The following is a 72,089-nucleotide window of genomic DNA, read 5'->3' on the forward strand; positions in this document are numbered from 1 at the left end:
TCCATTCATCTGTTGACGAACATTTAGGCTGCTTCCATGTTCTGCCAGATACTTTAAATGCATCATTTCATTCACTCTTCAAAGCAACCCTTTGAGAAAGGCACTATCATCATACCCATTTCTCAGATTTAAAATAAACAAAATGCCAGGACTATAGCAAGGGGAAATAACTCATCCAAGTTCACATTGTGAGCAGTGAAACTAATTTTTAATCCAGATCTGTTTGCTAAACACCACAAGCCTATAGTTGAAGATTAATATGACTCTTGAAAAAGGACTGTTGAAGTTTTTTACAGAAATCAAAACTCCAGGTGAGAGGTTTTTTTTTTTTTCTTTTTAAATAACCTTTTATTTCACTATCATCTTGGAAGGGGATACATGTGTGTGCTATAAAGGCTGACTCGCCCCTTCATCCATCTATTTCTGTCTCCCAGAGAAATGGAATTACATTGAAAGTGAGATCAGGAATGGGAGGGAAATGGCACAGACTTGCTGGCAGGAAGAGAGAGCAGGAAAGCCAAAAGGACAAAGGGAACGCTGACAAGACAGAAGGAAAAGAGTGAACGGAGGGAGAGCAGACGGGAAGAAATGCTTGCAAAGAACCCAAACCTTGACTGAAGGCCAGGGAGAAAACAAAGACAGTCTTGGCAGCAAGCCTGGCATGAGGAGTGGCAAACTCGAGCTACAGTAACAATGAGATGCTCAGGAAAGATGAAGTTCTAAGGACATAAAGAGGGAAGGCTTTTCCACCTGCTCTGCTCTGGGGTCACGGCAGGGGTCAGGGTGGCCAAGGCACAGTAGGGACGCAGCATCTGCTCTAAGTCCTCAAGACCCTAATTTTTTTAAATTGGAGAGCTAGATGTTTCTATTTTTACTAAAGAGATTTTTTTTTAATTCCAATTATGCAGTTGTTCTACAAATTCATAATTTTCCCAACAGCTCTAAGATCCAAGTAAAACTCAATATTAAAAAAAAAAATCTCTAAATCCCTGAGGGAGCTTTATACTAATGCACAGATGAAGATGGATTCATGGACACCCAAGAGAGTGCCTACCTGCAGCTCCGTCGTTGCGCAAAGTGAGGCTCCATTCACAAATGCTCCGACACGCCACAGGGTGCTTAGCGATTCCATTAGCAGCAAAGTGGAAACTCATCGTTTTCCTCTGGGTAAGGGACATCATCTCTACTTCAACTCCATCTTTTTAAAAATTATCCCGTTCACAATACAGCTGGTCATAGTGTTAAAAGATTCCATTCAGGAAAGCACCCAAAAGCCTAGCATGTATATCCTGAATAAAAATCATGACAGTTCTTTTTTCTCCCCTCCAAAGTTTTATTTTGAAAAAGGTCAAACCTACAGGAAGGTTGAAAGAAAAGCACAATTAAATAGCATATACCATTCAACTAGATCGGCCAGTTGTTAATATTTTGCCACATTTATGCCTTCTTTTTGTGTATACGTGATACCTACACATACACACTCATTTTGTGCAGCACCTGCAAGCCTTTAAAGAGTTATTTGCTGCTCTTATAATCCTTCACCCCAAATACTTCGGCATATATCTTCTAATAACAAAGGCACTCTCTTTCATAACCACAGTACAATGATCATACTCATAAAATTTCACAACTGACATAGTACTATTATCTAATAAAATACAGCCTACATTCAGATTTCTCCATTTATCCCAATAATATTCATCATAGCTGAGTTTTCCTTCCCAATTTAGGATCTGAAAAGGTAGCAATCATTGTATTTGGTTATCATGTCTCTTTAGTCTCCTTCAACCTAAAGGAGTTCCCTCAGCCTTTAAAAAAAATTCTTTCATGAAATTTACATTGTAAGAATCCAGGTCAGTTATTTTGCAGAATGACTTCAATTTGCATTTGTCTAGCGGTTTCTTCAAGGGCTTCCTTATTGGCTCAATGGTAAAGAATCTATCTGCTAACACAGGAGATTTGGGTTCTATTTCTGGTGTGGGAAGATCCCCTGGAGAAGAAAATGGCAACCCAATCCAGTATTCTTGCCTGGAGAATTCTGTGGACAGAGGAGCCTGGTGGGCTACAGTCCATGGCGTAGCAAAGGAGTCAGACACGATTAAGCAAATGAGCACAAGTTGTTTATTCAGAAATAAATTCATGTGATGCACCAGAAATTAGTTTGAATCAAGTGAAATTGTCATTTTTATAGACCAAAACGAGTCAGATATCAGCAATTAAATGTGGTTCAACTTAACACACAGGGATACTGTATTCTTATTATATCACATCAAAGACACACAATGCTTGTTTGTCTCATTATTAGTGATGTTTGATTGTGTGATTAAGGTGGTGTCCACTAGATTTCTCCATTGTAAAGGTATTGTTTTCTCTTTGTTATTAATGAGAAATCTATTATCAATGGATCCTTTGAGACTATGTAGGTATTCTCTTTCCCCATGGTCTTTCACCCAATTATTTTATCTTCCATTGATGATTCTTCCCTGAATGTATTAATACCATGGCTATATAAAACAGTGTCTTTCTGTTATCATTGCATCCACATTTATTAGCTGACATTCTTCTGTAAAATGGTTTACCTTCCCACTGTTTATAAACTTCTTAGTCAGTGAGGATTCATGGATTCTCTTTTATTTGTTATAATTCCTTCCTGCCATTATTCACTATAATCGTTTCCACATTAAACATTTAACTTTTTTAGCTTACCAAGTCATTCTTGCTTTTCTAATCCCTGTATACCTTCCTCCTACAAGGTATATTATCTGCTTTGTCAAATGTGAATTTACATTTCCTGAGAGGCAGTTCCAGAATTCACCAAAGAAGTGAGATTTTTAATTTTTGCATTTGGTCTGAACTTTCCATCTTTTTTAAACATCTTAGGTCAGTTCCCTGAATTTGATCAACTTTTATTGGGAAACTCTTCTCGGTTGTCACCACTTTGTTGCTAACTACAGTTACACATGATGGAAACATGTGGTGGAGGGGAAGGCAAGGGTTTGGGAACCTCAGCAATTCAGACTGAATCCTAGCTTTGCCTCTTAATAGCGACGCAAGCTTGGGAAACTTATCTTACCTCTTTAAGCACCCATTTCTTCAACTTAAAAAAAAAAAAAGAGATTCTAATCCCTGATACAGGGTGATTGGGAGCATTCAGGAATACTGTAGACAAAGTGACCAGCTCAGTAACTGGTATATACAAAGAGCTCAACTAAGTGGTAGTTATGATTAGCATTATTAATTTTTTTATTGGTTACTTATTTTTTAAATTTATTTTTAACAAGTGGAACTGGGAAAACTGGTCAACCACTTGTAAAAGAATGAAACTCAAACACTTTCTAACACCATACACAAAAATAAACTCAAAATGGATTAAAGATCTAAATGTAAGACCAGAAACTATAAAACTCCTAGAGGAAAACATAGGCAAAACACTCTCTGACATAATCACAGCGGGATCCTCTATGACCCACCTCTTAGAGTAATGGAAACAAAAGCAGAAATAAACAAATAGGACCTAATTAAACTTAAAAGCTTTTGCACAATGAAGGAAACTATAAGCAAGGTGAAAAGACAGCCTTCAGAATGGGAGAAAACAATAGCAAATGAAGCAACTGATAAAGAATTAATCTCAAAAATATATAAGCAGCTCATGCAACTCAATACCAGAAAAATAAACTACCCAATCAAAAAATGGGCCAAAGAACTAAACAGACATTTCTCCAAAGAAAACATACAAATGGCTAACAAACGCATGAAAAGATGTTCAACATCACTCATTATCAGAGAAATGCAGATCAAAACCACAATGAGGTACCACCTCATGCCGGTCAGAATGGCTACTATCAAAAAGTCTACAAACAATAAATGCTGGAGAGGGTGTGGAGAAAAGGAAACCCTCTTACACTGTTGGTGGGAATGCAAACTAGTACAGCCACTATGTAGAACAGTGTGGAGATTCCTTAAAAAACTGGAAATAGAACTGCCTTATGACCCAGCAATCCCACTGCTGGGCATACACACCAAGGAAACCAGAATTGAAAGAGACACATGTACTCCAATGTTCATCGCAGCACTGTTTACAATAGCTAGGACATGGAAGCAACCTAGATGTCCATCAGTAGACGAATGGATAAGAAAGCAGTGGTACATATACACAATGGAATATTACTCGGCTATTAAAAAGAATGCATTTGAATCAGTTCTAATGAGGTGGATGAAACTGGAGCCTATTATACAGAGTGAAGTAAGCCAGAAAGAAAAACACAAGTATAGTATATTAACGCATATATATGGAATTTAGAAAGATGGTAATGATGACCCTATCTGTGAGACAGCAAAAGAGACACAGATGTAATTTTGGACTCTGTGGGAGAAGGCGAGAGTGGGATGGTTTGAGAGAACAGCATTGAAACATGTATACTATCATACGTGAAATAGATCGCCAGTACAGTTTCGATGCATGAGACAGGGCACTCAGGGCAGGTGCACTGGGATGACCCTGAGGGGAGGGAGGTGGGAGGAGGTTTCAGGATGGGGAACACATGTACACCCATGGCTGATTCATGTGAATGTATGGCAAAAACCACTACAATATTGTAAAGTAATTTGCCTCCAATTAAAATAAATAAATTAATTTACAAAAAATTATTTTTTTATTGAAGGATAATTGCTTTTTTTTAATGTTTATTTATTTGGCTGCATCAGATCTTAGTTACTGCACATGGGATCTAGTTTCCTGCTGCTGCTGCTGCTGCATCTCTTCAGTCGTGTCCGACTCTGTGTGATCCCATAGACAGCAGTCCACTAAGCTCCTCTGTTTCTGGGATTCTCCAGGCAAGAATACTGGAGTGGGTTGCCATTTCCTTCTCCAGTGCATGAAAGTGAAAAGTGAAAGTGAAGTCGCTCAGTCATGCCCGACTCTTAAGCGACCCCATGGACTGCAGCCCACCAGGTTCCTCCGTCCATGGGAGTTTCCAGGCAAGAGTACTGGAGTGGGGTGCCATTGCCTTCTCCAAGTTTCCTGACCAGGGTTCAATCCTGGGCCCCTGCATTAGGAGTGCAGTCTTAGCCACTACCACCAGGGAAGTCTGATTAACATTATAAATGTCATTTTTTTCATGCTTACATTTCTTTGCAGGTTTTACCCACTCTTAGATAATTTTATGTCTCCCAAGTTATTTTCCTACAGATACATAATTTTCTACTTCAAAGTGAGAAGTCATTTTACCCTTTCCCATCCATTTTTTTTATTTAGGTCCTTTTGCATGTAATTGACTCTTTTTGATATTGCATTCCTCCTAACCTGCAGCATCTGCAAACTCCACTTAAATCACATTTCTTTCATTTCTTTGCAAAATTTATAATCCTGAGTTTATTTTATATACTCCTTATCCTCTTCCAGAAACACTCTTCCAAAAAAGTCATTTATAGTCACCCTATATTTAGTTAGGAAGGCTTTCTCCTCCCTCTCACTTTCTTTTCTCTCTCTCTCCCCACCCTTGACTCTCTTTCTTCCATCCCTCACCCCTTCTCTTCTTGCTTTTCTTTCTTTCAAGTGAGAGGTATGTCTTGGAGTACCTGCAAGGCCAGACAGTGGATCAGTAGATTTCCTGACCTCAGTCTAGTAAGAAACTGGTACATAATCCAAGGTAGACTAAATATTACAAAGTTATAAAGTGACTCGGAAATTTAAAGAAGAAAGAAAGGAAGAGTGAGTAAATGCTGGACATTTGATGTCTTGGAAGATAATTGGTAAAAGTCAAAAACCAAACTATAATCTCAAGCAAAGTTAAAAGTTTCATCTACCATTGAAAGTTCGCCAGGATTACACGTGTTCACTGTACACATAGGTGCCACATTCAATTTCTAATGCAGAAAAGTCTACTGCTGTCATTTATCCCTTCCATACAAGACACAGCACTGCATCTGATGCTATAAATAGAAAGAAAATCATCCTAGGTAATTTTTTTCTGAATTATCTTCCAATTTACTAATTCTCTTTTTATTTCATCTAGTATTTTTAACCCATATGATGCGTTTTAAATTCCAATTCTGTTTTTTTCTAGAAGTTCTACTTGGATTTTTTTCAAAATTGTTTGGCTAATTTTTAAGATTTTTTATTCCATGTGGATATTTCCAAGTTTGTCTTTTATTTCTTTAAATATAGTAAGCATGGTGGTTTTATATTCCTTGAAGCATATGAAATCTTTGTAGATATTGTTTCTCTGTTTTCCTATTGGATTTCCTTCATGGTGCCAATTTCCTTGTGTGCTTAGTTATTTTTTACTGCAAGCAGCTCATTTTTCATGGAAACTTAATTGTGGGACTTATTTGTGGCCTATTATGAAGATGTTTTCATCCAGAGAGAATTTCTTATTGCTTCTACCCAGCTGCCCGAGGCCACTGCCACCGTCAGACCACTTTAATCTAAATTTAGGCTGGAAGTTTAACTACCCAAATGATATAAAATGTGTGTTAAAAAATGCACCAGGGCAGATTTTTGTGGGCTGAGATGTGTTAATGCCAGTCCCTTCCAATACTGGCTCTCGTCAGAACCAAAACCACTTTCTTCACAGTCCACTGGAGGTAGGTGTAGGAAGTGTACATTCATTTCTGGTTGACCCTTCCCCTCAGGATCTAGCCCTCTGGGGTCCTAGTTTTATGGGCAGGGTCTCATCAGATCCCTACTTTTGATAGGCTTTGTTCTAAGTCCTCTCAGTCTCTTGGACTATTAAAACAAACCCAAGCTTGCTGGCTTCAGCAGCTTTTGCCAAATAACTTTAGGGCAAAATTACATTCCTCTCAGTTGTTTTGCCTTCACTTAAGATTGGCCTAGTAATTTTTTTACAATATTATTAACACTTCTATGGAAAAGTCTTAAAGAGATGGGAATACCAGACCACCTTACTTGCCTCGTGAGAAACCTGTGTGCAGGTCAAGAAGCAAAAGCTAGAACCGGACATGAAACAGTGGACTAGTGCAAAATTGAGAAAGGAGTACATCAAGGCTGAATATTGTCATCCTGCTTATTTAATTTGTATGCAGAGTACATCATGCAAAATGCTGGGCTGGATGAAGCACAAGCTGGACTCAAGATTGCCAGGAGAAATATCAACAACCACAAATATGGAAATGATACCACTCTAATGGCATAAATTGAAGAGAAACTAAAGAGCCTCTTGATGAGGGTGAAAGAGGAGAGTGAAATGAAAGAGGAGAGTGAAATGTTGGCTTAAAACATTCAAAAAACTAAGATCATGACATCTGGTCCCATCACTTCATGGCAAATAGATGGGGAAAAAGTGGAAACAGTGAGAGATTTTATTTTCTTGGGCTCCAAAATTACTGCATATGCAGCCATGAAATTAAAAGACTATTGCTCCTTGAAAGAAAAACTATGAAAAACCTAGACAGTGTATTAAAAAGCAGAAACATCACTTTGCTGACAAAGGTTCATACAGTCAAAGCTATAGCTTTTCCATTAGTCATATACAGATGTGAGGGTTGGACCATAAAAAAGGCTGAGTGCCAAGGAATTGATGCTTTCAAACTGTGGTGCTGGAGAAGACTCTTGACAGTCACTTGGACTGCAAAGAGATCAAACCGGTTAATCCTAAAAGAAGTCAACCCTGAATATTCACTGGAAGAATTGACACTGAAGCTGAAGCTCCAATATTTGGCCAACTGACATGAAGGGCCGACTCATTGGAAAAGACACTGATTCTGGGAAAGATGAAAGGCAGGAGGAGAAGGGATGACAGAGGATGAGATGGTTGGATGGCATCACAATTCAACAGATATGAGTTTGAGCAAACTCCAGGAGACAGAGAAGAACAGGGAAGCCTGGTGTGCTGCAGTCCATGGGGCTGCAAAGATTTGGATACGACTTAGCAACTGAACAACAACCCTTCTATGCTTTAAAAAATATTTTAGACTACATATTATCAAAATTTTATTTTAATGTGAGTGTGCAAATACCTAGCCCACTGTACTCTAAGCAGAGATATCACTTGCCAACAAAGGTCGGTTTAGTCAAGGCTATGGTTTTTCCAGTGGTCATGTATGGATGTGAGAGTTGGACTGTGAAGAAAGCTGAGTGCCGAAGAACTGATACTTTTGAACTGTGGTGTTGGAGAAGACTCTTGAGAGTCCCTTGGACTGCAAGGAGATCCAACCAGTCCATCCTAAAGGAGATCAGTCCTGGGTGTTCATTGGAAGGACTGATGCTGAAGCTGAAACTCCAATACTTTGTCCACCTCATGTGAAGAGTTGACTCATTGGAAAAGACTCTGATGCTGGGAGGGATTGGGGGCAGGAGGAGAAGGGGATGACAGAAGATGAGATGGCTGGATGGCATCACCAACTCGATGCACGTGAGTTTGGATGGACTCCGGGAGTTGGTGATGGACAGGGAGGCCTGGTGTGCTGCGATTCATGGGGTCGCAAAGAGTCGGACATGAATGAGCGACTAAACTGAACTGAAATGAACTGTACTCTAAGAAATAGAACTCTAAATCTACAGTAACTGCAGCAACTTCTCAAACATCACATGATTGTTCTATTTTGAAAAAATTACTTGCTTAAAAGTTTTCAATTACTAAATATTCCAAGTTGTTTGCTTTTGATTATAAAAGCTCTTGTTCAAAATATGTTCAATGATCTCAACAATAAGTGTGTGGCAAATCTTGGAAGATAAGACTTTAGACATTGATGGTTTACATGTGTATAATTTTTAATGAAATCTAAACTTCCTAGGAGAAGCAGAGAACAAACATGTTGAGTGGTTACATTTTTTTGGATAATAATGGTTAAGCAAAATATGGTCTTTTTGTTTTATCTTTATTATTAAAATTGTCTTAAATGTATAGATATACATTAGTTATATACACAAAATACAGTTTGATGATTCAGATTCCTACAATATTTGTTATTAAAAACTCTCAAAGGCATTTTATGACCTTTATTTCCTCCAAAGTATCCTCTAGAAGTTGTTCCAAAAAATATAAAGTATACATTTAATATACAAACCCATCTAATGTTTATTTTGTGTTTGTCTATTTGTCATCCAAGTCAAAAGAGAGATAGCAAGTAGCATTTGGTTAATTCAGGCGAATAAATTAGGTGTACTTCAGTTAATTCTGATTTTTACTTCCAAACAGTTCTTATTTTTCACACAGCTTTGTAAAAATGGCCAGTATCATCCCTCTTCCACAGATCAGCAAGCAGAATGCTACCAATTGATTCAAGTAGTAAATGATCAGTTCAATGTTTAGGTGGTGGAACTCTGCTTTTATTTCCCCTGACACAGTTTCGGAGCAAAAGTCCATCATTTTTAAAACTCTGAAAGAAGGCTTCTGTGGTAATTCAACTGGCCAGAAAAGTCCAACAAATCAATATAAGCAGTGGAGTAGAACTCAGGAATTCCTCCTACTCAGACGACTTATTCAACAATTATTTAAGTGTTCCCTACTTTGGAGATTACACCAAACAGTGTAGGTACACAGTAAACAAGACAGAGTATCTTCCCTCCAGGGACATGGTTTTTTAAGGTATTCTAAGATCCCTGGAGGTGGCAATGGGGTTTTCTTTCTCCACCTCTTTACCTCCCTGTTGTCTTCTGTTGCTCTCAGCAATTGCCACTGCCGGTTGTCAGCTAGATGGGCTTCCCAGGTGGCACTGGTGGTAAAGAATCCACCTGCCAGTGCAGGAGACATAACAGACATGGGTTCGATCCCTGAATCAGGAAGATCCCCTGGAGGAGGACATGGCCACCCACTGCAGTATTTTTGCCTGGAGAATCCCATGGACAAAGGAGCCTGGCAGACTACAGTCCCTACGGTCACAAAAATTAGGACACGACGGAAGAAACTTAACACATATGCATTGTAAGCTAGGGTACAGTTTTAGGGAATACAACAGGAATCAGGTGGCCCCCTCATGCCAGCATCTGCTTTGTTGGCCGAAGTGCCAGCCTGGTCCCATTTCCTCATCACCTTCTCTAGAAGTCCTTCCTATGCCTCATTCCAGAGTTCACACATTGGAACCCAGTAGCATCTTGGTCAGGCTTTATTCTGAAATGTGGATGCTTATATGATGGTCTTGTGCTAATCTGTGCTAAGTCGCTTCAGTCGTGTTTGACTCTTTGCGACCCTGTGGACTGTAGACTGCCAGGCTCCTCTGTCCATGGGATTCTCCAGGCAAGAATACTGGAGTGGGTTGCCATGTCCTCCTCCAGGGATCTTCCCAACTCAGGGATCAAAGCCGCATCTGTCAGATCTCCTGCATTGGCAGGTAGGTTCTTTACCACTAGTGCCATCTGGTAGCACCCAAGGCAGCAGAGATCCTCCTCACAGAGCAGTTTCATCTTCAAGTGAGTTTGCAAGGGTTGATATCAGTGAGAAGGCTCAAGTGGAAGAATGTGAGTGGACTTGCTTATACACACAAAGGAGACACATCCCAGGGATTTGTGAAGTCCTTATCAGTCAGTGGGAGCAACAAACCAGCAAAAGGTAGGCTTTCAGGGTCAAGGCAATCTCATTGTTAGCCAAAGCTAGTAAAAACCGGGGACATTCAGGACATATTTCTGTCTCCAAAATGCAAATCAAAAAGAGAAAAGGGATCAGAGAGTTCCATGGAAAATCCTCAGAGAGAGCCTTTTACTCTCAAATTCTCTTCTAAAAGCCACATGACTGCTTCACACTTGGGCATATGGGAATGAAGTTACAAGATTGAGTATGTTCTGTCCCACAGTGGGTCTTAGAGGAAAGGACTACATAAGAAGGGATAGTGTTAGGAAATCAGAAAAAGTGGGCAGCCTGATTCTGGATGAAATCAGAAGAAAGCTGGCATTGACTAGGACCAAGAAATATACCCAGACTTATTTATGCCAGTGTGCAGCCTGGACTCCCACTGCTACCTCTCCCCTCCACAGTAACTTGCTCCCTCATCACCCCTGCAGGCTCATGCTCACCCCTTCATCCACCCACCTCCTCCCACTTTATTTTAACCCAATAAACAGTTTACAAATTTTAGTATCATGGCTCTCTACATTGGCTGCATATTAGAATTACCTGGGGAGCTTTTAAAAATCCCAATACCCAGGCCAATTAAATCAGAACTGAAGCCCAAGCATCAATAGATTTTAAAGCTCTCCTGGTGATTCCAGTGTACAGCCAAAGTTGAGAACCTCTGTTTTAGGAACACAACTGATTAATAATGAATTGAATACTGCCTAGCTTTTCTTCAAAAGCAGAGTGTCAAAAAGAAAAGCAGACTGGTAGCATAGGGTAGAGGTGGAATATAGAAATGAGAATTTTGTATCAATAATGAAAACAGTGTGTGTGTATGTGTGACCAATGTGTTCTGTGAAGAGCTCATACAAATATAGAACAAAAACACTGAGATCTTACAAGGGAAATGCACAAAGGTATGCATAGAGAATAACAAAGAGTAAACAAACACAGAAATATCTTTTTTTGCTGATAATTCAAAAACCTAAATTAAAAGCAATCTTGAGATTCCATCTTGTAACCACTAATGTAAGAAGAAAAAGCTTAAATGACACTTAATTTTGATGAGATTGCAGTGAAATCAATATGCTCACAATTTCTGATGGTACTGTAAATTGGTTTTAAAAACCTCTTTCTGGATAGCAAATGACAGCATAAAAAAAATTAGAAAGGTGTTTGGGACCATGGACTTCTAGAGGTTTATCTTTAGGCAGTATAAATCCAGAAAACAGGGGATATATGTATATATATAGCTTATTCACTTTTTTTACAGAAATATTGTGCAACCATATTCCAATAAAAATTAACTTAGAAAAAAGAAATCTGTATACAGATCACATACACTCACAGAGAATAGCAGGGAGGGAAAAGTAGAAATAATAAATTTCAAATAATGAATTAGATAGTTTATCTTTAAAAAAACTATTATAATCAACTATACTTCAACAAAAAATTTAAAAATAAGCTGAAGCAAAAAGAAATACACTTGACAACAATCTCTGCAACAAATTCTAAATAGCAAAAATATGGAAACAACCTAAATTTCCAACTTCAGGGTAATGGTTTAATAATTCATGGAATAGCAGCACCACAGAACATTATGCAGTCATAAAGCTGACAACTATGAAGACTGCGAGGAAACCTGGGGGGAAAAAATGCTCCCTTGAGGGACCCCAGGGCTGGGACTCAGCACAGCCCCTCCTCTGCACAGCAGTCTGCCTGTGAGGGCCAGTCTGAAGAGGAAGCTGTAATTTGACCTGATTTCCCAGCTTCCCTTGAGAGACCACCGGATGTGGCTCCTGTCAGCGCTCACGTCTCTGTTCACGTCCATCACCAGGAAAGCCCAGCCTCCGGCTCTCCCAGGCTCAGCCCCAGAGTTCTGAAAGTCCCCTTGAATCACTGAGCCTTCTACCCCCACCTCCAACGCCTTGCAGTCTGTCTTCTGGAGCCCGTGAGGTGTCGGCAGCAATCACCTTGTACCCCTGACATCATCTCTGAGCCTTACCTAGTGATTCTAACTCAGTGGTCAGCAAGTATTTTAGAAACTGGAAATGTTAATCATCAAAGTGACTGGGTGCTCCTTCCGCCAGGGGTCGGGTTTGTCGCCTTGAACGCAACAGTCCCTCGTAGTGAGGAATTGCTCTGTATCCTGCCATGTGGACCTGTAACTTAGGACACCATTTATAATCATCTGAAGCTAGAATTTAACTCTCTTCTACATATAAACCCAAAGGATTATTTATATAGTGTTAAAATATGCTGAATTTTTCAGAAATAAAACTTGCGTGTTAAGTTGGGGGAACACTATGCTTTATTTTGTACAACTTCTACGAGTGGTACAACATTTTGGAAAATCACATCCAAGAAGGCTACACACCTCTTATGCTCTGCCTCTGCTGCTGTCGTGTTCACAGTGTTTCCTTAACGGATCCAAAGAGCAAACAGCTTCATTAGGTCTTTTAGTGGAGTCATGACCAAACATTTTTTCCATTTTCAAATGAAATTATCTAACTTATTATCCTTTTTTTTTTTTGCATTATATTACAACTAGGGAATATTTCAGAATATTTGAATATTTGTTATCTGAATATTCAAATATTCAGAATATTTGAATATTTGTTATAGAAGAGGAGCATTTTTAATCAATATTTTTTATTCAAATATAGTCGATTTACAATGTTGTGTTAATTTCTGCTGTGATTCAGTTATACATATATATCATTCTTTTTTTATCCTTTTCCATTATGGTTTATCATAGGATATGGAATATAGTTCTCTGTGCTATATAAGACCTTGTTGTTTATTCATTCTATATATAAAAGCTTACATTTGCCACCCCCAGCCTCCCACTCCATCCCACCCCCAACCCCCTCCTTCTTGGCACCCACGTCTGTGCTCTACATCTGAGATTCTGTTTCTGTTTTGTAGATAGGTTCATTTGTGTCGTATTTTAGATTCCACAGTATAAATGATCTCATATGTGATTTGTCTTTCTCTAAAAAGGGAGCCCTGGGTCTCATAGGAATGAGCATGAAGCCTCCGGTGCAGCGCGTGCAAGTGGAGACTGCTGTTCCTCCCTCCTCTCACACAGAGCCACAACTGGTTCTCCACTGCTGCCTCCCCACCACATCTGCTTTCTTCTCTATTAAAAATCTCAATTCTTTCCAAAGACCATGCCATCAGATTATAGCACCCATAACCTGCCCCCACCCCCACACCTCGGTGTTCTCAACTACTGACTCCCAAGTCACTCTCCTCCATTGACTGATTTTTAACACGGGGCTCAACTCTTCCTTTCTACTAACATTTCTATCGTTCCTGCCCTGGCTTTGCAGGCTTCTCATTTCCTCACTTCCAAAAAACCTTTTTCCACCCTACCTTAGCCACCTACTACCACGGTTATATGCCATGCTCATCACCACCAGTGAGGGCATCACCTCTAATATCTCAGGTTAAAGCCTCCACTCTCTGACTACTGCTTGTCTTTCCAGCTCACTCACTCCAGAGTCCTCCCTCCAACATGTCTTACCCCACTGGGATCCCGACTCACTGGACTCATCACTGTTCTGCTCTCTCTCTATCCCTGCCCACATTTCTGCCCCCTTCTATTTTACCTCTGTCCTTACTATTGACCAAGTTTTGATCCCATGTTATACAATTATACATAAACACACATGCACATTTCTATATCCATATCCACATTCATAACTCCTTTGTTGCTTGCTCTGTTCATTTTATTGTCTGATAAAATTCCAATTCCAGTTAAACGCTTCACTTCCTGCTGAATGTAGCTGAGAAAAACGCACCATCTTGCAAACTGGTCTAACTTTAAATTTATGACCAAAGCTTCAAGGGGGGGTTCACCTCATTCACACTGATAATGTAATCCTAAAAGATGTCTAGGAAATTGATGTTCTCACTATCTAAGGTAACTCGGTCACATTTTCTTCTGTCTTCAAATCACCAACAGCAGCTTCCCCTCCTCACCCTCTGATGATGAGCTGAACTTTTATTTCATCCATCCAATAGACAAAATTTGATGAGAATCAAATTTTCTTGGATTCTCTCTTTGATTTCTTTGTTCCACTACTAAATCTAACAACCTATCTATAGGCAGTATGCATGTTACACCTTTACTAATGCAAAATGAATGAACTGTCCATATTCTCAGACCAACACTCCACTTGTACACTGAGTCCCATCACTTCTCACCTGCTTACAGTCTCCCTCATCCTGAAAATGATCCCTCCCCTATGAATCACCATTTTCTCTTCTCCTTCCCAACAGCCTGCATGCACACCTACTCTAAAATGTGCCCTGCTCTTAAATGCATCCTTTCCCAGCCCCCATCCTGTTTTTCTGCTCCTGCTCACAGCCAAACTCAAAAGTTGTCCCTGCGTGATGTCTCCGTTTCTACACTTCCCACTCTCTCAATAATTCTCGCTCCATTCTGCATCTTATCAGGATTTTATCCTCACCAAAGCACTGAAACAAATATTATAAAGGTTTCCAATGACCTCCATTTGGCTAAAACCCAATGGATAATTCTGTCTTCAATCTTATTCCACCTCTCAGGAGCATTTTACCTAATCCATCATGTCTGTCCTTCTTAAAGCATGTTTTCACTGCTTATAGGATACTACACTATCTTGTTTCATCTTATTATTGGCCATTCATTCTTAATTTTGTTTTCCTCTCTTCTGTGAAAGTGAAGTCACTCAGTCGTGTCTAACTCTTTGCGACCCCATGGACTGTAGCCTGCCAGGATCCTCTGTCCATGGGATTTTCCAGGCAAGAATACTGGAGGTGGGTTGCTATTTCCTTCTCCAGGAGATCTTCCCAACCCAGGGATTGAACGCAGGTCTCCCACATTGTAGGCAGATGCTTTACCATCTGAGCCACCAGGGAAGTCCTCTCTTCTGCTCAACCCCAAAGTCTCCTGAGCTTAGTTCTAATCTCCTCTTTGGCCTACCCTGAGATCTATGGCTTTAAATATCACCTACAAGCCAGTTCATACCTGAGTTTATACCTCAGTTTATACATCTAGTGCCAACTTTTCTCTGGGGTTCAGGTGCATATCTCTCACTACTTACTTGACATTTCCTCTGGGGCTGCCTGGAGCTTCCCAGGCCGTGCTAGTGGTCAAAGAACCTGCCTGCCAATGCAGGAGACATAAGAGACTCAGTTTCAATCCCTGGGTCAGGAAGATTCCCTACAGGAGTGCATGGCAACCCACTCCAGTATTCTTGCCTGGAGAATCCCATGAACAGAGGAGCCTGGCAGCTGTAGTCCCTAGGGTCGCAAAGAGTTGGATACCACTAAAGTGACTTAGCATTCACACAGGCTGGGGCTGCCTAATAGGCACCTCAAACTCGGCGTAACCAGCAGGAAATGCTTGATGCCCCCACCCTGTCACAGCCTACTCTTCCACAATCTTTCCCAATCACCATTAATGGCACCACCATCCACCCAGTTTCCCAGATCAAAAACCTAGGAGTCATCTTGAACTGATCCGTTCCCCTCATCCTCACATCCAATCCAACAGCAAACCTTCTGACCCTACCTACCAGACTTGTTTTTCACTATGGGAAATACAAACATATAGCATCTAATTGTTGTCAAAGTTACTCTTGTGAATGTGTGTCACTGACTGAGGCTTAGACTGTAAGTGAATCCAGCCAGACAGAACTTACCAAATCCCAACCATCTCCTGACACCCACAAAGAATTTATTACCCAGCTGTTTCAGTTGTCTGTCACCATATAACCACCCCAGTATTTAGTGACTTAACCTAAAACTCTTGTTTATGTGCTCACTCTTTGGCAGATTAGGCAGCTTCTTGTGGGAATCTCTGATCCCCAAGGCAACCACTGTGGAGCCAGCTGGTGTTGTAGGGTCTACCCCCACCTTGGTCTCACTCACAGACCTGGCAAGTTGACACTGACCATTCAGTCAAAGATCATTGGTGACCTCAATTCTCTTGTAAGTGGGCTTCTTCCCAAAACTGCTTGGATTGCCCCACTGCAGAGTGAGTTCCAAGAAGAAGGAAGCACAGGTTGCCAGTCACTTTTCACTTAAAGAGTAGGTCTGAAATCGGTACAGGGTCACTTCCGTTGTACCCTCTTCGTCAGTCACAGGGCAGCCAAAGTTCTAGGGTTGGATAAATAGACTCTACTGCCAAGCAAGGGGGAATAGCAAAGAATCTGTGACCATCTTTAATCCACTACAGCAGCCCTTCGAACGGTGTAACAGATCTGTAGTTGATTTGGCTCTTTAGAAACCAGGGCGTTACTGGTAAATGTTAACTGACTGGAGGGAAGCGAGGGGAAGCAGGTGTTGATTTATAGTATTTGCCAATTGTCATGGTGTAAACACCTCCACGAGGACTGATTTCGGGCTCACCAAACACATAGCTGGGAAGAAATGCACACAATTATTCAGCTCTTTTTGTTTGTTTTTTAGCAATCAAATAAGTATTGATTATAATGAATTATAACCCATCAAAGAAATCACATCAGTTTAAATTTTAGGAGGCAGGGAATGCTGTTTCTCATTAAACTTTGAGTTTGTTAATTTATATCAATATAGACTCATGACTTCCTCTTTGAAAGTGAATTGTAATCCATTACAATTTTTTAAAATTTGTTTTCTGTTGGAGGATAATTGCTCTACCATGTTGTGTTAGTTAGTGCCTTACAACATCATGAATCAGCTGTATGTGTACATATATCCCCTCCCTCTTCAGCCTCCCTTCCACTCTCCCGTCCCACCCTCTAGGTCATCCCAGACCACCGATCTGAGCTCCCTGTGCTTTGCAGCAGCTTCCTGCTATCTGTTTTACACATGGCGGTGTATATATGTCAATACGACTCTCAATTCATCCCCCCACCTTCTTCCCCTTCTGTGTCCACAACAATTGGCTCTTACAAGCCAGTACAAGCTAGCTCCAGAAACAATACTGACCAGTTGAAAAAGAAAATTCTGCATGGTTGTCCAGCCAATAAATATTTATGGAGAGCCCAATATGTACGAGACATTAGGAAGAGAGGTGAACAGAACAGATCCAAAATCTGGCTTCAGAGTTTGCATTCTAATGGGGGAGTCAGATAATAAGCAACAAAGGATATACTGTAATGAAAGGTGCTATTAAGAAAATAAAACAGGGCAAAGAGCAGAGAATGATGGGCAGTACTGTTTTTACATACAGAAATCAGAGAAGACCTTTCTGAGGACACATTTCAGGTTAGCAACCATTAAGTGTTAGTAGAAGGTCACTATTACACAGTACTTACTATGTGCCAGGCGCTCTTTTGATCAACTACATATATTAATTTATGAATTAAAGTCTATAAGAAAACGTCCTGAGTGAGTGAGTGAGTGAAAATTGCTCAGTCATGTCTGACTCTTTGAGACCCCATGGAATTCTCCAGGCCAGAACATTGGAGTAGGTAGCCATTCCCTTCTCCAGGGAATCTTCCCAAACCAGCCATCGAGCCCAGGTCTCCCACATTGCAGGCAGATTATCAGCTGAGCCACCAGGGAACCCCTAAGAAAATGTCCTAAGTGAGGAAAAATTCAATTAAAAAAAAAACCATTCAAACATATGTCTAGATCAGAAGCAAATGAGACAAGGGGAGAACATTTGAAATAGGTAATGTAGAAAGAGAAGAGCCTGGCCACTTGGGAAGACTGTGATTTGTGTTTGACTCTCACCCAATCCCATAAACTGTGGTACCATAAGCGGTAGGGAAACCAGCTGTGAGAGGACAACATCAAGAGTGTGTGGGGAAGTGTAGACAAGATTTATACTCATGCAATGAGGCCATTTAGGAGATGGTTTACAAATTGTCTTTAATTGTGCTATCATGGCCTTCCCAACAAGGGCTGGATCTAAGAGAAACACCATAAATGTGCGGTGTGTTTTATGGTCCAGACTTTTTCACATTTATTCTCAAAACCACTCCATGAAGTAAGTATCCAGGGCAAGATATTTCACAGATTAGGAATCTTGGACTCACTAAACAAAAGAGGATGACTTTTCTGACTCTAAACCAAATTAATGCATAAATACGCATGGAGTGCCTGCAATGGGTCAGGCAAGGTGCAAGTGCCAGGGGTCAATCCTTCCCTCCCCAATTCCCCACCAGCCATGCACAGCCCTGGGAACATGGCGGTTGTGATGCCACACTCTCACTTCCACCCCCCCACCCCTCCACGACACGTGCCAAGGTAGCATTCCCCCACTGATGTATATTTCAGGCAGAGGAGGGAGGCAGGGAGAGATGAGACCCCCTTCTGTGCATAGCAGTGGATTTGGGATTGCACACACGCCTGCCTTAGCCCCTTCTTTGAACTAGAAAGAGCAGAAACATTTCACCTCTGACTTTCTTACATTCCCATCCATAAAGCAATCTCAAAACTAATTTCCCTTATAACTGAAAATCTTTCTATAGTACTATATATATCAAAATACAGATTTTATACTCACCATTTTAAAAATACTAAGAGGTCTCCTCTCCCTAAACACATGCTGTCGTTGCTCTCAATTAAATGAGTAAGAGCTGGAGCAGGCAAGAGGAACTGTGCTCCCTGGCAGAGCCCTGGGGCTGATGAAAGCATTGACTCAATGGGTCAGAAGAACACATCCCCAGAGACACCATCTAAAAGCACACTGAGAAATGTGAGTTGAACCAGGTGTCAGAAGACCCATGGAGCATTTTAAATGGTTAAGTGATTGCTGTGATCAACAGAGTGAAAGGCTTCTGAAATATCAAAGGCACCATAGAGCAAAAGACAACCCAAGTCAGCCATGAATAATAACTTGTTTTCTTCCTTAAGGAGCAAAACTTGCTAGGGCTAAAGCCAGAATGAGTACATTCAAGCTCCGTCGAATAGTGCAGGAAACGTATATGTGGTTATGGGGATAGGGGAAGGGTATTAAAAAAAAAAAAAACTATTTTATATGGTCCATATACATTCATTAAATCTGTCTGGAACTATGAGGGAAATGATTGGAATTAGTGTCTCCATTTTATAGTCAAAGAAACTGATGTGAGAGGAGTAAATGGATGAAACATGTTAAGTAGATGTACAGGAGCAAAAAAAAAAAATCACAAATATTTTTAATTCCTTGGTCAGTCCATCAGAGAACATATCCTTTTACTTAAAATGATGGTTCTCTAGTTACCTTCAGCCTGGGGAAAGATCTGAAAGATGGCAACATGCCTGATCTATAGGCTCTCTTGGGAAAGGGGTTATGGTTGATAAGAGATTTTCCTATCAGTGGAGGGCCAAGATTGACTTTCAGCTAGGAACTCAGCCAATTTAGTACGTCTTTCCTACTGTGAAGAAATACTATATATGGACACACTGAGACTTAAAGAAACTAGTTAGAGGGGAAAGAGAAAGCAAAACCCAGGCAGAGAAAGGCAGACAAGTAGGAGCAGTTTGCTGGGTTTCTATCCAAATTCACCTCATTATGCGTGAGGCTTGGCTGCAGTTTGACATTAGCTAGGGTTGTCCCCAGGCAGCCAGGCTAAGCCTGCAAGCTCCAGTCTGCACCAGCTGGTTAACAGGGCACCAAATAAACCTTGTATAAGCAATCTGGGTTTTCTGTCCTTGTGCTCAAAGGAGACCCCCTCCCCAAACTGAAGTGTACTCTTCTTTTTAGAATTGCTCCCTCTTTGAGTGTCCATGATCCAGTTACACTTTGTTCCTGCTTATACACAGCTTGACGCAGTCTCTCCTCCTTGCCCTTGGCCTTATTCTCTTCCTTTTTCCACTGACCCCACCCAGAAAGGACTGTATTTCATTGTCTGTAACTAACTCAGTCATGCTTTCTGCACCAAGGACATTTAAGGGAAAAAAAAAATTTCCCCCCTAATTCTTGGTGGTCTTTGCAGGAACATCTGAAAGGAAATCTCATGAACCTCAGTCTCGCTCTCCTCTCCAAACAAGCAAAGAGGGACTTTGTTTGCAAGCCAAGAGGGACTTCATTACGGAATGAATGTTAAATGGAATGCATCTTCCTTTGGCTGTTTTCTCTTCCACACTACTTCTATCCCACTCCCAGCCCCACCCTCAAGCAGCAGACTGAAAAGGGAGCTGACTGTCTGTGCCCTCCTCCCCATGACCCACCCTCCAGGTTGGAGGGTGACAGGCCACTGCAGCCTGGGGAGTCCAGGCATGGGCAGAGAGTCCCAGGCTCTGGACAGTGTTCATGGCTGCCTCTGTTCTTCCTCTCTATCAGCCGCTTCTCCCTTGCCAAGCCAGCTGTCTGCACCTGGACATCTCTGTCACTCTCTTCCCACACTCTGCCTGGCCAGAGGCCACGCTGGCATGGTCCCTACTGGGGTCTGTGCTCTGCTGCAGGCAGCCAGTTGGAACTGGGTGGAGGTGGGGAGGACACCAATTTCTGAAGCCCCAGACTGTGGTCTGGCTTCACCTAGCTACTTACCTCAGGTAAACAAATCTATAGCTTCCGAGGGTGTGTCCTACCAAATGAACAGCCCTATTGCAAAATATTCTTGTTAGTGAACAACCATTTGGGTTTATGTGTTTGGGCATATCTGTAGACCAAAGTCAATATTGCCATTCCATCTAAGCAATATCTTCAAAATGCAATTATAAATATTCAACAAAATAATAGATTTTTTCAATAACCTTCAATCTGTTTAAAATTCTGAGACTCCCCAGAGTTCATTTAATCTCTCCTGAGTTTTCACATGGCAACATTGCCAGGAACAGTTACAATGTTGTTGCAGGTCACACCAGTCTACACTCCATTTTGTTACTCCTTCGTTATAAGCAACAGAAAATCAAACCTACTAACTTAAGCAGAAAAAGGGAAATTTTTAGAAAAGATACTTTTAGAACCAAGTAAAGAACTTGAAGGAAGGAAGGAATGGGGGCTGGGTGTGCTGAGGCCCTTGGTTGCAGGAGGTCATACCCCCCTCCAAATGTATTGCAATGGCCCTGTGACCTGTGCATTAATTTCCTATTGCTGCCATTACAAATTACCACAAATGTAGTGGCTTAAAGCAACACAAGTTTCTTAACTCACAGTTCTGTAGGTCAGAAGTCTGGCACAGCTCAACTTTGTCCTCTGCTCAAGACCAAAGCCAAGGTGTCAGCCATGCTGGGGTCTTCTCTGGAAGCTTGAGGGGAAAGTCCACTTCTAAGCTCCTTCAGGTTGTTGGCTGAATCACGTCCTTGTGATTATAAGATTGAGGTGTCCACTTCCTCAATGGCTCTCAGCTGGGAAACTCCGTCAGCTCCTAGAAGCCACAGCACTTTCTTCCCCTATGACCCCCTCCATCTTCAAGCCAGCAAAGTCCCTCGTGCTTCAAATCTGACTCCTGCTGCTTTGAAAGAACCAGATGACTAGATCAGGCTCACCTGAGAGTCTTTTATCTTAAGGTCAACCCTGCCACGTAACACAGCAATTGTGGGAGTGAGAAGCTCAGCTTCTCGTCATATTACACGTGCCCTATGTAAAATTCTGCCTACCACAAAGGGCTCAGCTCCCATAACTTTTGGTCCCCACCTATCTCTGTCCCTCTTTACATTCTCAGGAGAGAAACTCTGATTGGCTAATTTGGGTCAGGCATCCCACCCCATCCATCAGCTATGACAGGGGGACAGGCTCCTACAGAAGAGGGCTCAGCATTTTGAAATCAGCAGCTGTACTGAGAGAGGGAAAGGTTGTTGGGAGATGGGCAGAGATCACAAGAGAAACCCTTGAAGAGGGACGAAGGGAAGTGAAGTGAGGAGAGTCCCACACATCACTAGCAGACAAACGACAAACCAGCCCAATAAAGCTAACAGCCTAAGAGGAACAGGAGCCTGGTGTATGTGCTCATATTTTGTCCTTTTTTTTCCCATGGGGGTTAAAAATCTATAATGTTCACATTATGCAAATAGAACTAGGGACTAGCTTGAGTTCATGAGTACATTTCTGAGAGTTGTATGGTTCTTCTCTTAAGAACCGGGGATTTGTACACTTCCCTATACCACCCTCCAAGAGAGAAGGTTTATAACAGTGTCCCACAAGGCGGTCAGTAGAGAACAGTCCAGAACCAAGTAAAACCCTGCAGAGTCACTGGGGTATTTTCATGCCCCTTTTGCCACTTCCAAAAAACAAAACCAGGATTTGGGCAACATGCTGCTGCCGATTTTACAGATTAGAAAACTGACGCCCCAGCCAAAAGCAACGGTTCTCTTTGAGGTGAGGTTCTCCAAGGGTCTTGGAGAAAAGCTCTTAGGAATATCTGACAGATATTTTTCCTTGCAGTAATGTGACAAATGAATGCTCCACTTTTGCATAGTAGCACTTCATACTTTTCAAAGTAAGAAGACATCATTGAATTACATGCCTTGTTAGACTCATTTGGGGAATGAGTCTCAGTTGGCTGCATTTATCAAGTGCCATTTTATGCGGAGTTCCCTGGGAGAATCAGAGAGATAAGAAAGAAGCTGAAAGACCTTGGGATACAATGAAGGAACTCTTTCCTGCCAAACAAATTTTGCCCTCTAAAATCACAAAATGAATTTTTTTTTCCCTTTAGAAGTTCACATGTCATACTGAACACAGTGGTTAGGATGACCTCAAATGGAATGACAGGTCCAAGACTTGTGGGAATGATTTTCTCTGTTTCACTTACTTCAACTCTCAGCACCAATCTGTTCTTTATATTAGTCATTATTACTACCTAGAAATTATTCCCTCATTCCTTTAAACTGTTTTCCTTCTTGTCTGAAAAATTCTTCTGAAATGATTTATTCCTTATACCCCTTGCCTCTTTCTATGTGCTGTTTATTATTCTCAACTCCCCAGTTACTGAGTATCGACCACAGGTCACCCAGAAGGAAAAACAAGTACCTTCTTATCTTAGGTAAGACAGACACCACCAGCCAAGGGCTTGGTCCCATCCTGGGAGATGATCAGAGGGGTATTGAAAATATCTTCTCTGATACTGACTGGTCATTCTGTTTTGGTTTGTTTCATCTCATGTATTATTCAGTTCAGTTCAGTTCAGTTCAGTCGCTCAGTCATGTCCGACTCTTTGCGACCCCATGAATCGCAGCACGCCAGGCCTCCCTGTCCATCACCAACTTCCGGAGTTCACTCAAACTCACATCGACCAAGTCAGTGATGCCATCCAGCCACCTCATCCTCTGTTGTCCCCTTCTCCTCCTGCCCCCAATCCCTCCAAGTATCAGAGTCTTTTCCAATGAGTCAACTCTTCACATGAGGTGGCCAAAGTACTAGAGTTTCAGCTTCAGCATCATTCCCTCCAAAGAAATCCCAGGGCGGATCTCCTTCAGAATGGACTGGTAGTTCCTAGTAATTCTATAAGTTGGTTTAAAATGCAGCCTGAATAACTTATTTTTATGGCAATTTATTGATTCTCATGGTCTGCCATGTGATCAGATTTGTTAAGCATTCCATGGACAATGGGGAAGTATGGGCATACCACTTTTTTTTTTTTTAAACTTTACAATATTGTATTAGTTTTGCCAAATATCAAAATGAATCCGCCACAGGTATACATGTGTTCCCCATCCTGAACCCTCCTCCCTCCTCCCTCCCCATACCATCCCTCTGGGTCTTCTCAGTGCACCAGCCCCAAGCATCCAGTATCATGCATCGAACCTGGACTGGCAACTCGTTTCATACATGATATTATACATGTTTCAATGCCATTCTCCCAAATCTTCCCACCCTCTCCCTCTCCCACAGAGTCCATAAGACTGTTCTATACATCAGTGTCTCTTTTGCTGTCTCGTACACCGGGTTATTGTTACCATCTTTCTAAATTCCATATATATGCATTAGTATACTGTATTGGTGTTTTTCTTTCTGGCTTACTTCACTCTGTGTTATAGGCTCCAGTTTCATCCACCTCATTAGAACTGATTCAAATGTATTCTTTTTAATGGCTGAGTAATACTCCATTGTGTATATGTACCATGGTTTTCTTATCCATTCATCTGCTGATGGACATCTAGGTTGCTTCCATGTCCTGGCTATTATAAACAGTGCTGCGGTGAACATTGGGGTACACGTATCTCTTTCCCTTCTGGTTTCCTCAGTGTGTATGCCCAGCAGTGGGATTGCTGGGTCATAAGGCAGTTCTATTTCCAGTTTTTTAAGGAATCTCCACACTGTTCTCCATAGTGGCTGTACTAGTTTGCATTCCCACCAACAGTGTAAGAGAGTTCCCTTTTCTCCACACCCTCTCCAGCATTTATTGCTTGTAGACTTTTGGATCGCAGCCATTCTGACTGGCGTGAAATGGTACCTCATAGTGGTTTTGATTTGCATTTCTCTGATAATGAGTGATGTTGAGCATCTTTTCACGTGTTTGTTAGCCATCTGTATGTCTTCTTTGGAGAAATGTCTATTTAGTTCTTTGGCCCATTTTTTGATTGGGTCATTTATTTTTCTGGAGTTGAGCTGTAGGAGTTGCTTGTATATTTTTGAGATTAGTTGTTTGTCAGTTGCTTCATTGGCTATTATTTTCTCCCATTCTGAAGGCTGTCTTTTCACCTTGCTAGTAGTTTCCTTTGTTGTGCAGAAGTTTTTAAGTTTAGTTAGGTCCCATTTGTTTATTTTTGCTTTTATTTCCAATATTCTGGGAGGTGGGTCATAGAGGATCCTGCTGTGATGTATGTCAGAGAGTAAATCCACGCACATATGGACCCCTTATCTTTGACAAAGGAGGCAAGAATATACAATGGATTAAAGACAATCTCTTTAACAAGTGGTGCTGGGAAAACTGGTCAACCACTTATAAAAGAATAAAACTAGAACACTTTCTAACACCATACACAAAAATAAACTCAAAATGGATTAAAGATCTAAATGTAAGACCAGAAACTATAAAACTCCTAGAGGAGAACATAGGCATACCAGTTTCTATACAAAGTTTTCTCCATGCCTAGTTTACATGCTTATTTATTCAAATCCTCTAAAATTAAAAAAAAAAAATCTAACCTTTTCTGTCAAAGACCTTTTACAAAAATTATAATTGAAGCAAAATATATATTACAAAATGTACCGTCTTATCCATGTTCAAGCATAGAGTTCAGTGGCACGTCTACATCCACATCACTGTGCAACCGTCACTACCACCCATCCTCGGAATTCTCACGCTGAAAAACTGAAACCCTGTACCCATTAAACAATAATTCTCTACCCTCTCCTCCCCCCAGACCCTGGCCACCACCATTCTGCTTTCTGTCTCTATGAGTTTGACTGTTTCAGGTACATCACATGAGTGAAATCATACAGTATTCATCCTTTTATGACAGGCTTACTTCACTTAACAGAATGTCCTCAAAGTTCATCTGTGTCACAGTATGTGTCAGCATTTCCTTCCTTTAAGCACTAACTGATATGCCATTGTACATATATAGCACATGTTGTTTATTCATTCATCCATCAGTGGACGCTTGGGTTGTTGTTTTTGTTTAGTCACTGAGTCATGTCCGATTCTTGTGACCCAAATTGTTGCCCACCAGGCTCCTTTGCCCATGGGATTTCCCCAGGCAAGAATCCTGGAGTGGGTTGCCATTCCCTTCTCCAGGGGACACTTGGGTTACTTCTACCATTTAGCTATCGGGAATAATGCTGCTATGAACACTGGTGAACAAATAATAATGGAGCCCCTATTTTCAATTCTTTTGAGTATATACCCAGAAGTGAAATTGCTGGATCATGTGGTAATTCTATTTTTAATTTTTTGAGGAACTGCCATATCATTTTTTCATAGCAGCTACACCATTTTACACTCCTAACAACTGTGCACAAAGGTTCCAATTTCTCCACATCCTCACCAACACTTGTGATTTTGTTTCTTTTTTGATGGTAATCATCCTCATGAATGTGAGGTAGTACCTTATTAGAACGATCTGTCAAAGACTTCTGTAATTTCCATTACAACTGTGGTTTCATTCTTATACTCTAGTAAGGAACCGTGCTTTATATATTTGATACTGTTTTTTGTGTGTGTAAAAAATAATAACTATTACATAGTCTGTTTTTTGTATCTTTTTGCCCGGCAAATAACCCTTATTGCTTGACAAATTGCTTCTTAAATCTCAGCAGAGACTGAAGGTAGACTTTCACCTCCCTGATCAGTCTCTGGGGCTTGTGGCCCCTCCTGCTATCTTTCGCTCTTTCTCTACCTTGGATGGGAATTCATATTAGCACGCCGACCTCTAAAGGCAGCTGCATACCACCTCAACTCTGTGAAATCAGAAAAACAGGCTGGACTTCCCTGGGGGTTCAGTGGTTAGGAATCTGCCTTGCAATGCAGGAGACTTGGGTTAGATCCCTGGTCCAGGAAGATTCCACATGCTGCAGGGTCACTAAACCAGTGCACCACGACTCCTGAGCTCGTGCTCCGCAACAAGAGAAGCCAGCACAGCGAGAAGCCTGAAAGCCACAGCTAGCGAGGAGCCCCTGTGTCCTGCAACGAGGGAAAGCCCGCAAAGCAACGAAGACCCAGCACAGCCAAAAATGGAGAGATAAACAAGTTTTTTAAACTCTTAAAAAAAATAGGTTGACTGCAATTGAACCATTAAGGGCCTAACTCCATACCAGCCTGCTATTTGGATCCTGCGAAGTAGAAGGTAGAAGTAACGTGCATTCATCCTCTGGCTGCTTCCCACCTTCACTTGCTCAGTTGTCAATCAGTTGATCAATAAATACATGAGCATCTTGGGCTAGGTCCTAGAAATGCAGTTGTGAACATACACACAGCTCCTGCTTTCACAGATCTTACAGTGGAGAAGGGAGATGTTAAATAAATAATTGCAAGTAAGGTAAGTCCTGTGAAAGAGCAGTATGGAGCGTTAAGTAGCACAGAAGAAAAAGATCTAGTCTGGTTGGGGAACCAGGGAAATCGTCTCTGAGGAAGTTATGTTTCAACTGGTACACAAAGGATCATTCAGTCAGTCACGGAAGAGCCCCTGAAGAGCTTCATGGTTTCGAGCACAGACTCTGGAGCTAAATTGCGTATTCAAATCCAGCCCTGGCACTTAGTAGCTGGAGGGCTTTGGGTGACTTATTTAACTTCTCTATAAATAATAGTTGTCACAGTTAATTGATACACATATCCGTTTCTGTCACATAATAAGTACTCAATAAATGTTTATTAATCATTAAATCAATATTGCTATTCCAGTCCCTGTGGTGGATACAGAGAGGATGATGATAAAATAGACACAGACATAACTTTCATAGGATTAGAGATAGGGAATAAACCTCCAGAAAGGTTTAAATTGACAGTTTTTATCTAACATCTCTAAAATGTCCCTACTTTTTATCTAAACAATTACATGTCTGGAAATTCAATCCTAAAGAAATAACCACAAACACATGCAAGGTTTTAGCTATTTCTCTTACTGAAAAGTTGAGTGCAACCTGAGTGTCCTATAGGAAAATAAATTATGATACAACTCATATATGATGAGACATCATGCAATCATCAAAATGATATAGAGGAATTCTATTTATTGACATAAGATGAGATTTAGTATTATGCATGTGAATCAGTTCTGTTCGGTTCAGTCACTCAGTCATCTCTGATTCTTTGTGACCCCATGGACTGCAGCACTTCAGGCTTTCCTGTCCATCACCAACTCCTGGAGCTTGCTCAAACTCATGTCCATCGAGTCAGTGATGCCTTTCAACCATTTCTCATCCTCTGTCGTTCCCTTCTCCTCCTACCTTCAATCTTTCGAAGCATCAGGGTCTCTTCCAATGAATCAGTTCCTCTCATCAGGTGGCCAGAGTTTTGGAGCTTCAGCTTCAGCATCATTCCTTCCAATGAATATTCAGGACTGGTTTCCTTTAGGATTGGTTGGTTTGATCTCCTTGCAATCCAAGGGCATGTGAAGAGCTTTTGCTAATAACATATACTAATCCATAGGAAGTCAAGAATTGAAGTATTTAAACAAAGGTATTAATAGGAATTTTCTCTAAGTAAAATGCCTACTAGGAATCAATGGACACTAACTCTGGCAAACTTATTGTGAGGGTGGGGCGGAGGGCAGAATTTACTGGAAGAAGCTGAAGTAACTCAGAGAAGGAAGAGAAAGCTGAACAACCTGGCTTTGGGTAGAGCAGGAACCAGCTGGATCTGGCATCCAGGTGACAGAAATGACAGGATGGTCTCCAGTAAGCTATAGCACTAGTAAAGGGCTTCCCTGGTAGCTCAGTTGGTAAAGAATCTGCCTGCAGTGCAGGAGACCCCGGGTTGATTCCTGGGTCAGGAAGATCTGCTGGAGAAGGGATAGGCTACCCACTCCAGTATTCTTGGGCTTCCTTGATGGATCAGCTGGTAAAGAATCCACCCGCAATGTGGGAGACCTAGGTTTGATCTCTGGGTTGGGAAGATCCCCTGGAGAAGGGAAAAGCTACCCACTCCAGTATTCTGGAGAATGAATTCTATGAACTGTATAGTCCATGGGGTCGCAAAGAGTTGGACACAACTGAGTGACTTTAAAAAAAAATAGTAAAAGTCAGCTCAGTCTATTGGTGTGTGTGAGTGTGTGTAAGTGTGTGTGTGTGTTTTCTCAGATTCAGTTCTCCAGAGGAAAGAGTCTGATTGGCCAGACTAGGTCATGGGGAACCACCATCCTGGCGGCTGAAGCAATAAATCCTGCATGCAGTGGGAACTCTGCAGTGCACCAGAGAAAGAAGCCAGGGGAAAGGTGAAGTCAATAGATGTTCACTATGATGGGATTTTAGGTACAGTACTTTCCTTTTTATTCTTTATCTGTGTTTTGAAAATTCTTCTATAATAGACAGATATTGATTTTGCAATATGAGAATTTTTTTTGTAATTTCAAAAACCCCAAAATGCAAATAAGTTGCCAAGTTTCCTGAATGGGTTATTTCACAACCTGTTTCCTTCTTTTTATTCCATTGCTACATCTTCTGCAACAAATCCCATCCCCACTCACCCCACATCCACTCATATACCTACATATCCACATGAATTATTTTTATGTAATTTTTATTAATATAACAATGATACAATCAGCACATAATGCTCCAAATAAGCACATAACATTCCATTTTAATAATATAATGACAAACAAATTCTTCAATTCATTGGCTAATAGCAGAGTCAAATTTTGCAGAATAATCACGAAAGATTATAGCAAGCATTTACAAAGTACTTGATCCATGCCAGACACTGAACTGACTCCTTTACTTACTTTAATGTAAAATACACAATTTGACAAAGCAACATTTTCCTTCTCTAACACAGAGTTCTTATTAGATTCTATCTTTTCTGGAAAATAGATTCTTTCTCTTCCAAGAATCTCAAGGCATTCCATTTGCATCAAGTATTCCATTTAAATTCTTTCACCATCACTAAGAGGAAAACACAGGCCTGGATATCACTTATCTCCCTGTAGAGTTGAGGAAGCTTCAGAGACATGATTTCCTCAAAATCATACAGCTATCAGAGACATCTGAACATCTCTCTATTTATGGAACTGATGGAACTGAGACAACAATTCTTTAACTTAAGAGACATATCTTGTGGTCCTACTTTGTATCAGTCTTTTTGCAGGAATCAAAGACTGATTCATTCATGTATTCAACACATCCATACTTCCGTGCCAGGCTGTGCCAGTTACCAGGAGTAAGACCGACACAGTCCCAATCATGATGCAAAGGCCCTGTCTGTTCTCAAGGAGTCTGCAATCAGCTGATAAACAGGGGAGCGTTTGCAAGCTATGCATGAGGCTTAAGAAAGAGAAGTAAAAGTAAATGTGGAATTGGAAGTGTGCAGGAAAATGTTGAAGTAAGACAAAAAATATAGCAAATACACGCAGTACAAAGACATTCTTGGGAGAAGGTGAAAGTTGTGTATTGAGTATGAGGACTTGAGGAAGCAGATTTCACAGGCAGTGATTATACCCAGAGAATACTGCAGGCCAACTTGAGAGAAGCTATGCCTTCAGGGAAAGGACATAGTGAAGTTGCTCAGTCGTGTCCAACTCTTTGTGACCCCATGGACTGTAGCCTACGAGACTCCTCCATCCATGGGATTTTCCAGGCAAGAGTACTGGAGTGTGTTGCCATTTCCTTCTCCAGGGGATCTTCCCAACCCAGGGAATGAACCTGGGTCTCCTGCATTGCAGGCAGACACTTTACCATCTGAGCTACCAAGGATATAGTTAGTTCAAGGCAAATTTGCAAAGATAGAGAGAAGGAAATAAAACCTAACCTTATCCAGGTACCTCCTCTTCTTCCCGGATCTCCCACTGGCCAAACCAAGAAGCAAGAGAGTCTCTTGATATAGCCTAGATGGGTCAGCTTCCCGGGTGGAGAGCAGGATAGAGGGCAGTGGACAGTGAACCTGGACAGGTGAACAGAAGATATCCAGCACTTCTGGTTGTGCTGCTGCAATGTGTTCCTTGACTGAGTCCTTTGGCCTCTGTGGACATCAGTTTCTTTACTCTTCCCAGAAAGGCCTCACTCTGGTCATCCTTAAGGCACCTCCCAGGGTCAGCACTATACGAAGAGAGAGGAGTCATCTGTATGAACTAGGCTTGTACTTAGTATTAGGAGAGATTTCCTTCTTGTTGTTGTTCAGTTGCTCAGTCGGGTCCAATTCTTTGCCACCCCATGGACTGCTGCATGCCAGGCTTCCCTATCCTTCGCTATCCCCTGGAGTTTGCTCACATTCAGGTCTGTTGAGTCAGTGAAGCTATCTACCATCTCATCCTCTGCCACCTTCCTCTCCTTTTGCCTTCAATCTTTCCCAGCATCAGGGTCTTTTCCAATGAGTCAACTCTTCACATCAGGTGGCCAAAGGATTCAGCTTCAGTCCTTCCAGTGAATATTCACGGTTGATTTCCTTTATGATTGACTGGTTTGATCTTCTTGCAGTCCAAGGGACTCTCAAGAATCTTTTCCAGCACCACAGTTCAAAAGCATCCATTCTTTGGCACTCAGCTTTCTTTATGGTTCAACTCTCACATCCATACATGGCTACTGGAAAACCATAGCTTTGACTATATGGACATTTGTTGCCAAAGTGATGTCTCTGCTTTTTAATATGCTATCTAGGTTTGTCATATCTTTCCTTCCAAAGAGCGAAAGTCTTTTAATTTCATGGCTACATTCACTGTCCACAGTGATTTTGGAACCCCACAAAATAAAATCTGTCACTGCTTCCACTTTTTCCCCTTCTATTTGCCATGAGGTGATGGGAACAGAAGTCATGATCTTAGTTTTTTGAATGTTGAGTTTTAAGCCAGCTTTTTCACTCTCCTTTTTCACTCTCATCAAGAGGCCCATTAGTTCCTCTTCATTTTCTGACCTTATAGTGGTATCATCTGCATATCTTAAGTTGATATTTCTCCCAGCAATCTTGATTTCAGCTTGTGATTCAACCAGCTCACATTTTGCATGATGCACTCTGCATATGAGTTAAAAAAGCAGTGTGACAATACACATCCTTGACATACTCCTTTCTCAATTTTGAACCAGTCACTTGTTCCACGTCTGGTTCTAACTGTTGCTTCTTAACCCATATACAGGTTTCTCAGCAGCCAGGTGTTCCCATATCTTTAAGATCTTTCCACAGTTTGTTGTGATCCACACAGTCAAAGGCTTCAGTGTAGCCAATGAAGCAGATGTTTTTCTGGAAGTCCCTTGCTTTCTTCAAGATCCAGCGAATGTTGGCAATTTGATCTCTGGTTCCTCTGCCTTTTCTAAATCCAACTTGAACATCTGGAAGTTCTCAGTTCATGTACTGTTGAAGCCTAGCTTGGAGAATTTTGAACATAGTCTTACCAGAGGAGCCTGGTGGACCATAGTCCATGGATTCCCAAAGAGTCGGACACAATTGAGTAACTAACAACACCTTACTAGTATACGAAATGAATGCAAGTGTATGGTAGTTTGAACATTCTTAGTCACTGCCCTTCTTTGGGATTGGAATGAACACTGAACTTTTCCAGTCCTGTGGCCACTGCTGAGTTTTCCAAATTTGCTGACACATTGGGTGCAACACTGTAACAGCATCATCTTTTAGGATTTGAAACAGCTCAGCTGGAATTCCATCACCTCCATTAGCTTTGTTCATAGTAATGCTTCCTAAGGCCCACTTGACTTCACACTCCAGGATATCTGACTGTAGGTGAGTGACCACACTATCATGGTTATCTGGGTCAGTAAGATCTTTTTTGTACACTTCTGTGTATCCTTGCCACCTCTTCTGCTTCTGTTGGGTCCTTACCATTTCAGTCCTTTATCGTGCCCATCCTTGGATGAAATTTTCCCTTGATATCTCCAATTTTCCTGAAGAGATCCCATCTTTCCCATTCTATTTTTCCCTCTATCTCTTTGCATTGTTCGTTTAAAAAGAGCCAGAAGGAAAAACACCAATACAGTATAATAACGCATATATATGGAATTTAGAAAGATGGTAACAATAAACCTGTGTATGAGACAGCAAAAGAGACACTGATGTATAGAACAGTCTTATGGACTCAATGGAAAAGGGAGAGGGTGGGAAGATTTGGGAGAATGGCATTGAAACATGTAAAATATCATGTATGAAACGAGATGCCAGTCCAGGTTCGATGCACGATACTGGATGCTTGGGGCTAGTGCACTGGGACGACCCAGAGGGATGGTATGGGGAGGGAGGAGGGAGGAGGGTTCAGGATGGGGAACACATGTATACCTGTGGTGGATTCATTTTGATATTTGGCAAAACTAATACAATATTGTAAAGTTTAAAAATAAAATAAAATTTAAAAAAAAGAAAAGGCAAAAAATAAATAAATAAAATAAAATAAAAAGGTCTTCTTATCTCTCCTTACTATTCTCTTAAACTGTTCATTCCGTTGGATATATCTTTCCCTTCCTCCCTTGCTTTTCACTTCTCTTCTTTCCTCGGCTATTTGTAAAGCCTCCTCAGACAACCACTTTGCCTTCTTGCATTTCTTTTTCTGGGAGATGGTTTGGGTCACTGCCTCTTGTACAATGTTATGATCCTCTGTCCATAGCTCTTCATGTGCTCTGTCTACCAGATCTAATCCTTTGAATCTATTTGTCACCTCCACTGTGTAATCATAAGGGATTTGACTTAGGTCAGAGCTGAAAGGCCTAGTAGTTTTCCCTACTTTCTTCAATTTAAACTTGAATTTTGCAGTAAGAAACTGATAATCTGAGCCAGAGTCAGTTCCAGGTCTTGTTTTTGCTAACTCTATAGAGCTTCTCCATCTTCAGCTGCAAAGAATATAATCCATCAATAATTTTGGTATTGACCATTTGGTGATGTCCATGTGAGGGTTGTTTCTTGTGTTGTTGGAAGATGGTGTTTGCTATGACCAGTATGTTCTCTTGGCAAAACTCTGTTAGCCTCTTCCCTGCTTCATTTTTGTACTCCAAGGCCAAACTTGCTTGTTACTCTGGGTATCTCTTGACTTCCTACTTTTGCATTCCAGTCCCCTATAGTGAAAAGGACAGTTTTGTTTTTTTGTTTTTTGTTTTTTTTGGTGTTAGTTCTAGAAGTCTTGTAGGTCTTCATAGAACCTGTCAACTTCAGCTTCTTCAGCATCAGCGGTTGGGGCATAGACTTGGGCTACTGTGATGTTGAATAGTTTGCCTTAGAAACGAACTGAGATGACTCTGTCATTTTTGAGCTTGCACCCAAGTACTGCATTTCAGACTCTTTTGTTGACTCTGAGGGCCACTTCATTTCTTCTAAGGGATTCTTGACCACAGTAGTTAATATAATGGTCATCTGAATTAAATTTGCCCATTCCCATCTATTTTAGTTCACTGATTTCTAAAGTGTCAGTATTGACTCTTGCCATCTCCTGCCTGACAACATCCAATTTACCTTGATTCATGGACCTAACATTCCAGATTCCTATGAAATATTGTTCTTTATAGTATTGGACTTTACTTTCACTCCCGACACATCCACAGCTGAGCATCATTTCCACTTTGGCTCAGCCACTTCGTTCTTTCTGGGGCTATTAGTAATTGCCCTTGCTCTTCCCCAGTAGCAATATTGGATGCCTTCTGACCTGGGGGCTCAACTTCCAGTGTCATATCTTTTTGCCTTTTCATACCATTCATGGGGTTCTCATGGCAAGAATCCTGGACTGGTTTGCCATTCCCTCCTCCACCTAGAGACAGTTGTTCCCACCACCTGAGTCATGTTTGGTGCTAAACCTGCTTGAGGAAACTTCTTCACTGGTGAATGGAAACATCTTTGCTAAATGACAAAAATGCCTATGAACTGAAGCTCTGGGAATATTAAACTTGGTGTGCACTTCTGGGAAGTCAGTCCCCCTCTTGCTGTAGCAGCCAGGAAGCAGAAGTAGACAGAGAAGTTCATCTCTCCTCTTTAAATGTAAATGCTATTTTAATACAAAATAATTGAGGAGCAAGGAGATGAAAGGAGGAGGGGAAGATTATCATTATCACTGTTGAAAGTGACTTTCATCCAAGGATAGACACCAGCTTGTCCAAGGATGCTACATAATAGTCACTCCTGAGAAGTGTAAGACACTGGCCAATTGCCAGTAGACAGGGTCTGAGTAAAGGGATTGATGCTTAAAGGAGAGACATGCAGCCATGTGAAGCCCAGAGGCTCTGATGGGTTGTCCATTGTCCGGTACAAAGCAGGGTTCATTCAACAATGCAAAGTATGTGCTGGGAATTAGCACACCCATTAACTGAAGAGGATGAGAGCTTACCAAAGTGAAGCAAGAGAAGGGTTCCCTGCCCCCACCAACCAAAATCAATACAACATCATGTCTCATTTTATCAGGGAGTTCCAACATACTTTCAGAGTCACACACTTTGACTTAACCAAATGGATGGGAGAGGTGACGTGGTGAGGTTATGTGGGCAGTGGGGTGAGGCTGCCTGGCTTCTGCCCTTAACTTCAGGCAACCTTAGGAAGTTATTTAACTTCTGCAGAGCAGTTCCTCATCAATAAAATGAACAGTAGTGCCTCCTCCTTGGACCATTATGAGGATTAAGCATCTGATAAAGAGCTAATAAAGTTAACCAAGGTTGAACAGTGCCGAATATATGAGAAGTAGTATATGTGTTTAATAAAATATTTCAACAGGAGGGCAAGGAATAGAACACAGAAATCCTCTAACTGAAACCTCTGGTGAGTTGCCTAAATGAAACAGAAAAGACAAAGGTAACTCCTATATTTTTAAGCAGCTTCCCAGGTAAATTTAAGAGGAAATTTGCTACTGTTGTGTTGTTGTTGTTTTTTAATTTTACAGATGTTAGAAAGTATTTTGGCCTATAGTCTTCATTTATTACAGGTGTCATATATTTATATGTATGTGTATATAAATAGATTTGCACACATACGAGCCAGATTCTCCAAGTGCATTATCTACTCTCTGAGTGTCGCTCCATTGTAGTAAAAAGAGTAATGAATCTCAAAGTGCATTAGGATTTTGATTAGAGATCCTTTTGGGGAGATCTTAGGTAAACATAGCTTTGGGATATGTCTCTTTATCTAGATATGAGGTGATCTCTCTGATTGTTATAAATCAAATGAGTTACTGAGTTGGCCAAAAAGTTCATTCAGATTTTTCCCATAACCACCTATGGGAAAACCCAAGTGAATTTTTTGGCCAACCCAATGATACAAGCAAAGCACTTAGAACAGTGCTTGAGATGTGATGAACACTCAGGAAGTATTAACCAGTTTTTTTGCTGTTATTATCGCCAATGTCCTTTCCGGGGTTAAATGATGTCAGGGGACCTGTTTGCTAACAAAAGAAAGGGCTGACAGGAAAAATAAGCTCAATGAGCAGTTCTGCCAGGGCGGAGGAAACAAAAACTGCTCAAACTATGGGAATCCCCACGCGAGCATTGCTAGTGAAGAACTTGCTGAGACACCCTCAGGTCCCACCGCCACTCCTGGGCCCCTCACACAGATGCTGCAGCTCAGGGCTGGACTGGGCACCCCTGCCCCTGCCCAGCGCTTCCTGAAGATCTCCAGAGGGGTCCGCATGGTGGTCCCTGTGCTCTATGAGTGTTCGGCCCCACTCAAATGACGTAAAGTTCTTAGGCTTGCAAATTCAAAAAGAATTCATCTAAGCAGAAATAGTCTCTTCCCTGGAGGCAGTCATATTATAGAAAAGTGTCAGGATCGCTTACTTTGTGATTTCTCATTTGTTGAGCCCTCCTCTAAAACAAGCCTTATCATGTTATTCTTTCTTTTTTAAGAGAAACTTGGTTGCTGTCATAACTGCTGGTACCTTTCCTTTAAAAAAAAATCTTCCTGATAATTGCTCTTGGCTATATAATTGCTGCATTTCAGTTTTTGTTTTGTGTGAAGTTTGGCCCTGCATCACTTTATTTCATTTAAATAAATGCCTTGTTAACAGCTTAAATTAGTTGGTGTATTTTTTCTGTTTTTAAAGTATTTTGAAAGTTAATCTTTTCTCTCTTTCGTTTTTTTTTTTTTTTCCTGCTAAGCCAGTCAGACTGATCTCTAGTTTTTGTGGCCTAGAAGGCTGCAGTGTCAGGCTAAACCAGAAATATACTCACCCTGGTACGGACACTGAGAGGAAAAATACCTGTCTCAAACTTAGCACTGAGTACAATGGAGGAATAATCCCTGCTAATTCATACTATACTCTGTTCTCACCTAAATTTTTTTAACCCCAAATCACACTACCAGGTAGCCTGAAAATCCCTGAGCTGAAACTGAAGCAAGAGGCTATTAAAATAACCAAGGAGATAGTTAGAAAAATAAATAGATTTCCAAAAATGAAAAGTTTATAACTGAAATTATAAACTCAATGGATAGGTTTACAGCAGAAAAGTCATAGCAGGAGAATTACAGAACTAGAAGCTGAACAAATTATCTAGAATGAAGCAAAGAGGTACAAAGTGGTGGTGGGGGGGAAGCAGTAAAGAAACTGAGTCATAGAAAATATAGTGAGGACAGTGCCTAACATACATCTTATTAGAAAGAGAGCAAAAGAGAGACTGGTTGAATAGAGGCAGAATCTGATGAGATAATGACTGAAGATTTCAGAACTAATGAAAGATACTACATATTCAAGAAGCCCAGGGAAACCCAAGCAGAATAATTAAAAAGAAACAGGGACCTAGAATCTATCACTGAACCTGCAGAATGTTAAATTTGATTAGCTAAATATGCATGGCGAAGTTTCCAGATTAAGTGCTAAAATAATAGAAATATAGTGTTTAGTAGCTTCCAAATTCATAGAGGAAAAAATGTAATGAGAAAAAATAATCAATATAAAAGAAGACAAGAAGGGAGGAAAAGGAAATACAGAAAAAGTAAGACATCATAAAATCAAAATAAGATTTATAATAAATCCAAATATATCAATAATTATATTAAATTGAATGTTTCAATAAAAGAAGTTAAGTCAGACTGGATTTTTTTAATTCACTTATATATTTCTAACAAGAGGTACCTCTAAAATATAAGAATGCAAAAAAACTTGAAATGATGAAAGATTCATGCCAGGCAAATGCTAATCAAAAGAAAACTGCTTTTAATGTCACCAAAATTGACTTCAAAAACCTAAGGCAAAAATAAGCCAAAAATCATGACTGGACATAAAGAGAAATACTGTACAGGAAAAAGGTTAAATTCACTTGGAAAATACAGCAATTCTAAGTGTTGGTACACCTAACAGTATTATCTTAAAATATACCCCGCAGAGTTGATAGAATTACATGGAAAAATACACAAATTTACAGTCATGGTAGATTTTTAACATGGTTCTCAGAGTAATCAATTGATCAAACAGACAAAAGAAAATTAGTAAGCATATAGATATGAACAAGCGATTGGGAAACACATATAGAACACTGAACCCAACAGCTGTCTTTTCAAGCATACAGGAAGAGTTACAAAATTGATCACGTAATGGGCCTTTAAAAGAGTCTTAACTTTCAGAGGACTAAAACCATACAGAGCATATTCTCAGACCACAGTTCACTTCCTCTTGAGTGTGGGCTGGACCTGGTGACTCATTTCGAACAGAAAAAAAACCCAAAATAATAGAAAAAAAAAAAAACTTGAAAGAAAAAAAGTAACAGTGCGAGACTTTGAAGCCCCGGTCACAGGGCACCGCTGCTTCTTTTGTAGTCTGCTCCTGGGTCCCTCTCTCTGAAGGAAGCCACATGCCGTGCTGTGGGGGCACCTGCAAAGCTTTATGGAGTGGTAAACACGGGGAGGAACGGAGGTCTCCAGCCAACAACCATGTGGATGTGCCATCCTGGGAACAGATCCTCTAGCCCCAGTCAAGTCTTCAGATAACTGCAGTCCTGGTCTACACCTTGACTGCCAGAATTACCTAGCTAAACTGCTCCTAGATTCCTGATCCTGGCAAGCTGTGTGAGATGTTTGTTGAAGTAAGCTGCTAAATTTGGGGGTAATTAGATGCATAGCAGTAGATAGCTAATAAAATAGGGTTGGAATTCCTGATCTACCTATACTTACAATTCAGAATAATAACAACATACACACACAAAATAGAGAACAGACCAGATGTAATGAGGGGCAAACTGTCTACAGTAGGAAACAGGGCTGTGCTCAGTGGGAGTGGTAATTCTAAAGCATGAAAAACAAGCTGGAGAAGAAAGCCATCAATTTTCCAAAGGGTCGGAACTTAGTGCTTTATTCAGCCACACAACAAATAAATTGAGCGCCATCTATGTGCTATACCCTGAGCTGGGAAATTAAGCTACAAAGATAAATGTCTTAGCAATGATTCCTGCCTTCCAAAAAGTCGCAGTTTTACGGGAGAAAGGAACAAGTAAACAAAGAATGACAATACGGGTGATAAGTGTACTCTGAGAGTACCCTACGGTTTTTGGAGATTTGGGAAAGTGTCACAGATGAGGCAATATCTAAGCAGAAATGAACTTTGGGGTTGCATTAGCCAAGCAAAGAGGAGGAGATGAGGGACAATGCTTCAAGCCAAGGAAACAACATGTGCAAAGGCAGGAAGAGGACAAAGTGTCTGAAATGAAGTTCAGGATGTCCGGAAGTTTGGACTGAGAGAGAGCAAGGTGCAGAGGAAAGAGAGGCTGGGACCTGCAGACCTTGAAAGTCCTTTGAAGAGTCTGCTCTACATCAAGAGAGAGAGGAAACCACCAAAGAGCTTTAAACACCAAAGTTTTGGCAGAATAAGAGGCGGGAGCAATGCCATTAGAATGTAGCAGTTCAGTTCAGTTCAGTTCAGTCGCTCAGTCGTGTCCGACTCTTTGCGACCCCATGAATCGCAGCACGCCAGGCCTCCCTGTCCATCACCAACTCCCGGAGTTCACTCAAACTCATGTCCATCGAGTTGGTGATACCATCCAGCCATCTCATCCTCTGTCATCCCCTTCTCCTCCTGCCCCCAATCCCTCCCAGCATCAGAGTCTTTTCCAATGAGTCAACTCTTCGCATGAGGTGGCCAAAGTACTGGAGCTTCAGCTTTAGCATCATTCCTTCCAAAGAACACCCAGGGCTGATCTCCTTCAGAATGGACTTGCATACTGCTTCTCAATTTACTGGGTCTTCAAAAATAATCCATCTCCTTAATCCTACCAATTAATCCCCAGGTAGGTATTATTAACACCTCTGAAAGGAAGAGACAACCGAGTTTCCTCGATTGAGAGTTTTGTGTTCACATAGCATCACACGCTAGTTGCAAGGGGCAGAACTAGGACTTAAAAGCAAAGAAGAAAAAGAAAAAGGAAGAAAGGAAGAGGGAGTAAAGAAAGGGCCGATAGGCAGGGAACTACTCTGTCAGGACAGCAAAAAGGACAGGATTGTATTTTAAAAACCAGCTTCAACTATCTATTATTGTAATAAACTTCCTTTAAAAAGCATGTTGCCTTTCCATAGGGGAGTGAACGTACGGGTTCACACATATGTGTGTAAGACCCACTGTAATTACAGAGGACTCAAAGTAACTCTGACAGGCTCCTGCTGCTTTCTCCATAACAGCATGTGCCTTGTGAAGTTTATCAGTGGGCTTGATCTAAATTCATATAATGACAATACACAAGTAATAGATGCCACTCCAGCGCCATTTGTACCACTTGAAAGCATGTGATTCCCAGCCAGGTTCCCCAATGAGAAGTGCCGTCCAGCCCAGCTGCACTGCCCACCTCCAGATCATTGCCCCCCAGAAACGCTTCTATCCTGGCATAGAGAGGAAACAAAACCTGAAGCATGCCTGATGAGCAAAAGGACACTCCAAACACCCTTAATGAAAGAAAGAAATAAAACATCCTTAACTGCATTCCTAACAGCAATGTGCTATTTATTATTTTCTTCAGGCCCTTCATTCACATAATTTACTTAAATATAACTAAATATAAATCCTCAACAACGTTTAAGAATTTCTACCTTCAGGCTTACAAAACAGCTTTGTGAAATTCATTTGTGTCAATAACTGTTGTAATGAGCAGCAGGTTGTCCTTACACCAAATCAAATGTCTGGGTATACATTTGAAGGTTTTTGTTTTTGTTTTTTAAGAATACTGCTTTTCATTTTTCTTTACTATTTTGGTGGTAGGAGAGAAAGAAAATGAGTATCTACCATGGGCAGTAGGAAAAAGCTGAAAATTGTAAAAAAAAAAAAAAAAGAAAGAACAGGATAAAGGCAGATACATTTTTCTAAATACAACAGAAAAATGCAGATTAAAAATAATTTCATGGAGGCATGCCTTTGATAGTGTCTGAATCTTCTAATAGATCCCAGTCTCAAAATCACACACAAAAAAAGAGAACCAATCAGACCTTACATGCAATAGGAGTACCTCACACCACCTAGACATTAAAAAATTGAATAAGGGATCTGATCAAGCCTCTGGATTGAACTAGTCACTTGCGGGAAACACAGAAGACAGAGGTATAAGTTAAATGACACCACAGACAAGCAATTAGATGAATCCAGAATATAGGGCACTCTTTAGGCAAATGACTTGCTTTCTCCCACAAATCATAGCATGAGAAGAAGAAAAAAGAGGGAGGGATGAGATGATAGAGATTTAGAGGAATCTTAACAACCAACTATGACTTCCTTGGTGGCTCAGTGGTAAAGCATCCACCTGCCTATGCAGGAGATGCAGGTTGGATCCCTGGGTCAGGAAGATCCCCTGAAGAAGGAAATGGCAACCCACTCCAGTATCCTTGCCTGGAGAATTCCCTGGACAGAGGAGCATGGCGAGCTATAACCCATGGAGTCACAAAGAGTCAGACACGGCTCAGCAACTAAAAAACAACAACAACCAAATATAATGTGTGGAACTTCTCTGCAAATGGATTTGAATTAACCAACTACAAAAAAAAAAAAATCTTTGAGGCAATAAGCAAATCTGAATAGGGTAGCATGGTGATTTTTATTTTATTAATTAACTTAATTATTAAGGAGTAGTGGTGAATTTGTTAGGCATTGATAATAGCACGGTGGCTTTATTTTTTAAAAAACAGCTCAATAGGTTAGAGATGCATACTAAGATTTATACAGGTGAAATAATTTGATATTTGGGCTTTACTCTTAAAATATGGCAGTTTTTTTTTTTTTTTTAAGGCTACAGGAAACAAGATGGGCAAAATGTTGAAGCTAGTTTACAGCATATGAAGATTCATTATACTATTCTCTTTACTTCTGTGTGTTTGAAATTTTCCATCATAAAATTAAGGGGAAAAAATGAACTCCCTTAAGGATAGATTTCTGTGGCAGGACATAACTACATGGTTTAATCTCATTCAGGTCACTTATAAACTCAGTAGCCTCGGAAATAAAGACTCTTGGAATCCAACAAGACCCCAGGGATATTTTTTTTCCCTTGAATTGCAGATGAGAAAGTTGATGCCAAAAAGGTAAGTGAGCGATCCAGGTTTACCACCAGCCAGTGAACTAGCAGGAATGAAATCCAGACTCTCAGTCCAGCTTTCTTTCTTCGCCACCTGGTGACAGACCAATTACTGAATCCTCTTGGAACCCAGTGTCATTAACCTTAAAATGAAAATGCTGTATTTAGTCTACCTGATTCATTCAGACTTACCCTGGGGAGGTGAGGGGGCTTTATAAAACTCTCCACAACTGTAAGAAGTTATTACTGTATTTCCCATTTCATTTACCCAGTACTGGATGACTAAACTCAGAGTCACCCAAAGAGGTGGATGTGGGGGACAGGGGTGGGGGGAAATAAAAAACAACAGAACCACAGAATGGTTTTAATTCTGCCAAGACAAATTCAGTGTAACTTCCCTCAGAATGAAAGATGACTGGAGATGGAGCAACAATACCTCCAAATTACAACCTCAAGAAACTACAGCTCATCCTGCATCCTTACCTGAGAGAAGCATTCAGAGGGGCCTCTCCTGTGATAGCAGTAGCCCTTGGGGGTACTCCCTTGTTCCTTTCTGGAAACTCTTTCTCCTGAAAGCCATATGGCTCCCTGCTGGGGGTCCAGGCACAATAGTGCACCTGTCAACTAAGAGGTGTGACTTCTCTAATTGGCAAAGTCTGTTCAAGTGTCTGGCCACCAGCTGACAGACGCCACTGGGGAGGGGGAGTCTGAGAGGGTGGGAGGGGGAGCTGTGATGTCAGAGAGGCAGATTCTCTCATTACATGGACTCTGCCTTTCCCCTTCCCTCAGCTTTAGAGCCAAGGGACATCAGCAACCTAACTTGGCCGTTCGGATAAAAGATATTACAGTAAGAGAAGGCAGATGCCCACTCAGGAACATCTGCTCTGCAGAGCACCTACAAAAATAACTCAAGGACCATGAAGGATGCCTGAGGCTGGTGAGTTCCAATGGGAAGGAGGAGGAGGAAAGACAGGTGGAGAGTTAGATACCCACCTGACCACATCCATCCATCCATGCTGGCAAGCAATGGACTGGTCAGGGGCAGGCTGAGCCATGTTTCCAGGGTAACAGAGAAAGCCTTTCCATCTATAAAGCATGTGCCATGATTCCAAACACTTGCAAAAAGAAAAAAAGTCTTGCATGGAATGCACAGTCCAATAGCTTCATTTCTTTCATTCATTTTTGTCATTCAACAGCCATTTGTGTAGCACCTGTTCCACGCCAGGTGCCAAATGAAGTGCTGGGAATCCAAAGATAATGTGAGAACTGGGAGATGCAATGAGTCTAAAGGCTATGGGGAGAAACAGAAAAGAACAATTTTTTTTTTACAATATAGCTAAAACTTGGTTTCTGCTAAGTGATAATACTCAGACATGAGTATTTGAATATAGGCTCCCTATCAACTTTCTGAGTAACCTTCTTACAGCCACCTAGTCTTCCTAAGATTTTGTTTCCTTACCTGTAAAATGGGAATGATGTTGCTTTTCCCTTTATGGAAAGTTCAAGGGAGACTGTATCTATGAGAGATCTCTAGATGTACAACGTGCAGGGTTTTACCAAGGAGGTTGTGTCTTTTTCTTCATAAGGAAGTCTTCAGATTTCCAGAAGATTATGTATCACCTTGGTCTCTCTTTTCTGAAGTGTGTAAGTCCACAAAAAAGAAAATAATCATAACAAAGAGATTATCCACAAAAAGAGATTCCTGAGAAGAAGCAATTGTTCCATCTATATGTATCCCAATGAGGTGCAAAACATATACCATGGCACTGGCAGCCATTTATTTAGTGTTTACTTCATACCAGGCATGATGCTATGGGTTTTACACACAGTGCCATGCCATGCTAAGTCATTCAGTCACGTCCGACTCTTTGTGACCCTATGGACTGTAGCCCACTAGGCCACCAGGCTCCTCTGTCCATGGGATTCTCCAGGCAAGAATACTGGAGTGGGTTGCCATGCCCTCCTCCAGGGGATTTTCCCAAACCAGAGATCAAACCCACACCTCCTGCTTTGACAGGTGGTTGTTTACCACTAGTGCAAGCTGGGAAGTCCCCTACATACATACAAACATAGTGTTTAATCCTTAAAGCAGTCTGATGAGTTAACTTTATTACCCTCACTTTACAGGGGAGGCAACTGAGAGCCAGAGAGGCTAAGCGACATGCACAAGATCAGACAACCAGCAAGCAGAGGTGCCTTGATTCAAACCCAAACCTGCCTGGCCCTTGTTTTTAAGTCTCATGCTGCACCATCTGAGCTGTTGATGGAAAAGGATGAAACTATGACTCCAGCAGCCAGCAGAGCAATGCATAGAACCATGAGGTGGCAGGGCTGGAAGAGATCAACAAGGTCACTTGCTCTCCCTCTTCATCCCCCAGCTCATTTTATATAGAAGAAAAGCAGGTCAAAAAAGGTTAAGTGCGCAGCTCAGAAAGACCACCTGTCATTCCATAGCCTTCCCACCACACAGCATGGCCCTGGCTGCGGGTCCCTCAACAGAGCCTCAAGATGAGGGATTCACAAGAGGTGACCTCATAAGGATCAGAGCAGTCAAGGATCAGAAGCTGACCACTGCTGAGTCTTTCCTTCCCAACTCACCTCCTCCTCTAACGCCTGGCCTCCCATGTAGCTTTTGAAAAACAGCATACCCTGGTCCAGTGGTTCTCAAACTTTAGAGGCATCAGAATCACCTTGCAGAGCCAGTTAAAACCCATATTGCTGGGTTCTACCTGAGCTTCTAATTTAGAAGTTTGGGGAAGGTAGTGTGCAAGATTTTGAATTTTCAGTAAGGTCCCAGGTGATGTTGATACTGCTTGTTGAGAGCCATATTTTTAAGAACTATTGGTATATAGCACTGATCTTGAGGATGGGTGAGTATTTAATACAATATTTAGTAAAAAAAAAAAAAAACCACTGCTGCCGCTGCTGCTGCTAAGTCGCTTCAGTCGTGTCCGACTCTGTGCAACCCCATAGATGGCAGCCCACCAGGCTCCCCTGTCCCTGGGATTCTCCAGGCAAGAACACTGGAGTGGGTTGCCATTTCCTTCTCCAATGCATGAAAGGGAAAAGTGAAAGTGAAGTCACTCAGTCATGTCTGACTCTTAGCGACCCCATGGACTGCAGCCTACCAGGCTCCTCCATCCATGGTATTTTCCAGGCTCCTCCATCCATGGTATTTTCCAGGCAAGAATACTGGAGCGGGGTGCCATTGCCTTCTCCAAAAAACCACTAGTTGCTCCCTAATATTGATTCTCCCCTTCTTCTGTCTTAGTAGGACTTGATTATTTAGCTGAGCACATAGCCAACCAAAATATAGACATTTTATATGTCCTTTGTAGCCAGATGGTCACTGGTAGACTATACGGTCTACTTAGAGTGAGAGGATACAAGCAGTTGTGATGCATGTGGCTTCCGGGTTGTGCCCTTAAAGGGATATGGCAGTCCCTTCACCTGCCTCCTCCATGTTGGCTGGAATACAGACAGGGGTGAAGTCACCTTGGACTCTGCAGAAGGAGAAGGGGCCACTGATGACTTAGTGGAAGACAGTTTTTAACCACCCTGGACTTTTATATAGAAGAAAAACTTCTATCTTCATTTAAGCCACTGTTACTTTGAGTCTCTGTCAGTTGCAGCCAAACCTACATCCTAACAGATACATACCAAAAAAATACCTTAAAATGCCAGGAAATAAGGTAGATAGGTAGATCACCAGTGTAGCTAAACAGGTAAGTGAAGGACATTGTCATTCAATAGTCAAGAGTCCAATACATAACAGACACTTGATGTGGAGAGCTAGTTACACAAATAGATCACCAATCAACTCCAGTTGGTTTGGCCAAGGTTTAACTTGGCCAAAGTCATTTAGTTGTTTCTAAAGATTTCGTTTCCATTGACAGTTATAGAAAATGTTCCTCATTCATTTTATTGCCCTGCCCTACATTATACCTATAATCTTTCTAACTTGGATTGTTATCTGATATACAATTAAGTTTCTAGAAGACTAGAATCTCAGCAGATGATTTAAAATAAAAGTTAAATGGATATAATTTGTGTTTATTTTTGTGTAATTGAAACCAAATACTATAGAATTGCCAGTGTCTATTTCACAGGGATGGTTTGAGCCACGTGGTTGTAGTTTCCCTTTAAATAGTGTCTTTGAAGAAAGTTTACAGGATTGAGACTGTAACTATCCAAGAAAGGAATGAGAGGGAAAAGTTCAGGTCTCACCATGGCCAGGTTCTATTGGTGAAGATTACTTTCATCTATGTGCTACTTTCCAAAACAATAAGGCCCCTATATTTGTCTTTGAAAAAAAAAAATCAGATCAAGAGTCTGAAGAAATAGAAAAAATCAGAGCATCTCAATGTTGATGAATAACAGCAACAAAAACGTTTTACATTCTGTAGCATGTCAGAGTTTGCACATTTCAAAACACGTCATCTCTTTAGATGAAAAAAGGCAAAAATATTTCTCCTTTTTAAATAAATTTCCAATAGTGATCACCCACAATTACATGAAATTCCTGCCTAGAAATGCTACACAGAAGTTGTGATGCATATAAATTTATTCACAAGATTGGTTGCCAACTCCTGCTCAATAATATATGGCTCATTTTGAGTTGTTCCAAATTGAGGACATTGATTAACTGGATTTGAACCGACGTCTTCTGAGAAACTGTTTTCTGACACTTCTGCATATTCTTAGAACATAGAACAGTACCTGACATTTAGAGGTCAGGAGAGAAAGAGAAAGAAAGAAAAGAGGAGAGAGAGGGAGGAAGAAAGGAAGAGAGAGAAGGAGGGAGAGAGAGGAAGATTAAATGAATACAATGTACATAGATCAAACAGAAATTGAAATGAACAACTTGGAATTCTAAACATCCCACAATGCAATGTACCTGATGGAGGATTACAGAGTTGGTTGAAAAGAATCCCACCTTTCCCTTTGTAATTTAGTCTTTGGCAGAGTTGTAAGGTGGTTAAAGTGATCATGTACGTGGCTGGTGTTCAGTTACATGGAGCAATTATGAAGTAAATGTGTATTTACAAAAGACATTGACAATACTTATGGTATGAAAGAACATCCATGCTAATTATAATTCATGAGCAGTACATAGGAATATATACTTAAAAGAATATACTAACTAAGCAGTTTCAAAATAATCTTCAAATTTCAGTAAGGGTGCCTCTTGCAACACCCACTGTGATTTCATCAGATTCTAACTGTAACTTTCAAATTAGACTGTGACCATGGACCTTCCAAAAGTCTGATGTCATCGATCGCAGACATTAAATAATGTCACTGCTCTGGAAATGTTTACCTAATAAACTAAAAATAAATTGTTTTTTTATAATCCTGGAAATTATGGTGAGTAGATGCCCTCCTAGACTATTAATCATTCTTGTTGATTATTTAAATCTGTTTTTATTAAAGTTTAAGGAAAATAAATTAATGAATGGAAGAGACACAATGGGGTGTTAAGGCAAAGGAGGGTGGATTGGGGTCAGTCCCACTGGGAAGATGACCGGGCCCGCCCACAATGGATTTCTGGTGATAACAGTCAGAGATGAATAGGGGAGAGCTGAAGAGGCACCTTTAAGGTGTGTATTTGATTATATTATGTTTAAGAAAGTTTCATAAAACACTGCTGAAAGTTATTTCAAGAAGGCACCCGTCCATTATGAAGATTTTTTAAAATAAAGGTTATTCAGCTAGAAGATACCACTCCTCTCACGTATTCCTTGATAGTTAAGCATCATGCACAGCAATGCTCATCCTCTTTCAAGATGATGGAAAACAAGAGGACTAATTACAGGATTTTTTTTTTAATACTCAAGCAATTTTTTAATTTGTCAACTTGATTGCAAACCATAAAAAGTGATAAAAATACTTATTGTGCTATAATTTCTTTATAATTTGTTATTTTTAGAGTCATGTTTCCAAATGATAGTATCTATGGGACTCTCAGAATTTAAATGCAGAATTAAAAAGCACTTGTACAACAAAACAAGTACTTACCACTAGCTAGCTCTTGTCAACACAAAACGAAGCAGGTTTTGATTCTCCTCAAGTGATATGCATTTAATTACCTCAGAGCAGGGAAAGCTTGGGAAATGGGGTGTTCTTTTTTTTTTTTTTTAACCAGGCTTTTAATTAAGTTGGTGACCAGCAGCCCCAGAAACCCAACATCTGCCTGAACTCACAGATTTAGGAGCTGAGCCAAAGGATGCAGTCCTGGGTGTGTATCTGGGGCTAGCAGGCACTTGAATATGTTGAATGAGTGAATGAATGGTCAGGTACGGCTCAGAGAGGACAGCCCCAGGGAGGCTTCCTGTTTGGTTGGTGATGGATATTTTCTAAACTTACTTGCAAGTCTGACTCTAGAGCCTAAACTTTGAAGTGACCCTTTCCAAAACTGATCCTCAAACATCCCCTCATCAGCCGCTCCTCCCCGAAGTATAACGGGCCTTCACTCGACTGCAGCCACCAGCTGAATGTTTATGCCATATTACGTACTTTTTTTCCCCCTCCTTCTGCCTTCCCGCCCTGGGTCAGGCAATCTTTTGGATATAAGAGCCTAAGAGAGAAAAGTATAGGATTGTTCGTCCAGGAAGATGAAAGCCTGATTATTTTGCAGATTCAGCTCCCGGAGAAGACATCATTGTTCAGGACTCTAGTCTTCTCCTGGCATCTGACACTCCCGTGGGGCCTCCCAGCTCTGGGGCCAGGCGAACGCTGGACGAAAGGGCACATGGGCAGGGGAAGGGAAAAGAGCCAGAGCTTGAAAAGGGAGAATTACCTCCGCTGTCCTTGAGACCACCAAGCAGGTTCTTGAATACAAGGCTTAACCCTGAGGACACAGCCACTTAATACACTTTCAGATTGTCTAGAGACTGTCTGTTCCCTCCCTTCCATGATATAGGCAGGACTCCGGGACTACATTTAGTTGTCAAAAAAGCACATATGTTCACCCATTTTTGGTTAATGTATTTTTATAATTCAAAATTCAGTTTTTCTGAAATAAACATTGTGGATACTCTAGAAGGGAGACCCAGATGTAAGATCAATAATGGTTTATACCCCAGAGAGTGCCATACTGTTTACCAGTGAGTATGATGTTAGCTGTGGGTTTGTAATATAGGGCCTATGAACCACTGCAGGCCAATAAAATAGACAACCTAGGGGGAAATGGACAAAATTTTAAAGGCACAATCTCTAGAGACTGATTCGGGAAGAAGTAGAAAATATGAACAGACCAATTACCAGTAATGAAGTTGAGTCAGTAATCTAAAAACTCTCAGTAAACAAAAGTCCAGAACCAAATATTTAGAGAAGAGTTGGCACCTCTCCTCCTCAAATTATTCCAAGGAAAAATCGAAGAGGAAGGAGTGTTTTTGAACTCATTTTATGAGGCCAGCACTGCCTCAAAAATATCACAAAGAAAGAAAATATCACTATTGCATTCTAATTTTGATGTGCATTTTCCTGATGATTAATGATGTTGAGTGCCTTTCCATGTTACGTGTTGGCCATTTGCATATCTACTTTGCAGCAATGTCTGTTCAGTTCCTTCGTCCACTTTTAAACACACTTATTTGGGATTTTTTTGCCATTGAATTTTATGAGTATCTGATATATTTGAAATACTAACTCCTTATCAGATAAATGGCTAGGAAATGTTTCCTCTCATTCCATGGATTGCCTTCTTATTTGTTGACTGTTTCCTCTGCTGTACAGAAGGGTTTTGTTTGATGTAGTCCCACGTGTTTATTTTTGCTTTTGTTGCCTGTGCTTTTCATGTCAGATTCAAATAAATCAGTGCCAAGACCAATGTCAAGAAGCTTTTTCCTATTTTTCTTCAGGGCCTTTTATGGTTTCAGGTATTATACTTTAAGTCTTTAATCCATTTCAAGTTAATGTTTGGGTGTTGTGTAAAATAGGGGTCCCGTTTCATCCTTTTGCATGTAGATATCCAATTTCCCAGCACCATTTACTGAAGAGATTACTCTTTCCCTGTTGCATATTCTTGGTGTCCCTGTCAAAGATGTGTTGATATATTGCCCTTTCTGAAAGACCTTTTTCTAGGATTTATAGTACCTAATGACTTGCTGTTGGGAAATGGAAGAAAAGCTTAAAAGGAAAGGAAGAGATGCTATTTCATTAATCTCTAAAGCACTACTATCAAATCTTAGCATGCGTGCAAATTATGCAGGGATTTTAAATGCATATTCTGATTCAGGAGATCTGGGGTGGAGCCCAAAGATTTGCATTTCTAACAAGCTCCCAGGTGATGCTGCAGCTGCTGGTCTGGAGCCTGCACTTTGAGTAGGGCAGGTGCTAGAAGTATATTTAGAGAGAGGAGCTGTGATGTGCCAGAGTAACTGATACACAATTCAAAGAGATATATCTTTGACTTTAATCACAACCTCTCTTTATTGAAAATAGGAAAGTTCATCTTCTCAGTAAGACATGGTTAAAAACAAATGTTTCCCAAATCTCATAAGGTATTTGCAAATAATATTTCTGTCTACCTAAAAATTCTAGGACATTCGACTGAAAAATTCAAACTAATAAGAGGACTCAGCTATATAGTCACTCAGCTATATAGCTATTTTTCCCCATGATGGAAAAAATAGATTTCCTATTAGCCAGTGAAAAGCAGTTGGAAAATATAAATGTAGTAGGTAGGGAAGAGAAATTTCATTACGGCATGTACCTACATGACAAACAATGAAGTTGGATCCTTACTTTATACCATATACAAAAATCAGATCAAAATAGATCAAAATTTAAACTTAAATGCTAAAATTATATGACTCTTTGAAGAAAACATGGAATTGGCAGTGATTTTTTGGATATGACTCCAAAAGTACAAGCAACAAAAAGGAAAATATAGATACACTGGATTTTATCAAAATTAAAAATTTTTATGTTTTGAAGGATACCACCTAGAGTGAAAAGACAAACCATGAAATAAGGAAATAGTTCCAGATCATATGCTTGATAAAGGGTTTATATTCAGAATATACAAAGAACTCCTATAACTCAAAAACAATACCAAAAAAAAACCTGAATAAAAAGTGGACAAAGATCTTGAATAAACATTTCTCCAAAGCAGATATCTAAGTGGCTAACAAGTACAAGAGAAGCGGCTCAACATCACTAATCACTAGGGAAATGCAAATAAAAACTAGAGTGAAATCCCACTTCATATCCATTAAGATGGAACTATCAAAAAAGGAAGGTGTTGGTGGGAATGCAAACTAGTACAGCCACTATGGAGAACAGTGTGGAGATTCCTTAAAAAACTGGAAATAGAACTGCCTTATGATCCAGCAATCCCACTGCTGGGCATACACACTGAGGAAACCAGAAGGGAAAGAGACACGTGTACCCCAATGTTCATCGCAGCACTGTTTATAATAGCCAGGACATGGAAGCAACCTAGATGCCCATCAGCAGATGAATGGATAAGAAAACTATGGTACATATACACAATGGAGTATTACTCAGCCATTAAAGAGAATACATTTGAATCAGTTCTAATGAGGTGGATGAAACTGGAGCCTATTACACAGAGTGAAGTAAGCCAGAAAGAAAAACACCAATACAGTATACTAATGCATATATATGGAATTTAGAAAGATGGTAACAATAACCCTGTGTACAAGACAGCAAAAGAGACACTGATGTATAGAACAGTCTTATGGACTCAATGGGAGAGGCAGAGGGTGGGAAGATTTGGGAGAATGGCATTGAAACATGTAAAATATCATGTATGAAACGAGATGCAAGTCCAGGTTCGATGCACGATACTGGATGCTTGGGGCTAGTGCACTGGGACGACCCAGAGGGATGGTATGGGGAGGGAGGAGGGAGGAGGGTTCAGGATGGGGAACACATTTTTACCTGTGGCGGATTCATTTTGATATTTGGCAAAACTAATACAATTATGTAAAGTTTAAAAATAAAATAAAATTAAAAAAATAATAAAATTCCTTGCAGGTATAAAAAAAAGGAAAAAAAAAGGAAGGGAAGGAAGAGAAAAAGAAAATCACGTTTTGACAAATGTGTGGAGAAATTAACACTTTTGTGTGATGTTGATGAAAATGTAAAATGGTTTGGATGCTAATAGAAAACAAGTTCTTCAAAATTTTAAAATAGAATTACTGTGTGCTCCAGCAATTCCACTTCTGGGTATATATCAAAAAATTGAAAGCTGGGACTTGAACAGATTTTTGTACACCCTTGTTCATAGTAGCATGCTTTTCAATAGTCAAAAGGTGGAAGCAATCCAAGTGCCCACTGATGGATGAATGGATAAGCATGTGGTATACACTTACAATGGAATGTTATCCCGCCTTAAAAGGGAAGGAAACTCAGACATATGCTACAACATGGAAGATACTTGAGGGCATTATGGTAAGTAAAATAAGCAGTCACCAAAAAAAAAGTGCTATGTGATTCCACTTATATGAGATACCTAGAGCAGTCAAATCCATAGTGACAGAAAACAGAATGGTGGTTGCCAGGGACTCGGGGGGAGAAGGAAGGGGAGTTATTGTGTAGTGAGTGCAGAGTTGCCATTTATGAGGATGAAACAATCAAAATGGACAGTGGTGATGGTAACACTACCATGTGACTATACTAAGTCACTGAACTATATACTTAAAATGATTAACATGGTAAATTTTGTGTTATGTGTACTTTACCACAGTATTTAAAATCTAAGGATTTTAAAACTAAGGAACATAGACAGCTATTTGGACAATTGGAAACCGTTGCTGTAAGTTCGCATTGATTCTTCCTGTCTTCTGAATCTTAAATTTGTTGCCATCATTTTTATGAGAGACGATTTTTCCCTCTGTTACTTTTCTTTTTTCTTATCGTGGCTCAAATGACAGTGAAAGGGTTAAAAAAGCGAGCTCTGTTAGAAAGCACAACGATGCATGTATTTTTGTTCAGCTGGGAATGCCTCCTCTGCTGGGGCCCAAGTCAGGAAGGTGTGTTTCCTATTAGAAGGAGCTGGCTCAGAAATTCTCTCTGCGGCTCGCAGAAATGTCAGGACACGGGATCCGGGAGCAGCAGAATGGGAATGCAAGATGAAGGACTAGTAAAGAAGGCAAGAAACCACCCCCCACTGTGCTAAGTGCCTGAGATGCAGGCATTTGTCACCCCTAAGGACGGTCTCCTTCATGGGAAATAGATGGGGAAACAGTGGAAACAGTGTCAGACTTTATTTTCTCAGCTCCAAAATCACTGCAGATGGTGATTGCAGCCATGAAATTAAAAGACGCTTACTCCTTGGATGGAAAGTTATGACCAACCTAGGCAGCATATTCAAAAGCAGAGACATTACTTTGCCAACAAAGGTCCGTCTAGTCAAGGCTATGTTTTTTCCTGTGTTCATGTATGGATGTGAGTGTTGGACTGTGAAGAACACTGAGCGCCGAAGAATTGATGCTTTTGAACTGTGGTGTTGGAGAAGACTCTTGAGAGTCCCTTGGACTGCAAGGAGATCCAACCAGTCCATTCTGAAGGAGATCAGCCCTGGGATTTCTTTGGAAGAATTGATGCTAAAGCTGAAACTCCAGTACTTTGGCCACCTCATGCGAAGAGTTGACTCATTGGAAAAGACTCTGATGCTGGGAGGGATTGGGGGCAGGAGGAGAAGGGGACGACAGAGGATGAGATGGCTGGATGGCATCACTGACTCGATGGACGTGAGTCTGAGTGAACTCCGGGAGTTGGTGATGGACAGAGAGGCCTGGCATGCTGCGATTCACGGGGTCGCAAAGAGTTGGACACGACTGAGCGACTGAAGTGAACTGAACTGAAGGCTGGTCTCCTAGGTTTGCACATGAAGCATTCCTGAAAAGTCATTCGAATTTGAATGTCTGAAAATGACACATTAGGGCACGTATTATGGATTGGGAGACAACTGTTTTATACCCAAAGAGGAAAAAAATAGTGAATCCCTAATAACGATCCCTGAGGCACAGCCTCTCTCAGACCTGGGCCACTCAGTGGACTAAAGAGAGAATATTGAGTCAAGCATCTTTCCTTTCTTTGTACACCTTCCCTGATCCCTCTCCAGGGACCCCCAGCACAGGGTCATGAAGACCTCAGCCTTTAAACTTGGATTCAGGACATGCTAGCTATCTCAGGCTGAGGTGGTACTTCTTTTCTAGCATGGAGACAGACAAAACACAAACAAATAAAAGTTGAAATCTTAAAAACAAGGGAATACATTAGCATAATAATTACCAAGTGTGATACATGTAATCAAGGAGCTAGAATGATGTAAGAAGGAGCAACTTGGGGTGGTGCTGTTTGAGATAAGGTGGCCAGGGAGAGTGTCCCTGGGGAGGGGCCATTTGAGCTGAAATAGAAAAGATGGTCAATGTGTAAAAGAGTAGGGAAGAGCACAGCAGGAAGAGAGCATGTGTTGGGCTCTTGAGACAGGCAAGAGCAGAAGGTGGTCAAGGAAGAGGTCAGGAGAGCAGGGAGGGGAAAAGTGAGGACAGAGGGAAGCAAGAAGGGGCCACGTCTCGGATGCTTTTAGAGACCATGGTGAAGACAGAATTTTATTCTAAAAGAAATAGGAAGTCAGACACCGTAGAAATATATGACTTGGCAAAGCAGGCTTTAAATTGGTGTTTAAACAAGGCTAGTTTCTAGCTCTTACTATGCTAGATTCACTGCACTTATTGGAAAAGATGATTTTAATATATACTTAATACTTCACTTAATACTGCTTAATACTACAGCAGTTTTAGGTTCACAGCAACATTGAGAGGACGGTACAGAGATTTCCCATATACCCACTGCTTCTAATCCCATGCATAGTCTCCCCGTTATCAACATTCTCCATAAGAGTGAACATTTGCTATAACCGATGAACTTACATTAACACCTCATAATCACCCAGAGTCCATAGTTTGCTTTAGGGTTCACTCTGGTGTTACATGTTTTAGGGATCTGAACAAATGTATAATAACATGTATTTACCATTATAGTATCACAGAGCATTTCCCCTGCCCTCAAAATCCTCCATGTTCCACTTTTTAACCCTTCACCCCAGTCTCTGGCAATCAGTGATCTTTGTACTGTCTGTATCATTTTGCCTGTTCAAGAATGTCATGTCATACAGCATGCAGCTTTTTCAGATTGGCTTCTTTCACATCATAATATTCACTCAAGTTTCTTCCATGACTTTTCATGGCTTGATAGCTCATTTCTTACTATCACTGAATAATGTTTCATTGTCTGGATGTACCACAGTTTATTTATCCATTCACTTCCTGAAGGATATCTTGGTTGACTCTAAGTTTTGGCAATTATGAATAAAGCTGCTAAAAAAAAAAAAACTGTTAAACATTTATTTTGTATATTTTGTATCATTATGTCAGCTTTGTCCCAGGTAATTTATTCTATTATTTTAATAGACAAAATAGTATTTTCTTCATAATTTTGGTGAGTACATTATCTTGCTTTATTATGAATATAGTATGAAGTTATATTTTTAGCTTATATTAAATTCAAATACACTGTTGTATGCGGACAAGCCCAATGTTGAGGCACCAGCTTTTCTTCCCTCTCTGTGTACCAAGACAGTAATTTTCTTGATCTGATCCCCTATTTGGACTAAGACTTAATAGTATTCATAGTTATCAGGAAAATTAAGTACAATTCTGTCTCCTTTCTTCGACCTTAGGATGAAAGTAAACCCTGACTTTCTAGTAAATTGCTCCTCCCATTAATTTATTCACTTGTTGATTCATTTTTCTCTAGTCATCAACTCAATATATATTTCTTGAATATCAATTATGAGCCAGGTACTGTGTTATTTCTGGGGATAAAAAGATGAATAAGACAATTTCTGCCCTCAAGGAACTCACATCCTGGTAGGGGAGACAGATACTAAACAAGTAGTAATGATGCAGTGTGACCTATCTATAATTATAATAGCAGTGAGTGCAAGAGGCAAAGGTAACCCAGTATGGGGCAGTGATTAATTTTGCTTGAGGGAGCTGGCACAAACTTCAAAAACCTTAGCATTTGACCTGGGTCTTAAATATTTGAGACATATTTCACTAGGCAGAGATGGAAGACTTTCCAGAAGAAGAACACAAGAAAAGACGATAAGCCATATATATATATAAATATATATTTTAGAAATATATATATACATGGTTTAAAAATATAATTTTCAAGAAGCCTCTACCCCACAACTTCATTCCTACTCCACCCCCAAAACACATTTTTTTTAATAACCATTTTATTTTAGAATAGTCTAAATTTGTAGAGCAGTCATCCTCAGTATCCACACCATTTTGGTTCCAGAGCCCCGTTCAGATATCAAAATTTGTGGATACACAAGTCTTTAATGTAACATGGCATAATATTTGCAGATAACCTGCACACACCCTCCCATATACTTTATATCATCTCTAGATGACTTATAATACCTCAGACAATGTAAACTATATGTAAGTAGCTGTAAATATAACGTAAATGCTAAGTAAAAAATTGCCAGTTTTGGTTTTTGGAACCAAAATTCAAGTTTTGGTTTTTGGAACTTTCTAGAATTTTTTCAAATATGTTCCACCTTCCCTTTAGTTGAATCTGTGGATACAGACCCCACAGATGCGAAAGGCCAATCATAATTTGTTATAGCAGCAACAGAAATCTCATACAGGACTCCCCTCTCATAGGCCATTCCCCATGAAATCCACTTGGGGTGCTGGGTTAGGAAATTATGCTTTTTTGAGGGATGATCTTCTAAATGCTGATATGTGACCATGTTTTCTTGGGAAATGCTCAGTTTCTCTAGCAAAGAATCCTCCTATTTCTTGTCTGAAAGATACTGCATTCAGAGGAACATTCGGGAAAGGCTTTGAGGAATCTGCCCATTCTGAATGAAGATTTCCAATTAATTCCCTCATTTACAGTTCCATGCCTAACCCCTGGCCAGGCTGTGTATGTTATTTCCAAATCCTAAGCCTTTTCTCTCCTCTTCTCCCTCCAAAATATAAATCTGCCTCCTGACTATGGAGTAACGATTACATAGCTGCCAAGTTATTACAATGGGGCTGGAAGCAGAGTAGATAGACTGTTCACAAATTCTTAAACTTCTCCCCATACCCTCTCCTGTATTAGAGTCCTCAATTTCAGGGCTTCTCCAGGATTCTACAGGACTATCCTACTCTCTCCTTGTTGGTACCCCTCTGCTTGTCTCTTAAGATTCGGCAACTTCAGCCCAGCTATATCAGACAACTCTCCTCTATCCTTTTTCTGGCTTTTAAAACATGATTGAAATATTTCATCAGCTAATGTCCTCTCTCCTACTCTCTTTGTACTTTCAAATGTAAGCCTCTTTTATCCTTCCAAATAAAAAGAAGAAGCTATAAACTTGAGGCTATACATAGCCTGGCCAGGAGTTAGGCATGGGGCTGTAAATGGGGGAATTAATTGGAAATCTGATACAGAATAGGAAGACTCCTCAAAGCCTTTCATTCTTCTATCTTTAACCTAAACAAAAGGTAAAACATTTTAATGGTTAAGAGTACAGATACACCTGCACTTAAATTCTGCTTTCATCACATACTCTGCCTAAAACTGAGCAATGTACTTACCTCTTGAAAGCTCTATCTCCTCTCTGTAAAATGGGGATAATGCCACTACTTACCTCACTATGTTGCTGTGAGGATCAAATAAAATATTTATGTTTGGCACAGTGCCTAGGCATTTAGTAACTCCTGAATAAGTGTTAATGATTGCCATTCTGCAGGTAAGATATGATTTCCACATGATGGAAAGGAGAACTTTGGGACATGAGGCTTTAAAAGGTCAAATTAGTGTGACAAAGAGATAAACTGTGTCATTACTGATGGCTTGGGAAAGACAGGAGGTAGGAAGTCAGCTGCGAGGTTGTTGCAATAGCCCAAGAGAGACATTGCAAGACCATGACCAAAAAAATGGCCATCTTTATTGAAAGGGTAGGATTGGTTAACGTTGGGTTGAGACAAACAGTTCTCAACCCTGGCTGACCCCTATACTTCTCTGGGGAGTTTTGAAAATATGGATTGCCCGGGTCCCACCCCCAGACCACTGAATCAGAATGTGTATAGATGTGTCCCAGGCATCCGTGGTGTTAAAGCCTTCCAGGTGATTCTAATGCATCTCCAGACTTGAAAACCACTGGTTTAGATGATGAGAATAATAGGACTGATCAAGAGATTGTCAGAGGACACAGAAGAAAAGTTCAGAGCTGCCACCAAGTTCTGGTTTGGCTGCTGGGTTGGATGAAGTTTCAGGCTCGGGAATCTGTTTAGGGCTAATTCATACGGCAAGCAACTTGTCATCCAACTCTGCAAAGAGGACAGAAGGTGGGGGGTTCTGGTGAGATTGATGTGTGCTGTGTGCTAAGTCACTTCAGTCGTGTCTCACTCTGCGACCTTGTGGACTGTAGCCCATCGGGCTCCTCTGTCCATGGGATTCTGCAGGCAAGAACACTGGAGTGGTTTGCCGTGCCCTCCTCCAGGGGACCTTCCTGACCCAGGGACTGAACCCACATCTCTTATGTCTCCTGCATTGGCAGATGGATTCTTTACCACTAGTGCCACCCAGGAAGCCCAATAATAAGGTATGTTTCTAACGATCACACTGCCTCTCCCCACCTGTCCCATCTTCAGGGAAGAAAACAAACTGTTGGGACACTGTTTATCCCCAGTGCGTTCACAGCTGCCCAAGGACTGTAAGCCAGGCTCCGGAAGTGGGGACACAAGCAGTCACGAGGCACCTAGGAGGCGAGGGTAGGGTGTAGGTTACAGGTCCCTGTCCTTGTCAGGAGCCAGAAGCCAGGCTTGTGGTAGTCTTATGTATCTAGGATTTACAACCTGCTTACTTTCGAAAGGATTTGAGGTAGCTTATCAGATTAAGCTAAACACATGACTAGGAAACCAAAACAGAGACCACCACCGAAGCGCTGGGGAGAAATAGATGCTCCCAGGCACTGAGGTGAGCTGGTCTCTGTAACTGGGCCCTGACGTCAGCTCTGAGGTCTCCAGAGGACATTGCAGGTTTTTTGCTTTTTAGGTTTAGATGCTTTTAAAAAAAAAAAAAAAAAAAAAAAAACAGGCCTTTTTCTAGGAGGCACCAGGCTTTTTCATGAAACTTGAAAAGGTTTTACTGCAAGTATGTATCCTGCCCCATATAACAAATTCCTGGAAGGAAGAGAGGAAAGAATAAGCTAAGTAAATGGCTCTTTTGAGGCTCATGGTGCTTAGACACTCGGCAGCTGTAAAGTACAAGCCTGGGAGTCAGGCCTGGGCTCCGTATCAGCAAGTCCCTGAAGCTTCTTCATCCACAAAAAGGCTGGACGGAACAGATACATTTCATCTCTGCCACTTGGATGTGTGCATTTGTGATTATATTAAACAGGAAGGGTAGAACTATGCATTTCCCTAGATTTTATAGCGAATGTATCCTCTCTCTCAAATATTAAATGAATCAGCTGAGCCCTTAGAATATGCTCAATGAGTGAATTCATGATCAGATCTCCAACATGGATCCATAGTGCCGAAGTTTTCTTGTTGGTTAAGTGAGAGCCAAATAGCTTAGATGTCAGATGTGGATGGGACAAACTGTATTATAGTCTCAGTCAAACCCAAGACCAACCCACAATAAAGATTCCTCCTGTGTTTAATTTAAAGCAGAGCATTGTCTCTACAGAAGAATCTGCAAAATGGGAAAGGAATGAAATTTACTGGGTTCCAAGTCCTTCTCCGCAAGGTGATGTATATATTTACATCTCCCGGACCCAATGGCTCCATGAAACTCAGGCTAACTTCACTGGTGCTGTATATATTAATACATTATATCACTGAATCTCTACCAGAGTAAAGTAAAGCAGGCAAAGTTTCCTCAATTTACCTTTGAGGAAACTGAGGTTAAATAATGTGCCCAACATTATGAGGATTGGCCTCAAACCCAGGTCGGTGTCCTTCCAAAGTCCGTGTCCTTCCAAAGTCCATAACCTTCCACGAATATTCCCTTAATCACCAATGCACTTGGGTGAGTCTCTAAAGTTACATCTTGTACATGAGGGAGACTACTATTCTCTGAAAATCTCTTTGTTAAAATTGTAAGAGCATAGTTCAAAGACTTTGACATAGTAACTAATAATATCTGTTGTTGCTGTTGTTCAGTCACTAAGCCGTGTCCAACTCTTTGCCACCTCATGGACTGCAGCCTGCCAGGCTTCCCTGTTCTTCACTATCTCCTGGAGTTTGTTCAAATTCATGTCCGTTGAATCAGTGATGCCATCCAACCCACCTCAACCTGTTCTATCCCCTTCTCCTTTTGCCTTCAATCTTTCCCAGCATCAAGGTCTTTTCCAATGAGTTGGCTCTTTGCATCAGGAGGCCAAAGTACTGGAGCTTCAGCTTTAGCATCAGTCCTTCCAGTGAATATTCAGGGTTAATTTCAGTCAACAAAAACAAGACCAGGAGCTGACTGTGGCTCAGATCATGAACTCCTTATTGCCAAATTCAGACTGAAATTGAAGAAAGTGGGGAAAACCACTAGACCATTCAGGTATGACCTAAATCAAATCCCTTATGATTATGCAGTGGAAGTGAGAAATAGATTTAAGGGACTAGATCTGATAGATACAGTGCCTGATAAACTATGGACTGAGGTTCGTGACATTGTACAGGAGACAGGGATCAAGACCATCCCCATGGAAAAGAAATGCAAAAAAGCAAAAAGGCTGTCTGGGGAGGCCTTACAAATAGCTGTGAAAAGAAGCGAAGTGAAAAGCAAAGGAGAAAAGGAAAGATATAAGCATCTGAATGCAGAGTTCCAAAAAATAGCAAGAAGAGATAAGAAAGCAAAGGAAAGATATAAGCATCTGAATGCAGAGTTCCAAAAAATAGCAAGAAGAGATAAGAAAGCCTTCCTCAGCGATGAATGCAAAGAAATAGGGGAAAACAACAGAATGGGAAAGACTAGAGATCTCTTCAAGAAAATTAGAGATACCAAGGGAACATTTCATGCAAAGATGGGCTCGATAAAGAACAGAAATGGTATGGACCTAACAGAAGCAGAAGATGTTAAGAAGAGGTGGCAAGAATACACAGAAGAACTGTACAAAAAAAGATCTTCATGACCCAGATAATCACGATGGTGTGATCACTCACTTAGAGCCAGACATCCTGGAATGTGAAGTCAAGTGGGCCTTAGAAAGCATCACTATGAACAAAGCTAGTGGAGGTGATGGAATTCCAGTTGAGCTATTTCAAATCCTGAAAGATGATGCTGTGAAAGTGCTGCACTCAATATGCCAGCAAATTTGGAAAACTCAGCAGTGGCCACAGGACTGGAAAAGGTCAGTTTTCATTCCAATCCCCAAAAAAGGCAATGCCAAAGAATGTTCAAACTACTGCACAATTGCACTCATCTCACACACTAGTAAAGTAATGCTCAAAATTCTCCAAGCCAGGCTTCAGCAATACGTGAACCGTGAACTTCCAGATATTCAAGCTGGTTTTAGAAAAGACAAAGGAACCAGAGATCAAATTGCCAACATCTGCTGGACCATCAAAAAAGCAAGAGAGTTCCAGAAAAACATCTATTTCTGCTTTATTGACTATGCCAAAGCCTTTGACTGTGTGGATCACAATAAACTGTGGAAAATTCTGAAAGAGATGGGAATACCAGACCACCTGACCTGCCTCTTGAGAAATCTGTATGCAGGTCCGGAAGCAACAATTACAACTGGACATGGAACAGACTGGTTCCAAATAGGAAAAGGAGTATGTCGAGGTTGTATATTGTCACCCTGCTTATTTAATTCATATGCAGAGTAAATCATGAGAAACGCTGGGCTGGAAGAAGCACAAGCTGGAATCAAGATTGCTGGGAGAAATATCAATAGCCTCAGATATGCAGATGGCAACACCCTTATGGTAGAAAGTGAAGAGGAACTCAAAAGCCCCTTGATGAAAGTGAAAGAGGAGAGTGAAAAAGTTGGCTTAAAGCTCAACATTTAGAAAACAAAGATCATGGCATCTGGTGCCATCACTTCATGGGAAATAGATGGGGAAACAGTGGAAACAGTGTCAGACTTTATTTTTTCGGCTCCAAAATCACTGCAGATGGTGACTGCAGCCATGAAATTAAAAGACGCTTACTCCTTGGAAAGAAAGTTATGACCAACCTAGATAGCATATTGAAAAGCAGAGACATTACTTTGCCAACAAAGGCCCGTCTAGTCAAGGCTATGATTTTTCCAGTGGTCATGTATGGATGTGAGACTTGGACTGCGAAGAAGCCTGAACACCGAAGAATTGATGCTTTTGAACTGTGGTGATGGAGAAGACTCTTGAGAGTCCCTTGGACTGCAAGGAGATCCAACCAGTCCATTCTGAAGGAGATCAGCCCTGGGATTTCTTTGGAAGAATTGATGCTAAAGCTGAAACTCCAGTACTTTGGCCACTTCATGCGAAGAGTTGACTCACTGGAAAAGACTCTGATGCTGGGAGGGATTGGGGGCAGGAGGAGAAGGGGACAACAGAGGATGAGGTGGCTGGATGGCATCACTGACTTAATGGATGTGAGTGTGAGTGAACTCCAGGAGTTGGTGATGGACAGGGAGGCCTGGCGTGCTGCGATTCATGGGGTTGCAGAGAGTCGGACATGACTGAGCAACTGAACTGAACTGAATTTCCTTTAGGGTTGACTAATTTAATTTCCTTACAGTCCAGGGGATTCACAAGAGTCTTCAGCACTACAATTCGAAAACATCAATTCTTCAGCACTCAGCCTTCTTTATGGTTCACCTCTCACATCCATACATGATTACTGGAAAAGCCATAGCTTTGACCATGGACTTTTGTCAGCAAAGTAATGTTTCTGCTTTGTAACACGCTATCTAGGTTTGCCATAGCTTTCCTTCCAAGGAGCAAGCGTCTTTTAATTTCATGGCTTTAATCACCATCAGCAGTGATTTTAGAGCCTAAGAAAATAAAATCTGTCACTGCTTCCATTTTTTCCCCTTCTATTTGCCATGAAGTGACGGGACCAGATGCCATGATCTTAGTTTCTTAGTGTTGAGTTTCAAGTCAGCATTTCACTCTCCCCTTTCACCCTCATCAAGAGGCTCTTTAAGTTCCTATTCACTTTCTGCCATTAGAGTGGTGTCATCTGCATATCTGAGGTTGTTGATATTTCTCCTGGCAGTACTGATTCCAGCTTGGAATTCATCCAGCCCAGCATTTTGAATGATGTACTCTGCATATAAGTTAAATAAACAGGGTGATATCCTTGTCGTAATCCTTTCCCACTTTTGAATTAGTCAGTTGTTTCATGTCCGGTTCTAACTATTGCTTCTTGGCCTGACTACAAGTTTCTCAGGAAATGGGTAAGGTGATCTAGTACTCCTGTCTCTTCAAGAATATTCCATAGTTTATTGTGATCCACACAGTCAAAGGCTGTGAATGAAGTCAGTGATGCAGAAGTAGATGTTTTCCTGGAATTCCCTTGCTTTTTCTATGATCTGGCAAGTGTTGGCAATTTGATCTCTGGTTCCTCTGTCTCTTTGAAAGCCAGCTTGTACATCTGGAAGTTCTCTGTTTATGTACTGCTGAAGTCTAGCTTGAAGGATTTTGAGCACAACCTTGCTAGCATGTGGAACCAGTGCAAATGTACAGTAGTTTGAACATTCTTTGGCATTGTCCTTCTTTGGGACTGGAATGAATACTGACCTTTTCCAGCCCTGTGGCCACTGCTGAGTTTTCCAAGTTTGCTGGCATATTGAGTGCAGCACTGTAACAGCATCATCTTTTAGGGTTTGAAATAGCTCAACTGGAATTCCATCACCTCCACTAGCTTTGTTTGTAGTAATGCTGCCTAAGGTCCTTCACACTCCAAGATGTCTGACTCTAGGTGAGTGACCTCACTATCACGGCTATCCAGGTGATTAAGACCTTTTTTTTGTATAGTTCTTCTGTGCATTCTTGCCACCACTTTTTAATCTCTTCTGCTCCTGTTAAGTCCTTAATGTTTCTGTCCTTTATTAAGCCCATCCTTGCATGAAATGTTCCCTTGATATCTGTCATATTTGCACAATTCTTTTCAATGATTTTAAAGATATGCAAGTCTATGAGGTTATTATTATTCTCTTGACAATTTTATGAGTTGGTTCAGGGCTGGCTGAGTTAATCCCACCTGACCAAGTGGAAAAACTGAGGCCCCCCTCCAGAAGTGACTGAGGCCCTCTCCAGAAGTGACTTCTAGCAGAGTCAGTTGATGAAGACAAAAGCAGAAATGTGTCACTCCAAATCCAGCCATCCTCCACCTCAGCCCATTTCCCCAGTCTTCATTTCAATCTTACAGATGTTGCTGTCTCTAATGAAGGGTTATATCACCTGTCAGATGTGGCTTTACCTAAATCTCTTTCCTCGGGTATCAGAATAATAAAAAGGATTATCTAGCAATGGTAAGCAAAAAAAGGATGGGAACTGCCCCTGCACTGCTAGAAAACTGCACAGGAAAAGTGTTACAGAAAGCCACATGTAGGGATTAAACTGCCCATTTCCCAGAGTCAGACGGCCAGGGCCATATCCAGCTAATTCTACTGGTGAGGATCAAATCCCTTTCCTCTGCTGGCTAGGGGGCCAGGGTTGGACAGAGGAGTGGGGGTGAAGGGAAACAGCGGTTCTCTACCCCACAAAGGGCACTGACCTCTGGTTTATAATCGGCATCCATGCTAGTGGTTTTCTGCAACACATGGTAGAAAGATTGCTTTTCACATCTGATCCTCATTTCCAGAAAAGGAACTTCTATTTTAGGTATTCAGTTATGGCTCAGGAAAATAAGTCGAAGGTGAATCTGGGGACCCAGAGACAAACCCAAAAGAACTGTTTGGCACTTTCATAACTTCTAGTGAAAAGGAGCAAAATGATTCAAAAAATGCTTTACAAAATCAACTGACTTGAAGTTTTCCATATCAAGTATATTAAAATTATATCTAAAATGGCAAACAGAATCAAAATCAATGTCTCTGAGACACAAAAGGGATTCCTGAGCTTTACATTTACTTTCCAATATGACAGTGTCTTCCTGTAAAAACAGATGTGCGTATGCTCAGTTACCTCTGGCTCTTTGTGACACTATGGACTGTAACCCACCAGGCTCCTCTGTCCATGGAATCTTCCCTGCACCTTTCATGTCTCCTGCTTTGGCAGGCGGATTCTTTACCACTGCACCACCTGACCACCTGAGAGGCCCTATCTCCTGTTGGTTCAGTGGTCAAGAATCCGTTGCCAATGCAGGAGACATGGGTTTGATCCCTGGGTTGGGAAAATTCCTTAGAGTAGAAAATGGCAACTCCAGTATTCTTGCCTGGGAAATCCCATGGGCAAAGAAGCCTGGCAGGCTGCAGTCTGTGGGGTCACAAAGAGGCGGACATAACTGACGGCCGGCCTATACAATAAGCTGTAAAAATAGATACTGATTGATTTTTGAGAGTTGTCTTATGAATATCAGTGAATAACTTAAGCAGCCTTATTCTTCTTTGGGTGTCTAATTTGTTTTGATTATAGTTTCCTCTAATACATATGTGATGTTTTTCTCCAGTGTTGAAAGCCTGGTTCAAAAAAGAAGAAAGCCTGGTTCACATATGATAGCAAGGCTGAGTGACCCAGGAAAAACACGAAGGGAAAGCAAGCTGTTCATCTTTGCAAGGTGTTCAGCATGGAACATATTTAGACAATTTTCTTTTCATGATAGTTTTGCCACTCAGAAAACTGGGTGTGTAAAAAAGTAGTGCTGAAAATGCATGGCAGCCCAACAAAACGCTACATGATGTTTGCCATCCAGTTCTCATCTGTGGTCTTCGTATTTCTCTTCCCTGTTTGTTACTTAGGCCCTGGCAGTTTTGGCCTCCCATGGGGACCAGGACTTACTTTCCCAGATTGCATCACTCCAAGGAAGGAAAACCTCAGACCTTGATTTCTTGGCACAGTTCCCTGTTAGCCTTGTTCAAGCCTTTTTCACTAAAATAAATAAATAATGTAAAAACATTTTAAAAGTTTCATCTGAAATTTAGTTTAATAAATAAGTTTTTTAATCCAAAGATGTTCATATCAGAGAGCATAGAGAATTGCAAGCCAGGGAACCCGTTCACTGGTGTGTTCTGGACCTGTTCTGGTGCTACAGCTAGCAGCTATGTTAACTTCAGCAAATCACAGTCCTTTGTTGTTTTTTAATCACTCAGTTGTGCCCAACTCCTTTGTGACCCCATGGGCTGCAGCCCACCGGCTCCTCTGTCCATGAGAGTCTCCTAGCAAGACTACTGGAGTGGGCTACCATTTCCTTCTCCAGGGGATTTTCCTGACCCTGGGATCAAACCCGCATCTCCTACATTGACAGGCAGATTCTTTATCACTGAACCACCTGGGAAAACCTCACAGTCCTGTGGGAGATTGTATTTTCATCTGTGAAACACTGGGTCCCAACACATTTTTATCATCGACACACACTCATTCATCAACAGTTTGAGTGCTGACTCTCTGCCAAACCCTCTGCCAGGTGCTACGGAAATCGCAGAGATGGCAATGGTGTGAAGCACATGGTCAGGGCATCTATATCCTAGCACTGACAGTCACTGACTAACCCTGCACTCTGCTGAGACAGTGTCAGAGCAACCTGCTGACTATTTTTACCCCCAAAAAGCCATATTTTAAGAGAAAATTTTAACCTATTTTCCCCAACCCAAAATAGAAATGGAGCCATTATTATACAGTGGGTGTCATAGGCAAAGATGCTGGATCACATGAAGGAAAGGGAGCATCCCAGAACGAGTGCCAAGCATTCTGCTTCACTTCCCAAGGGGCTCTCTTTGCTAAATATTTAGAGCAGCCTTTCCCAAAATGTGTTCCCTAGTGTACCAGTTCCTCAGAATGTTACTAGTGTTCTGTGAAGGAAGGTTCCAGTATTATAAAAGTTGGAGGAATACTAGCCAAAGAAGTTAAGCAGGTTTCCTTAGAGCAGGTTTTCTTAGTCCTTTTATTGTGGAATGTGACTCTAAAGGAGCAAAGGAGGGTTTATTTTGAACCAAACTTATTTGACCATAGAAATGGTTGGTCTGTTTTCCAGAGCATTTCATGAGGCCAGTCCTCTGTGGGACTAGCCATTAGGACACTTGTGAAAACAGGAATTTGTTTTAAAATGCATAACTTTCACACAAAATCTTGTACATGAATAGTCATAGCATTGTATTCATGATAATCCAAAAGTGGAAACAATGCAAATGTTCATCAATGGATGAAGGCATAAATAAAATGCGGAATATCCAGACAGTGGAATACAATGGAACACAACACAGCCACTAAAAGGAGAGAAGTACAGCTACCACATGAATGGACCTTAAAATACGGCAATAGGAAAGAAGCCAGACATATTCCATGATTCCATTTATGTGGAATGCAGATCCATAGAGACAGAAAGTAGATTGTTAAGGATTTGTTAAGGATTGGGTGGTGGGAGACAACATAAAATGACAGCTAATGGTAGTGGAGTTTCAGTGGGTGGAGGTGCTGAAATGGTCCCAAACTATAATCTGGTGATGGATATACAATTTCAAATATACTAGAGACCATCGAAGTGTGTACTTTAAATGGAAAAACATGATGGCATGTGAATTATATCTCAATAAAGCTGTCAACAAATACATATTTTTGTGGAGAAAAATGAATTTAAGGGATTTGGGCCTGTCTCTGTTATCCATTTTTAGTTATGATTTATCTTCTTAGAGGCTTGCATGCCGTAGTCGAAGAAGCTGACTGGGTTTAAAACCTACTTGTACATGATTACAAGTAGGTTTAAGCAACCGTGATTGAGTCCTAACCTCCCTAGGGCTCCCTTTCCTTATCTAAAAATAGGAATAATAACAGGACTCTTCTGAGGATTAATAAAATTATGTATGGATATTCTTTTGAAAATTAAAAATTTTATAAAGGTTAATTATTATTTAACTGTAAATAGTAATGGACCACTTGAGTGTGAAATCTGTGAGGGATTCAGTAGGTTTTTGAAGCTTTCTAAGGCTGTTTTCTCTTCTGAAATAATAAAATACTTCCCTCATGGGGTTGTTACAAGAATCTACAACATGTGTAACACTCATAAAGTAGTGCCTATGTTAAATATTTGTAGTTTAATTTCTTATTTTTCTTCACAAATTTGCTTACCAACATCATTTTCAGACATTGTATTTTTTCATATTTCTTTCTTCTTGTGTTGGTCTCTTCAATCAAATTGAATATAAAATCCCTCCCTTTCTTTTTAGTGGCTCTTAGTTATAAATCACTATGTTCCTGTTTTCCTGCCATTATTCTAGGCTGTACCTGCCAAATTATATTTGTTACTTCTTAAACACGTGCCCACCAACCCATGCTGTAGTTTTTTGGTTGGTTTCTGATATGTCAGCAACCTTTTTGCTCATTGGTTCAATTATCTGACTACTAATGATGATAATGATAAGAAAAAGACTGCAATGAAAAGGGAAGAGAAGAAGGAAAATTCTCCCTGAGAAATACTTATTATCTGCTCTCTTTTAAGGAAGAATAGCTTTTAAATGGTGATGTCATGAGAGAAAAGTGGGCTGTTAAGTACTGGTAGGACATATTTGTGCATTTATATATCGGAATTGATGAGTTAGTAGTACCGACATGCTGTATCTCCTCTGATAGTCACTGTATTAATGCTTTGAGGTAACTTTGGTCACCTTCTAGCAAAACTCTATAACAAAGATACCTTACTTTAATCAAATGAGAAATATGAAACTATAAATTTTGGAAATAATGGAAAGAAAAGGAATAGGACTCATGAGAACTATGACTAGTTTAAGTTTCTTCCTGGGTAAATTAGATGTTCAGTAAGATCCCTTTTAACATTACAACTCCCTGGTTCTAACATTTAGGAGATTATGTTCACTATTCATTAATTAATCAGTCAATAAACAAATATTGACTGCCTAGAGTATACTGGAATTAGCATGTGTGGTGAGTCCTCTGTGAGAGGAAGTCTCACAGGAGGTTACCTCACCCACACTGGTAGTTTAGCAAAGGCTTCTAGTCAACATGAGGCCTTCCTGGTGGCTCAGGTGGTAAAGAATTGCCTGCAATGAGGGAGACCTGGGTTAGATCTCTGGGTTGGGAAGATCCCCTTGAGAAGGGAATGGCTACCCACTCCAGTATTCTTGCCTGGGAAATCCCATGGAGAGAGAATCCTGGCAGGCTACAGTCCATGGGTTACAAAGAATTAGACATGACTGAGTGAATAACACTTTCCCGTCAACATGACACTCAGCTAGGTCTTAAAGAAAAAAAAAATTAGTTGAGAGAAAAAAGAACATTCCAAGAAGAGGAAGAGCAGCCTCAGGCACAAAGGCTTAGGAGAAGACTCCATGTTCAGGGAACACCTTAGTACTTATTTATAAATGCACAATCTGGCCGGTAAGGAAGCGTGTGAAGAACAGAGCATCACATGCTGTGTGTGCCTGGTATGTTGCTTAGCACATCATGCCACAGAGTTTGGATACTGTCAGGAGGCAACAGGGAACTGAGCTTTTTAATTGGATAGGGGACATGATTACATTTGCATTTTAGACATATTTGGGAAATATACAGAAAAAAATAAAAGGGCCAGTGTAGAGGCAAGAACAACAGTTACAAAGCAAGCAATGACAAGGACCTAATTAGGGTGGACACATTGAGAATGGAATACATCAAAGACAGATCTGAGTCAGATTCAAAAAGATACAATTAACTTGGGTGACAAACTGGATGCATAAGCTAAAGGAGAAGGAGCCAAGAGATCTCCCAAGTTGCTGTTGGGTGACTGAGTAGACAGAACACCAGTCTCCAAAGAGAATGTTTGGATGGGGATGGAAAGAGGAACAATTCTGTTTGAGACATGCAAGTAGGAACGTCCAGCAGGCATTGGTTCTATGAGTCATAGAAAGAAAGATCTGGGTTAGACTTCTAGTCCTAGTGGTCATTAGCACATACGTAAAAGTTGCTACCTCTGGACTATAAGTTCAATGAGCAGGAACTCTGCCTTACTTACAGTAGGAATTCAAGAAATATTTGAATGAATGAATGCAATCCCAAAGGGAGTGAGAAGACGAGTCCAAACCTGGGATTCCTAAAATTTATGGTGAGCATACAAAAAAGAATGAGAAGAAACAAGAAGGAAGAAAATGGAAACACTCAATGGAAAAGATCCATGCACACCAATGTTCATAGCAGCATTATTTACAATAAACAAGACATGGAAGCAACCTAAGTGTCCCTCAGCAAATGGATAAATACAGAAAATGTGTTATACATACATATGTATAATTAAACACATACACACACAACCAGTCCATTCTGAAGGAGATCAGCCCTGGGATTTCTTTGAAGGAATGATGCTAAAGCTGAAGCTCCAGTACTTTGGCCACCTCTTGCGAAGAGTTGACTCATTGGAAAAGACTCTGATGCTGGGAGGGATTGGGGGCAGGAGGAGAAGGGGACGACAGAGGATGAGATGGCTGGATGGCATCACTGACTCGATGGATGTGAGTCTGAGGGAACTCTGGGAGTTGGTGATGGACAGGGAGGCCTGGCATGCTGCGATTCATGGGGTCGCAAAGAGTCGGACACGACTGAGCGACTGAACTGAACTGATATATATAATTACTCATCATAAAAAAGAATGAAATTCTGCCATTTGCAATAATGTGGATGGACCTAGAGGGTACTATGCTTAATTAAATAAGTCAAACAGAGAAAGACAAATACCTGTTATCATTTACATGTGGAATCTAAAAAATAAAACAAATGAACAGAACAGAACAGAAGCAGACTCACAGATATAGAGAACACACTGCTGGTCGCCAGTAGAGAGAGGAAAGTGGGGAGGGGCAAGGTGAGGTATTAAGAGGTACAAACTACTATGCATCAATAAGCAACAAGGACATATTATACAACACAGTAAAATATAGCTCATATTCTGTATATATTTAATATAGCTTTAAACAGAGTATAATCCATAAAATATTGAATTACTATCTTATTAGCCTAAAACTAAAATAATATTGCAAACCAACTATACTTCAAAATATATACACACTTACATACAGAAACAAAATGAGGAGTAGGAGTAAACCTGGGGGAGAATGAAGTAATGAAGTCCAGAGAGGAAAATATCCAGGAAGAAGAACATTCCAGTAGGATGAAAGAATACTGGAGGGTTTGATAAAGTGAATCGAAACCATGTTCATTGGATTTCATATCAAGGAGGAGTTCTTGACCTAGGGAAAGAGTACTGGGTCGGTGAAGGAGGAACCATCCTTTTGAAGGGCTTCCCAGGGACTCAATGGTAAAGAATCTGTCTGCCATTGCAGGAGAGTCAGGAGATGGGGGTACAATTTAGGAGATGGGGAAGATCCCCTGAAGAAGGAAATGGCAACCCACTCCAAGAATACTGGAGTATTCTTGCCTGGAAAATCCCATGGACACAGGAGCCTGGCGGGCTACAGTGCATAGGGTCTCAAAGAGTCCGACATGACTGAGCATGCAGGCATGTACTAGTTTTATGCACTGGAAGTCCATGGCCATGGTTGCCCCAGGCAAACTGGG

The sequence above is a fragment of the Bos javanicus genome, chromosome 9 (assembly GCF_032452875.1).
Source record: "Bos javanicus breed banteng chromosome 9, ARS-OSU_banteng_1.0, whole genome shotgun sequence".
NCBI classification, from domain to species: domain Eukaryota; kingdom Metazoa; phylum Chordata; class Mammalia; order Artiodactyla; family Bovidae; genus Bos; species Bos javanicus.